The 72,089-nt window shown below is 39.7% G+C and overlaps 3 protein-coding genes across 3 annotated transcripts in view; 2 read left to right on the plus strand and 1 right to left on the minus strand.

Annotated features, from left to right (window-relative positions):
* The window catches only part of LOC125236800 (zinc finger protein 410-like), a 13,852-nt gene extending 8,059 nt beyond the window's left edge, over positions 1-5,793 (plus strand). Inside the window, exons 2-5 of the mRNA XM_048143728.1 lie at positions 2,370-2,495; positions 3,259-3,351; positions 4,229-4,310; positions 5,509-5,793. Coding sequence (XP_047999685.1) covers positions 2,370-2,495; positions 3,259-3,351; positions 4,229-4,310; positions 5,509-5,646 — 439 coding nt within the window. The 3' untranslated portion in view covers positions 5,647-5,793. The remainder of the gene's footprint in view (positions 1-2,369; positions 2,496-3,258; positions 3,352-4,228; positions 4,311-5,508) is intronic.
* Positions 5,794-8,183: 2,390 nt separating this feature from the next.
* Positions 8,184-31,045, minus strand: LOC125236315 (alpha-ketoglutarate-dependent dioxygenase alkB homolog 7, mitochondrial). Its single transcript, XM_048143068.1, has 5 exons — positions 30,873-31,045; positions 30,189-30,379; positions 17,872-18,051; positions 9,909-10,033; positions 8,184-8,514 (listed from the first exon to the last, which is right to left on the minus strand). Exons 1-5 carry the CDS (start codon positions 30,979-30,981, stop codon positions 8,382-8,384), a joined length of 738 nt encoding a protein of 245 aa, XP_047999025.1. The 5' UTR covers positions 30,982-31,045; the 3' UTR covers positions 8,184-8,381.
* Positions 31,046-31,191: 146 nt separating this feature from the next.
* Positions 31,192-36,537, plus strand: LOC125236314. Its single transcript, XM_048143067.1, has 2 exons — positions 31,192-31,393; positions 33,083-36,537. The coding sequence occupies exon 2, from the start codon at positions 33,309-33,311 to the stop codon at positions 34,695-34,697; it is 1,389 nt and encodes a 462-aa protein (XP_047999024.1). The 5' UTR covers positions 31,192-31,393; positions 33,083-33,308; the 3' UTR covers positions 34,698-36,537.
* Positions 36,538-72,089: the final 35,552 nt, after the last annotated feature.

Below are 72,089 nucleotides of genomic sequence, written 5' to 3' on the forward strand. Positions count from 1 at the left end.
GCTTCGGCACTAGGTAACATATACACACAGTAGAAGGCGGACAGCCTGCTTCCTCACGCTGGCCACGGCGGCCGAGCTGTCCGCGCACGTGCTCCGGCACAGACAGGCCCGCCAGTTTGTGTGCGGACACGACGGCTGCATACTGCGCTTCGGCACTAGGTAACATATACACACAGTAGAAGGCGGACAGCCTGCTTCCTCACGCTGGCCACGGCGGCCGAGCTGTCCGCGCACGTGCTCCGGCACAGACAGGCCCGCCAGTTTGTGTGCGGACACGACGGCTGCATACTGCGCTTCGGCACTAGGTAACATATACACACAGTAGAAGGCGGACAGCCTGCTTCCTCACGCTGGCCACGGCGGCCGAGCTGTCCGCGCACGTGCTCCGGCACAGACAGGCCCGCCAGTTTGTGTGCGGACACGACGGCTGCATACTGCGCTTCGGCACTAGGTAACATATACACACAGTAGAAGGCGGACAGCCTGCTTCCTCACGCTGGCCACGGCGGCCGAGCTGTCCGCGCACGTGCTCCGGCACAGACAGGCCCGGCAGTTTGTGTGCGGACACGACGGCTGCATACTGCGCTTCGGCACTAGGTAACATATACACACAGTAGAAGGCGGACAGCCTGCTTCCTCACGCTGGCCACGGCGGCCGAGCTGTCCGCGCACGTACTCCGCCACAGACAGGCCCGGCAGTTTGTGTGCGGACACGACGGCTGCATACTGCGCTTCGGCACTAGGTAACATATACACACAGTAGAAGGCGGACAGCCTGCTTCCTCACGCTGGCCACGGCGGCCGAGCTGTCCGCGCACGTACTCCGCCACAGACAGGCCCGGCAGTTTGTGTGCGGACACGACGGCTGCATACTGCGCTTCGGCACTAGGTAACATATACACACAGTAGAAGGCGGACAGCCTGCTTCCTCACGCTGGCCACGGCGGCCGAGCTGTCCGCGCACGTACTCCGCCACAGACAGGCCCGGCAGTTTGTGTGCGGACACGACGGCTGCATACTGCGCTTCGGCACTAGGTAACATATACACACAGTAGAAGGCGGACAGCCTGCTTCCTCACGCTGGCCACGGCGGCCGAGCTGTCCGCGCACGTACTCCGCCACAGACAGGCCCGGCAGTTTGTGTGCGGACACGACGGCTGCATACTGCGCTTCGGCACTAGGTAACATATACACACAGTAGAAGGCGGACAGCCTGCTTCCTCACGCTGGCCACGGCGGCCGAGCTGTCCGCGCACGTACTCCGCCACAGACAGGCCCGGCAGTTTGTGTGCGGACACGACGGCTGCATACTGCGCTTCGGCACTAGGTAACATATACACACAGTAGAAGGCGGACAGCCTGCTTCCTCACGCTGGCCACGGCGGCCGAGCTGTCCGCGCACGTACTCCGCCACAGACAGGCCCGCCAGTTTGTGTGCGGACACGACGGCTGCATACTGCGCTTCGGCACTAGGTAACATATACACACAGTAGAAGGCGGACAGCCTGCTTCCTCACGCTGGCCACGGCGGCCGAGCTGTCCGCGCACGTACTCCGCCACAGACAGGCCCGGCAGTTTGTGTGCGGACACGACGGCTGCATACTGCGCTTCGGCACTAGGTAACATATACACACAGTAGAAGGCGGACAGCCTGCTTCCTCACGCTGGCCACGGCGGCCGAGCTGTCCGCGCACGTACTCCGCCACAGACAGGCCCGGCAGTTTGTGTGCGGACACGACGGCTGCATACTGCGCTTCGGCACTAGGTAACATATACACACAGTAGAAGGCGGACAGCCTGCTTCCTCACGCTGGCCACGGCGGCCGAGCTGTCCGCGCACGTACTCCGCCACAGACAGGCCCGGCAGTTTGTGTGCGGACACGACGGCTGCATACTGCGCTTCGGCACTAGGTAACATATACACACAGTAGAAGGCGGACAGCCTGCTTCCTCACGCTGGCCACGGCGGCCGAGCTGTCCGCGCACGTACTCCGCCACAGACAGGCCCGGCAGTTTGTGTGCGGACACGACGGCTGCATACTGCGCTTCGGCACTAGGTAACATATACACACAGTAGAAGGCGGACAGCCTGCTTCCTCACGCTGGCCACGGCGGCCGAGCTGTCCGCGCACGTACTCCGCCACAGACAGGCCCGGCAGTTTGTGTGCGGACACGACGGCTGCATACTGCGCTTCGGCACTAGGTAACATATACACACAGTAGAAGGCGGACAGCCTGCTTCCTCACGCTGGCCACGGCGGCCGAGCTGTCCGCGCACGTACTCCGCCACAGACAGGCCCGGCAGTTTGTGTGCGGACACGACGGCTGCATACTGCGCTTCGGCACTAGGTAACATATACACACAGTAGAAGGCGGACAGCCTGCTTCCTCACGCTGGCCACGGCGGCCGAGCTGTCCGCGCACGTGCTCCGCCACCGGCAGGCCCGGCAGTTTGTGTGCGGACACGACGGCTGCATACTGCGCTTCGGCACTAGGTAACATATACACACAGTAGAAGGCGGACAGCCTGCTTCCTCACGCTGGCCACGGCGGCCGAGCTGTCCGCGCACGTGCTCCGGCACAGACAGGCCCGCCAGTTTGTGTGCGGACACGACGGCTGCATACTGCGCTTCGGCACTAGGTAACATATACACTTTCAGTGACTGATACATGATACGGGCCTACAGAGGTGTATTTTTAATAGTGAGTCAATGAAGGCGGCTCCCGGATTCCGTGCTGCTATGCTAACGATGGTCTTTACCCTTTGAGTCTCAACAACATCGTATGATGTCAGTGTTACAGAAGATTATAATGTCAATGTAACGGAAGATAAGTTTCTAAATTTCAAATGCTCGGAACTCGAAGGGTTAATAAACCTTCCTTCGATTTCGTTTACGGAATTTGAAAATAACATAATATAAGATATATGAAAACTGAAAAGGATCCTCTAAGAGTTTTGAATTATTCACGGCTATTTTCATGAAACTTATATATTGACCGGGATATAGACCGTGATTACCTTTTTGATTTTTGTCGAGCTCCCGATATTACGACGCAGTTACATGCATCATCACGTAAATACTGGAAGCTCGTCCAAAACCAAAAACATACGGTCTATATCTCGGTCAATACAAGTCAAAGGATCCTATATATCATAAAAAAAGATTCTATCCGACCTCAATAATTTCTATTAATTTAATTAAGTATGTGTTTGATGTGAGAGCAGAATGTAATTGAAGCGTGTGTGTTGTGTCGCAGGAGCAACCTGATGTCGCACATCCGCAAGTGCCACGGCGGCGCCGAAGAGCCTCGCGAGCCCGACTCCACCGAGTGCGAGGAGTGCGGACGCACGTCAGTACTTTTCTAATCAACATTTGTCTAAAGTCACCGGACCACCAGGCGCGGGGAGCGGGTTCACCCTTACGTGGTCGACCTACCTTTCATTCGCACGAAGAGGTTTGCCTCTTCTTTCCTAATGCGAACTGCTAAGGAATGGAACATGCTCCCCTCATCTGTATTCCCGGGCGAATACAATCTGGGTGAATTCAAGTCAAGAGTGAATAGGCTATTACTGAACCAGTGAGCTACACTTTCGTCGTCGTCACTTTCCATCAGGTGCGACTAAGGTCAATCACTGGCCAGTTTATAATAAATAATAAATAAATATAAAGTTTTATTTAGCAATGAAGTCTCGACACTCCCATGATTCCTATCTTTTTTCGACTAAATAAATTTTCCTTTTTGTATAACAAGTAGGTACAATTTATCACTTCTTCTTTAGAGAAGGAAATGTAAGCGAAACACTGGTAGTGCTAGTGCGCAGCTCTGGATCAGCCCCTTAATGATTTGTTTACAATTTTATAATCACCTAAAAGTACAAAATATGGTTGCAGTCCATCTTTATCAGCCTTTAAATATACTGTAATATGTTCATACGAATATTATAAATGGAAAAGTGTGTGTGTCTGTTTGTCCGCCTTTCACGGCAAACCGGAGCGACCAACTGACATGAATTTTTAAGTGGAGATAGTTAAAAGAATGGAAAGTGACATAGACTACTTTTTGTCTCTTTCTAACCTCCAAATCCCTAAAATGGGGGATGGAAGTTTGTATGGAACATTCCGCAATTTCAGAATGTAACGGCGTGTGAAGCCGCAGGCAAAAGCTAGTGTATGATATAACGTGTGTATGTGGGTGAGTGTTGAATCGTTAATATGTGTGTGTGCAGGTTCGCGAGCGTGGCGGCCATGAAGCGGCACGCGCGCGTGCACCGCAACGCGCAGCCCGACCAGCCGCACGCGCAGGCGCAGGTAAACATACTCGTTTGCAAGACAAGCATTTACGCAACTTGTCCAGCGTGAGCGCAGCTTCTCGCTCGTAAGCGTCAGATGGTTGTGTATTCGCTTGTAAGGTACAGAAATGCTCCGGTAAATCCGAAAGGGGAATCTTGATATGATGGAAATAATGGTGATTTTTATGCGACTTTCGTAATTAGACGACTTTCGGAATTACCCTAATGCACCTTACTGCCAGACGTGTTTTTAATTTAACTGTGGACGTGTCCGTTTCGGCTCAGCCGTACTTATTATTGAGTAGACTTTTCCTGCAATAATATTATATTAGTTATAAAAAGAGGTTTAAATCTGCCGCGGCAGAGACAGAGCTTTATTCAATGTTGATTAGCGATTATAATACCTAGAATGATAAATTATAAACTATATAAGCGGGCGGGCGGGTGGTCTAGTGGTGAAGACGTTAGCCGCGTAAGCTGAAGACCCGGGTTCGATTCTCGGCTCGGCCACCAGTGGGCCTTGTCGTTTTTTCTTTCGTGTATGATATCTATTTCAGTTTATAATTTATATATTATGTTTTTTTTTTCTTAATAAACCATTTATAGGACAAAAATAACACTAAATATTCTACAACCGAGTATCCACAACGCAGGCTTCGTCATGAGGTTACAGCCATAAATCAGCAACAGGCGCCGTCCTTACACACAAACAATAAAGCTATCCGCAACAGGCTTCGTCATTTACCCCTATGTGGGTTATTGTAACAGCAACATACGCGCAAACTAACTAGGATCCGCCCGAGTCGTACCGGGCCCAAAGGTGTAATTTATATATAGTTTGTGACTACTTGAAAAATAACCTAACCACAAAATTAAAATTTTGAAAAACCCCCGACCGCGACCTAGTGGACCGATTTTCATGAAACATGGCTAAGAACACTCCCGACTAACACAGCTTTCAAATAAAAAAAACTAAATCGAAATCGGTTCATCCGTTCGGGAGCTACGAGGCCACAGACAGACACACACACATACAGACAAACAGACAGACAGACAGACACATCAAACTTATAACACCCCGTCGTTTTTGCGTCGGGGGTTAAAAACAACAAATCAAAAAATATTCAATAAAATAATTTGATTTGTTCCCTAGTTATCTAGAATGATAGTGAATTTTAGTCAATAGTTAAGGTTTGTTTGCGTATTGTCGTGTGCAGGAGGCGGACGACGGCGCCTCGATGCTGATGATGGAAACAGAAGAGCTGGAGGGAGAAGTGGAGTACCTGGAGGTGGAGACCCTGGAGGACGCTGAGCTCTACTCGGAGCGCAAGCCGCAGCTCTCCGACCTACACTAGCCTCCCCTCACCTCACCCTTTCATCCACCACGCACGTGCCAACATGTATCAAGCAAATTAAGTGGGTTACGGCTAAAAGTTAATATACATACTATATAGATAAAGATAAATTAAGACATGAAAATAATAGTGTGTATGTGGATTGAGTGAGCACCTTCCGAAAATAAAAAAAAATATGCTGATCATTTAGTAAAAGTTCTAAAACAATTGTAAAACGAATCTCTGAATTTGTAAAAAGATAAATCAAAAGATACAGCCAATAACATGTGCTCACTCAGTTCTCACAAACTACCAACGAAAACAGTGAATATATTCGTTTAACATATAATATTTATATACTAACATTTAGTAAAAAATAGGCCAACCTACCTCTATAAATATTAGATCACCTAGTGACGTATTAAATTTTTTACAAATAGTTTCTTATGCTCACTCAATCCACACACTTTTGAAAAGCCGAATTTTGATGAAAAACATAAGATTTAGACCGCTATTATATGTGTATAGTTTAGTAAAAGTGAAATGGGAATTTGTAAAATACAAAACGAACCACTAACGTGTCAGGTTTTTTTATAATAAATTTTTGTAAGTGCTCACTCAGTCCACACGTTTTGAGAAAGTTAAAAATGTAAATATCTTACGATTTGTTGCACCTAAGACACTCGAAAGTACTTCAACATTTAGTAAAAATTTTTACTAAATATCCACCATCTAATATTTTATATTCGTTGTCTGGTTTTAAAGATATTCAGACATAACTTTTCTCATACAAATGTATCAAGTAGGGTGACCACACTATGTCGGCTCCTGATTTTCCCCACCTTCCCATTGTCATATTGAGATTGGGGAGTTTCGTTCAATTTTGATAATAGTTTACCGGATTTGTAAGTGGGAGCGAGAAAAGAATAACTATTTCTCGCTCCCACTTACAAATCCGGTACGCTCATCTGTTAGCGCGATTAGATTACCAGGTTCTGGTTTCTTACTAGTGAAGTATTATATTCTTTGTTTCTTACCAATTATCATTCATGTCCTTTTTAATGCATGCATGTCGATATGGTTATTATCCTGACGTCGATAAAAATTACACAATACACATCATCACTAGGCCAAGAACATAACCTAAAAACAGTTTGCAGATGGATAATTAATATGGTATTAGTTTAATATTATCAAAATTGAACGAACGAAACTCCCCAATCTCAATATGACAATGGAAAGGTGGGGAAAATCAGGAGCCGACATAGTGTGGTCACCCTACTTGATACATTTGTATGAGAAAAGTTATGTCTGAATATCTTTAAAACCAGACAACGAATATAAAATATTAGATGGTGGATATTTAGTAAAAATTTTTACTAAATGTTGAAGTACTTTCGAGTGTCTTAGGTGCTACAAATCGTAAGATATTTACATTTTTAACTTTCTCAAAACGTGTGGACTGAGTGAGCACTTACAAAAATTTATTATAAAAAAACCTGACACGTTAGTGGTTCGTTTTGTATTTTACAAATTCCCATTTCACTTTTACTAAACTATACACATATAATAGCGGTCTAAATCTTATGTTTTTCATCAAAATTCGGCTTTTCAAAAGTGTGTGGATTGAGTGAGCATAAGAAACTATTTGTAAAAAATTTAATACGTCACTAGGTGATCTAATATTTATAGAGGTAGGTTGGCCTATTTTTTACTAAATGTTAGTATATAAATATTATATGTTAAATGAATATATTCACTGTTTTCGTTGGTAGTTTGTGAGAACTGAGTGAGCACATGTTATTGGCTGTATCTTTTGATTTATCTTTTTACAAATTCAGAGATTCGTTTTACAATTGTTTTAGAACTTTTACTAAATGATCAGCATATTTTTTTTTTATTTTCGGAAGGTGCTCACTCAATCCACACACACACAAATAATAAACTGAGTTATTTTTAAAGTTTGTTTTATTTAACATTTTTTAAAACTATAACAATAACTAAACGGTTCATACTTCTCTAAATCGCACAATACTGTCATTTATACAAATTTTAGTTGGTCATTTAGGCACTGGTCCCACCGCGAGCTAGTAAGCTATGAGCTATCGGCTATAAAAACGAACAAAAGATACGCACCCCCGTGCAAATAAAAGAGACACGGCGATTTTAATAGCTCACCGCTGGGCGAGTAACTATAAACATCGCCGTGTCTCTTTTATTTGCACGGGAGTGATTATCTTTTGTTCGTTTACTAGCTCGCGGTGGGACCAGTGCCTTATATAAGTGATATTTTCTAATTTCATTATCGCATTAGTCAGTTCTCAGTAAAGGGTCAACATTAAATATATTTTTGGCTATAAGGACATTAAGGACTTTATAATAAAATTGAAAATAAATATTGAAATCAAACATCAAAAAGATTGAAATGAAAACAGTCTTCCATTTTATATAGCACGAGGCACTTGTTTCAACAGCTTAGTTGAACTTTTAAACTATTTTTAAAGACTGCGTTTTGCTTTTGGAATTTCAGGGTAAAACCGAAAAAAAAAAACGAAACATTGGTCTTTATTGAGTACGTTAGGTAGGACTAGCATGTAGGTTTATTTGAAAAACTAGTGAGTGATGTCTACATCTGACCCAGACATATTTCTCAAACAGTTCTGATACTGCGTTTTTGAAGAACCCTCGCGGACGTCAGCTGCAGATCCGTTGGTGGTTTACAGGGCGGATTCATCCGGACAGAATCTTCAGGGTTGTCAGTTTCGATCTGGCCGGGGCTGGCTGCGCAGGATGAGCGCCACGCGCCGGCGCCGCTGCAGCCTCTCCCCGCGCCACGCGCTCTCTTCGCCGCCCAGCACCGCGTGCGTGTACGAGTAGCGAGACACGCCGCTGTAACAGGGAACACTTATTTAATACTTTCACCATTTTCACTCATTATTATTCAGTAAAACCCTAATAAATGGAAAGATTACATCTGCCAACAAGCTGGCGAGAACTGAATGTTGGCAATGAACCGACAGGCGTAAAGGAATGGAGAGGAGGCCTTTGTCTGAAGACGGGCGCTTTAAAGGCTGCTATTGATTGATAAAAAGCCCTAACAGCTGAAAGGGATAGTGCCATGTCACACCTCGGACACTGGCGATCAAATATATGAAAGAGGCGCGTCCCTAGCACACATTTTAAGCTCGTGTAGGTGAACGCGTACCATGCTTGTATGAGTGAAATATGACAGGTCGACTGTTCGCAGTTTTGACAGGCGGTAACCGTGAGCGGCACTTTCAGCGGGGAGCGGGAGTGGCCATACTGTACGATAGTACTCTTTATTTTGCCTACTGTGGCCATGCATTGGAAAGAGACAGCACGATTTGACTCTTCAGTGAACACAACATTATTCACTATACCAACGCGAGTAAAATACTTTCTTATGCCACGTTTGTGGCAAACGCCCTTCCTGCCTAATAGTAAGCAATCATCGTAACCTATTGCCGCTTTCATTGGCGATAGGTTTTGTAAAAATGACATAATATTGTCTTCAGTTACCGCGATAGTTAGGTACGCATGAAATAAAACTATGGAAACGGATTAAATCGCGTATAATGAATGAATAAGTCGGGACCATTATTAAACCATTATTTAAAAAGCTCAAGATCTTACCCCTAGCATGTATGTATATTCAAAAAATTTGCAATTTTGTAAGAAAGTTTCCAAAATATTATGTTAAGCGCTCTGATGTATATTGTTCAAGTAACCCGAGATCACAATATATAAATAATCTGAACCAACCACGCTGCATGACTGATATATACAGACGCAACGCTTACAATGCGAGTATTGTTATATTCAATAAATTACCTGCTCAAATTAAAGCACTTGAGGGTAAGGAATTTACTCAAAAACTTAAAAATTGGCTTCATGATCGTAGTTTCTATACCGTACACGAGTTTATGAGTTATACAGAATGACAAATAGTTAAATGTCTAATATAATATACCTATATATATTGTATAATGTAAGCTGTCGCGCACAAGCCAAATTTTATAATTGTATTTTGTATAACATTTGTAAATATTTGCATACTGTTTAAAACAGTCGAAAAAGGTGATACAATTTGTCTTTTACACTGTCACGTAATTTATACCCTTTTTCTGTAAATAAAAATATTGTTTGTTTGTTTGTTTGTTTGATGAATTGTAAATTCATTATACGCGATTTAATCCGTTTCCATAGTTTTATTTTATAAAAATGACATTTTAATAGGTATGTTGAGCTATAAAATGGCTTACCTCATAATATACAGCGCCCGGCGCTGCAGCAAGGCGTCTAAGCCGAGATGCTTATGCGTCTCGTGCTGTAGTCGCATCACGGCGTCGGACAGGAGACACAGGCCTGCTATCATTCCGCCGCAGAACTGAAACAGGGGCCCATCATACATTGAGCACAATTCATAGGTTAGCATTTTTTAAGGAACTGACAAATGCCAATGTCCTTGAATTGATGTTGCTTAATTGAGAAAGAGACCATGCGATTTAGCGCCTGGTTTATTTATAGTTAGCCACACAACGAAAACCGCAATTAAGAGTTTGATTCACGCTTATTTTCATTAGACTTATATTGACCGGGATATAGACCGTGATTACCTTTTTGGGAGCTAGACAAAAATCAGAAAGGTAATCACTATTATCGTCTATATCCCGGTTAATATAAGTCTAATAAAACCAATTATTTGTAGATCCATAACAGCGTGTTACGTAGGTATATTTGCTGCCTTTGAAGAGTACCCAAAATTGCTGTACATTCCGACTTAGATACCTGGGAATCCCCTTATCTACTTAGTGACTGCATGATAGCGAATGGTCTGTTGTCGGGCGTGACACGAAAGTTCACGTTACTTATCTATTCATGTCTTCGCAATCAATAAATAAATATCACATTTTGTTTCAAATGCAACATGCAAATTAATAACCTAACCACAAAATTAAAATTATGAAATACTCCCGAGACAGTGGCATAGATTTTCATGAAACATGGCTAAGAGCACTCCCGACTAATTCAGCTTTAGAACAAAAAAAATCTAAATCGGTTCCTCCGTTCTTGAGCTACGATGCCACAGACAGACACATACACACACAAACAGACAGACAGACAGACACGTCAAACTTATAACACACCGTCGTTTTACGTCGGGGGTTCAAAATAAAAACACTGGAGCCACAATAAAAAAATGTTTTAATTCTGTTTAGAATGTGCTGAATATAATTTTTAAGTTACATACTAATACACATACATACAAATTTTATTCTTGGCTTAACTTGATAGTTTTGCTGGGAAGCAAAGGCACTTCAGCAAACTTAAAACAATTCTCCTCCAGCCAGTCCACAAACTCTTGAGATATCTTCGCGGCGACCCGCAGCGCCGCCTTGTTCCGGAACTCTGCCGCATTGTTGAAGTATTGTCCTCCATCAGCGTAATATCTCGTGTTCTCCAGTTCCCTGTCGTACACCGCTCGCAGCGCGAAGCTCGGCTTGTCGTAATAAGTCTTGTGCCACGGGAATGCTCCCGCCAGCCTCGCCTCTCGGCCGCTCTTCGGACCTTGCGGGTGTAAAATATCGTAGAACGCAGCCTGAGAGTCTGCGCAAGCGATGTTCTCGAAAAACGGTGTTCCGCGATGGCTTAACAGACTTTTCAGCAGCGGAAAATCGTAGTTGAAAGCGCTGTAGGCGATTAGACACACGGGTTTTTCTAAAAGGTTGAGGAAATCAAAGATTTCGTGTTCTGGATCGAAATGTGCGTCGACCAGATGGAAGGCTTCCTCCCTGAAGATGGGGGGGTTTGCGATCTTTTGTTCCCGAGTGTCGTCTTGTATGTTTCGGAAGTCTTCGGCCTTCACCGCCAGCAGGCTCATCGAGATGATTTTATCAGGTTCGTCGTCTCGGAGTCCTTCTGCCCCTACGTCAATGAACACGTAGGTGGCGATGGGGTCCTTGCTGTCCTTGTCCATGTCTGTAGGTGCTGAGAGCTGTGCGCAGTAGCCAGCGAGATTAGCGACTGCCGTTGCAGTTGCAGCTTCACTATATCCTTATAGTTAGGTACGTTATATCCTTATCACTGATATAAAGGTGCGACCACACCGCTCCTTAAAAAACGGCGACGGTACGGAATCGGAGTGACGTATTGTATCCGTACCGTTTTTACCGCATGCTCGCCACACTGTCGCCACAAGTCACTGCGTTACCGTACCGTCTGCGTATTTTGAGCAGCGGTGTGGAGCACGCGCGGTAATAAACTTTTTAACAAAAAATAAAACCGCCTTCAAAAATAAGCGCGTTACAAAACACGGAGAAACTAAAAAGCAAAAAATAATAAACCTTTGAATTCAGATTTCTTATCGTATTGCAATAATCTAAACATCCAAATTATAAACAAATCAATTATTTTTGCAGTCGGTACCAGACCTGTTCGTCGCCTTGCTATTGCCTGTTTGCCCCACCCAACCATACGCAGGCTGATGGCACCGACTCCAAAAATAATTGATTTGTTTATAATTTGGATGTTTAGATTATTGCAATACGATAAGAAATCTGAATTCAAAGGTTTATTATTTTTTGCTTTTTAGTTTCTCCGTGTTTTGTAACGCGCTTATTTTTGAAGGCGGTTTTATTTTTTGTTAAAAAGTTTATTTATTTGTTGATTTTTAGTGGTTCCTATTGATATTATACGTATCAGTCCGAATACATGTACACTAGTGAAAGAGTTATCCTTTAACTCCTAACCATTGAGGAGTTGACCTTCCATCATCAGCTCAGCCACATAAAATTATTACCATCAGGCGTAAATACTGGTTTACCTTTGAAAAATACACTAAAAACATTACATGTGCCTATAACATTTGAAGAGTTCCCTCGATTTCTCCAGGATCCCATCATCAGACCCTGACTTGGTGCCAATGGGACCATCTCGGGGTTATACCCGTTCGATCAAAAAAAAAATTTGAAAATCGGTCCACAATTCTCGGAGATATCGAGGAACATACATACAAAAAAAAAAAAAAAAAAACATTCAGTCGAATTGAGAACCTCCTCCTTTTTTGAAGTCGGTTAAAAACGGTACGGATACGATGCGTCACTGCGATTGCATACCGTCGCCGTTTTTTAAGCAGCGGTGTGGTCGCTGCATGTAAGCACATACTACACAGATACTGCCAATGACCACAGTTACAAGGTCATTAGTAATGATTCGTCATTACTTATCAGTATATTTAAATAATATAATAAATGTAGTCCAATGGTTGTTTATTGTCAAATGTAGGTATTATTGCATAAATGAATATGCTGATGAATGGGTAAAGTTAGCGAAAAGCAAATAGCACAGACGGAAATTTTATTAAACAATGATACCTTTCAGGCTTTCACATCTATATTTAGTTTGCTCATTGCTGGGAGGTACTGAAGCTTGAGCAGTTGCATGTGCTCTGTCTACCTCTTTCCTGAATACAGGCGTAAGTAATATGTACTTTTCTTATGCACACTGCCAAGGAGTGGAATTCCTTGCCGGCGGCTATATTTCCGAGCTCATATAACCTGGTAACCTTTCAAATCAAGGGTGACCAGGCATCTTCTGGGCGAGCTCACTCCATCGTAGGCCACGTCTTTGCCTTTGGCTAGTCTGTGGCCACGAACAAGCCCGTTTATAATAATAACAAATAACCACAAAAAGATAATTTTGGAAAACCCCTGACATAGTGGACCGACTTTCATGAAACATGGCTAAGAACACTCCCGACTAACTCAGCTTTCAAACAAAAAAAAAATCTAAATCGGTTGATCCGATCGGGAGCTACGATGCCACAGACAGACACACAGACATACAAACAGACAGACATGTCAAACACCCCGTCATTTTTGCGTCGGAGGTTAAAAAAAAAACATACTAAGGTACACAGCAAAAAGGAGCGTACAAGTTTCTAATGGGTTGGCAACGTGCACGTGACACTCCTTGAGTTGCAGGCGTCCATAGGTGACGGTGACCGCTTTGCATCAGGCGGTTCGTCTGCTTGTTTGCCACCGACGCAGTATTAAAAAAGGTCAATACGGATGTGGTAATGCAATGATTCATGCACCCTTTGTATAGAGATCAGTCACGTAGGTCTTAGGTACTTGACTACGACGGCCATGACACATCAGCTGATAGCTGCTATTGCGGACCAACCTCATCAACATTAACACAAAGACCGCAGTGATAGTGGTGTGGTGGGACTTGCGTAATTAGCACGTATTTAAAGTAAACAATAAATGTAGGTATTCTATTCGAATTGACAACGTTTCAAAATTTTCAATGTCCCTAAATCGAAAACCATTTCGAGATATACGCCTATAGATCACATAAATATTTTTCTTAATATTATTTTTCCGTATTTTTAGTAGAAATTCTTAAAAATAATTTAAAGGGGAAGTGACGTCACATAGCTGATTCAGAGCTGCCACTATAACCAAAAAATCTTCCAGTTGGGATGTCACTTGAGTTTGGCAGTGACACTTATCACCGTTCGTAGCAAAGATATTAAAAATTTCATGGCTTAGTCTATGGCTCGTAGTCATTCACTATTGGTTGACAGTGACACTTGACAGTCAGACATAGCAGACTGTTTAAGCTGACTGTTAAAACTTTTTTTTTAGAAATGATTTTGTCGTTTTCTTAGGTGTATGAAACAACACATGTGACGTCATTAAGTTGAGTCTTGACGTTTGTAACTTACGCTCTTTCTGCTCGAAGTAGTAATAAAAAGGGATTTTCGCATTAAAATAGCAGTTTTTGGAAAAATAAAAAAATACGTGTATCTTTTAATATTGAGTTCTTTCAAACCAAACAATAAAAAGTAGTACTCAAAAAAATGAAATGTTGTCAATTATCTTGGGTAGTTTTTAACCCCCGACGCAAAAACGACGGGGTGTTATAAGTTTGACGTGTCTGTCTGTGGCATCGTAGCTCCCTAACGGATGAACCGATTTAGATTTAGTTTTTTTGAAAGCTGAACTAGTCGGGAGTCTTGACCATGTTTTATGAAAATCGGTCTACTATGCCGGAGCTTTATTCAAAATTTTAATTTTGTGGTTAGGTTATACATATCACAATCCCTAAAGGACATTTGGTGAATAGGCTAGTTTCCTATACTTAAAATAATAGTATTTTATGCAACAGGCGTTTAAAGGAGGTCAAAAAAGACGAGTGGCGTTGGGTAACAATTTGAGGCGAAGCCGAAAATTGTTATTGAGACGCCACGAGTATTTTTTGACTCAGTTAAACACCGTTGCATACAATACTTTTTCTACGACTATGCACTAGTTTTTAATAGTTTTCTTGAATAACTTTCGTGAAATTCACACTGTTTCCTCTATTTTGACTCAAAGGTTTGCACTGTCAGCTCGGCTGCCCAAAGCCTTCCCGCGCACGCCCGCAGTGTCGTTATAAGGCGTTGCCATGGTTACAGAGCCAAACAATGCGTTTTCAGTTTTTTCGATACTGCGCGCATGCGCGGAAAGCCGGCGGACGCTGGCTTTGGGGAATAGACCTTTATGTAGGGTTTTAAAGATCTGTGCACGACCCTGTAAATGACGAATAACAGTTCGGGAGTAGAAAAAATATTTTATGCAGCACAGGAAATAAAGCACCACATAATTACAAAAAAAATATGGACAGTAGTTATTTTTAATTATAATTTCTATTGAATAAGTCAAAATAAAGATATAAAGTAAATGAATTGACCGTGACGTCACTCCTCAGTATTTCATAGTAATTTCACATTAGCAAATCGTTTTGACGGTTCTTAAAAAGAAGCTGATTTGACTAGTAGGAAACTAGCCTATTGTCACTGTTGCGAGCGAGTCGAAATCGAGCGTTTGTCGTTGCGTGCTCGCGGCGAATTCGCTGCGAGATGCGCTCTCGCCTCGCTCCGTAAGGCCTGATTTAGACGGCGTGCGAACTCGCATGCGATTTTAGTTACATTGCGGGCTGTGGAGGTTAGATTAATTTTGCACAGCCATCAAATAACGCAATGTAATAAAACTCGTATGCGAGTTCTCGTACCGTCTAAATGGGGCCTAACTCGCCAAGTGTGATAGCGCCCTTACCCGTATTTATTTTATCCAAATAAAACAATATGAAATTCATCGAATTAAAAATGTATTTGATCTTCGTAACGTTTTAAACAATATCGATATAAATAAATAGAAGTATCTCTACACTTATATCGACTGAATTGCAACTTTGTACGGTCAGTTATATAAATATGTGCACACTGGTGTTCAATTTTAAATCTAGTAGTAGTAGTAGTACAGTTATGTGCAAAAATACGTATCGAAATACTCGTCTCATAAATATGGTATGTACTATCAGCCGCAAAAGTGCATGGCGAATTTATCAATGAATTCATTCATAATTGAATCCACTGGGACGAGTTCCGAATCCGACGCGCTCTGGGCTAAAACTACATCTATGATATTCATCAATTATACTCCGACTCATCTCATCCTATACGTCTGCAGAGTTACTCCACTTTTATAATAGTGAAGATAACTAACTAATAGTAAGTTAGTGGAGGTTACCTACTCCACTAACTTACTATTAGTTAGTTATCTTCACTTCTGCTTCCGTTACTGCGGAACTTCCGTTTTGTTTTACACATCCGCTTCTGTTCCGGTTCTGTTATTTTTCAAACGGAAGTTATAACGGATGTCGGAACCTAGCGCGACGGTGGGACATGAGCGGCGTACATCAAAGACCAACAGGTCTTTAAACAATATCGATATAAATAAATAGAAGTATCTCTACACTTATATCCACTGAATTGCAACTTTGTACGGTCAGTTATATAAATATGTGCACACTGGTGTTCAATTTTAAATCTAGTAGTAGTAGTAGTACAGTTATGTGCAAAAATACGTATCGAAATACTCGTCTCATAAATATGGTATGTACTATCAGCCGCAAAAGTGCATGGCGAATTTATCAATGAATTCATTCATAATTGAATCCACTGGGACGAGTTCCGAATCCGACGCGCTCTGGGCTAAAACTACATCTATGATATTCATCAATTATACTCCGACTCATCTCATCCTATACGTCTGCAGAGTTACTCCACTTTTATAATAGTGAAGATAACTAACTAATAGTAAGTTAGTGGAGGTTACCTACTCCACTAACTTACTATTAGTTAGTTATCTTCACTTCTGCTTCCGTTACTGCGGAACTTCCGTTTTGTTTTACACATCCGCTTCTGTTCCGGTTCTGTTATTTTTCAAACGGAAGTTATAACGGATGTCGGAACCTAGCGCGACGGTGGGACATGAGCGGCGTACATCAAAGACCAACAGGTCTATACCTATCATTCGCTCATCTCTCCGCTTGCCACGTGCTGCGATACTAAACATTAATCGCTTCATTCCATTGCGCGCCAATATTTGTCCTGTCCACCTAGTTAGTAGCGAGTGAACAACTATTCAGTGGTGCAGGGCTTATCTATACGATCCCCTTAGAAGCTCCCCTTAGATTTGTTTATTAAATACAGTTTACTTCTTTTACAATCACTCCATTTAATTTAAAAATTTAATTGTGTGCTAACAATTACACATATAGTTTTTACTGGTTAGTTTTGGATTGTATTATACTACCTACGAGTAAGTTTTCTTTTCGTTTCTAAAACCTTTTACGGCATAATAAAGGTTTAAAAGGATTCTTATGTGATTTTTAGTGATTACCAAAACAACAAACAATCTTAAAGTTCAAGGTGATTTAAATTTTTGGATTGTAATGAATGATATACTTAAGATAAAATATCAGGTAACTTTTCTTTTCGTTTTTAAAACCTAAGTGGGCCTAAAGGCTGATTACAAACTGCTGATTACAGGCTGAACAGTAAACACCTAAAAGTTCTAGGTAATTTAATTAGTTTTGGTTTATGTTATACCTATGTGGTATTTTTTCATTTCGTTTTTAACATCTATAACTTCCGCTTCTGGTTCCGGTTCCGCTTCTGCTTCCGTTAAACTAAATTCAAAACTTCCGCTTCCGCTTCCGGTTCCGTTAAAACCACATCCGTTACATCCCTGTAGGTAACTTGCCCGACTGCAGCCACTTGACTGTAAAGTAACTCCACTTACATACTAGCGAAGCTACCTATCACTAGTAAGTAGAGTAATTTACAAACCCGACCAGCATCTACCCTATAAAATATAGGATGTAAAGACTCACCCGTACAGCGTCGATATGGGGCTTGATATACCCAGCGGCGGCCAGGTCGAGCACATGGGCCGCCGGCAGCAGTTCCGAGTCCGCCCCGCTCCGGGGGAAAACGCTGCGGATACGCGAGATGACGGCCTCGTTGCTCGGGCTCCATGCCCTACGTTCTGTCTCGCGGAAACCTATGATCGCCTAGAAACAAAACATACGACAGATATAGTATGACTTTATGAAATGATCTTTTCCTAACTTGCTAAACAAGTAATCGAGATCAACCCGTTTACAAAAAACCATTCTTATAATAGTAATATCTAGGATTATTCATATGACATTTACATACTTCATTCGTTTCATTAGGTACTAAAAATTGTTCCTCGATTTTTTAGCGCCACCTATTAAATACTCTCATAACTACACCGCTGATGCCTACAAATATATTTTTCCAAAATGTCTATTGACGTGATATCATGACACAGAACACCCCACTAGAAGCCAAATGCAAGCGATATTGTTCGAGACGCAAATCACCAATCCTTGCGGGGTGAGGCGGGCGCGCACGGTGCTGCCATTGGTCGTTTCAAATAATGGCGCGCCTTTATGATTAGCAGTAGGGATGGGAATGGGACATGTCTATTATAGACAATGGTACCGGTACCAGTACTGTGGTGAATTTGTTTTGCAACAAATTATAATATTATAATTAAATTATAATAAGGCCTAGTTACCCTTCGGGTTGGAAGGTCAGATGGCAGTCGCTTTCATAAAACTAGTGCCTACGCCAAATCTTGGTAGTAGTTTCCAAAGCGGACCCCAGGCTCCCATGAGCCGTGGCGAATGCCGATGCCGGGATAACGCAAGGAGGATGATAATTGTGATAGCATCTCAATAAAAATCATTCTAGTAACTAATAACTAAACTGTGCATTTTTACTTACGTTTACTAAGTTAAATAACCAACTAAATATTCTAAACTAATCAATGAACTAAATACCACTACAGACTCTACAGATTCTAGATAATTATTCACTATTACAAATCTGCTTTCTTTTATATTTCATAAAATGGTAGCACATGGTACGAACGGCAGTACGAAGTTCCCGCAACAGACATAAACTAACATGGCCCCATGCCTAGTCGTTTACGTGAAAGGGATAGCATATCACATTTTTAACTCGGTAAAGAGGGATGGACGCGCCTCGGCGCCGCTCAGCACAACCATATTGACCAGTATAAATGAACTCCGCGGACAATAAACAATATTCAACAAAATAATTAATTTGACTTAACTGTGGAATGTTGTTCCATCTTTTTTACATGTAGAAGTGTTAGAAGTGTCCAAATTAGTTTAAGTAATTTAGTACTTTTGATATACGTGCGAGTGCATACCTAGCTATAGATATACAGTATATACAGTCCACATCGATTTGAAGTTAGTTTAGAATAAAGGAGCATCCAGAGCACACGTTGTTTTAATTCAAAATTCCCGGCTCATCCTAAAACCATCCTTACCGCCTGAACATATGGTCCATAACGAACCGGACAGAGTGTCACCTGTGGTCGAGCGGCGAGCGCTCGGGAACAAAAGGCGGCTAGCGGTAATCGAGATAAGGATGAGCCGGACGAGTGTTAACTGCAAGTTTTAAGTGCAATTATAATCACGCGTAATAACATCGAGTTTGAACTTTTGTGAATAACTTTCGACTATTGGAATCTATAAGTGACTTTTGAGACTTTTTCGCTTCAATTTATTACGCTTAACATTGTGAGTGAGTTAAAATATCGAACTGAGCAATATAAACCGAGTTTTGAGACATTTTCTTCTGAGTGCTAAGTTATCTACCTACTTATACCTACGAACATTAGTGAGTTGTACGAGTCATCATGCCTACATTACAAGAGCTTATTAATTATCAAGAGGAGTTAATTGAGAAGTTAAAGAACTCCGAGAAAAACCACAAGAAAGCGCCTAAAGAGAGAATTAAGCAGCCGTATTTAGAAACTAGACTTGCAATACTTGAAGATCAATTTAAGGAGTTTCAATGCGGCCACAAGGCGATTATTTCTGAAGCGTCAGGAGATAGAACGGAAACATATTTTACACAACTGAGATATGAGGAGTTCGAGGAGAATTACGTGCAATACAAAACGAGTTTATTGGAATCTTTGACAAAGTTTGTGCAACCAAGTACACAATCATTGCCGCAAACTCGTAACATTACGATTACCAGTGAAAATGCTACCAATAGTTGTGACATAAAATTACCTCGCATTATTTTGCCCACATTTAGTGGTAAATATGAAGAATGGCAAACGTTTTATGATATGTTTTCCTCTTTAATCCACACAAATAAGAGTATTACGGCGGTTCAAAAAATGCATTATTTGAAAAGTAATTTATCTGGCGAGGCACTGAGTTTATTAAGTAATTTTTCGACCACCGACGCAAATTATGATGACGCTTGGAAACAATTAGTTCGACGTTACAATAACAAGAGATATAATTGCAATGCGGTTATGAGGAATTTATTTTCGACCAAGAAAATACAAACTGAGTCTGCTAACGCAGTGAGGCATTTATTGGACACCACGTCAACATGTTTGAAGTCGTTGCAGAATATGGGCATCACCACGAGTACTTGGGACGTAATAATAGTGTATTTGGTGATTACAAAATTAGACGCTGAATCTATCAAACAATGGGAACAGCATTTGAATATGCTAGGCGATGATTTACCTACCTGGGAACAGTTACGTGAGTTTTTAGAGTACAGATTCAGATCATTAGAGATGATTGACACCAACACGTCCCGCCCAGCACCACCAGCGAAGCCTGCAGCTAAAGTTAAAACATTTCACACTGCCATCGAGAACAAAGTCAAGACGAGTGACATCGAGTGTGCTATGTGCCATGAGACCCATCACATTTATCAATGCAAGCAGTTTGGTTCCATGACACCCCAAGGACGTCAAGATTTTGTGCAAAACAATAAACTATGTTTTAACTGCCTGATGCCTACACATTCTGTATTGAAGTGTCGTCTGACGACGAGTTGCCGTAAATGCGGAAGGAGACACCACACTCTTCTTCACTTCGACAGAGATGACAACCAGGAGGCCAGAGTTACGAGCGAGGTTGCTGCGTCATCTGCGTCACCGAGTGCACCATTACCTGAGAAACTGAACAAACCACGAGGTGACACAAATATTACTGCAGCGTTTTCGAGAGGTGCGCTTCAACCTAATCATGTAATACTCGCGACGGCTAGAGTTAAGGTATTTGATTCAACTGGTTGTAAACAAGATATTAGAGCTTTAATTGATCAAGGTAGTATGGTTTCTTTTATCACTGAGTCAACTGTTCAATTACTTGGTCTCAAACGTAGACCTATAAGTACTTCGGTGTCAATGCTAGAGGAGTGTAGTTTAAATGCTAAATATATGGTTTCATTTCTCATCACATCATGCCACGACCCAACTAGTTCAGTAGAAGTTTGTGCTTTCGTGTTACATTCTTTAACTGCTTCACTTCCAGCTACCAAGCTTAACGTGCAGAAATGGAGCGAGATTGAAGACTTACCTTTAGCAGATCCTGAGTATTCAACGCCAGGTAAGATTGATATCCTTCTAGGTGCCGAGGTGTATGCAGAAATAATACTGGCGGGGTTATTCAAGAAGCGTGCAGAGGGACGCAAAGGAACCATGATAGCACAAAACACCATGCTCGGCTGGATCGTGTCTGGTCGAGCAGTAAGAGGATCTGAGACTCAGGTGAGTACGAGACTGATTAGTATGCATGTTCATATACAGGAAGATGACTTATTGAAAAAATTTTGGGAGATGGAGAACGAGCCTAACAGTATTGAGAAAGAGATGACGAAGAGTGAGCAACAATGTGAGGAGTTTTTTAACTCAACGACTGTGAGAGATGACGATGGTAGACTTGTAGTGAGACTACCATTTTCAACTGAGGACCCTAAGTGTCAATACGGCAATTCTAAGGAAATTGCTATCAAGAGATTAGAGATATTAGAGAGAAAATTACTGAGAGAACCTAAACTACGAGAAGAGTACAACAAGGTAATGGAAGAATACCTAAGTCTTAACCACATGAGAGCAGTGAGTGAGAGAGAGCTAGGTAATCATAAGGCAGTGTATCTTCCTTTCCACGCTGTGATCAGGGAGGACAAGGAGACAACCAAATTTCGAATTGTTTTTAATGCTTCTAGCAAAGGAGATAACAATATCTCCTTAAACGATGATCTCCTTGTCGGCCCTAAACTACAGCAAGACTTGAGACACATTTTAATGAGAGCTAGAAGTCACAAAATCTGCCTTGTCGCAGATATCATCAAAATGTACAGAATGATTCGTGTAGCTGAGGAGGACACGGATTTCCAGAGAATCGTTTGGCGATTTAAGTCAGACGGGTCAGAGCCAATACAACACTACAAACTATTGAGATTGACGTTCGGGACGGCTTGCGCACCTTATTTGGCCGTTAAGTCATTACAAAAACTCGCTGAGTTAGAGGAGAGTAAGTATCCATTGGCTTCGAGTATAACAAAACGAGACTTTTACATGGACGACTTAATCACTGGAGCTGAAACTGAGGCTGAGGCACTACAAATATTTAACGAGATGAATGAGTTGATGAGATCTGGTGGTTTTGAGCTTCAAAAATGGAACACTAACTCGAAACCCTTACTTGACAAGATTGTAGGGAACAAAGAGTTATCTGATCAGACAGTGCACCTGAAACTGAATCATACGATGAAGGTTCTTGGAATGAGTTGGAACAGAGACACTGATAACTTTGAGTATACACTCAATTTATCAGAAGTTCAAGTACCCATAACTAAGAGGAAAGTACTGTCCGACGTAGCGAGGTTGTACGATCCATTGGGGTGGATTGCACCAGTCGTGGTTGTCGCAAAAATCTTCATTCAGAAGTTGTGGAAGTCGGGGCTTGAGTGGGATTCTCCATTAACAGAAGAGTTGGTAAGTGAGTGGCTGTCGTTCAGAGAGGCATTAGTAGACCTTAAGCAGCTGGCGATACCAAGATGGCTGAATGCTACACCGAGATCAGAAATCGAGCTACATGTCTTTGCAGACGCTTCAAAGTCAGCGTTTGCAGCAGCGGTCTACGTGAGAGTGGTGGAGCACAACGGTGTACACGTGCACCTGGTAACAGGTAAGACAAAGGTAGCCCCAACAGAGAGAGAAATTTCCATTCCGAGATTAGAGCTGTGTGCTGCGGCTCTAGCAGCGAAACTTATATTTGAAGTTGCACAGGTAATGAGCGTGCCCAAAGAGAACCTACACGGTTGGACAGACAGTACTATAGTTCTTGCCTGGCTCAAAGGAGGATCAGCTCGTTGGAGTACATTTGTGAGTAATCGAGTGTCCACGATATTAAACATACTGGAGTTTGAACAATGGGGTCATGTACCTACTGAGTTTAACGCTGCTGACTGTGCGTCTCGTGGTTTACATCCAAGAGATTTACTAGACCACACGTTATGGTGGACTGGTCCACAGTGGTTAGCTCAACCTGACTTTGTGAAAAAAGACACAAGAGTAGAAGACACACATGAGGAGGAAAGAGTCACATCTTTAACTGTTGTATCCCATGTTGATGAAGAACCCCCAATCTGGTCGAGGTTTTCTTCATTATCGAGACTGTTAAAAGTTATTTCATATTGTAGAAGAGTATTAAATCTAAAATTGCCAATAATTGAGAGAGTTAAATTACCTAAATTTATAACTTCTGAGGAAATGGATAAGACTTTGCTGTCGTGTATTAACCAAGTGCAAGAGAAAGAGTTTTCTCATGAGATAAAACAGTTAAAGAGTAGAGGAGTTGTGCCTAAAAAGAGTTGTCTGCGCACTCTTTGTCCTTTTTTGGATCAAAATGGGACATTAAGAGTTAGTGGCAGAATACATCAATCTGATGCAAGTTACGATACGAGACATCCGGTGATTATGCCTGGTAAAAATCATTTTACCATGCTATTAATAATTGATGCTCATCACCGTACGTTGCATGGCGGTCCTCAAGTAATGCTAAATTACTTAAGATCAAAATACTGGATATTGCAAGTGAAGGATCGTACTAAAAAAGTTTACAGAGAGTGTGTCACGTGTTTGAGATATTCGAGACAAAAGTCTACTCCTTTAATGGGACTTCTACCTGAGGCAAGAATGAAACCCAGTAAACCTTTCAAAGCTACGGGAGTAGATTACTGTGGGCCTATAAATATAAGGTTTTCACCAGGCAGAGGAGCTAAGTCTTTTAAAGGTTATATATGCCTGTTCGTGTGCATGGTTACTCGAGCCATACATCTCGAGGCAGTTACGGATCTGACAGCCAAGGGTTTCATTGCTGCCTTTAGGCGTTTTTCTGCAAGGAGAGGTCACTGCCAAGACTTGTATAGTGACAACGGCACTAATTTCATTGGTGCTGACAGAGAGATGAGAGACATGTTCAACACTGCTAAGTCATCATTACCTGATGAAATAGCAGCAATACTTACTTTGGAGCATACAACATGGCACTTCATCCCTCCGCACGCGCCAAATTTCGGCGGTCTTTGGGAGGCTGGAATTCGTAGTACCAAGGGGATTTGAGGAAGGTAATAGGAAATAGCACACTCACTTATGAGGAATTAGCGACAGTCCTGGCGCAGGTAGAATCATGCTTGAATTCTCGTCCTTTATCTGTATTGAGCGATGATCCTAATGACCCTCTACCCTTGACACCAGGTCACTTTTTGGTAGGCGAACCATTGATTAATATTGCTGATGAATATAAGCCTGAGAGTAATGTAATAGGTTTAGATCGATGGCGCTTAACGCAAAAAATTGTATCAGATTTTTGGAAACGGTGGTATAAAGAATATTTGGTAACTCTTAGTCAAAGATATAAATGGAATTCTAATGCTACTACCGAACCTGAGATTAATGATGTTGTTGTGTTGAAAGAGGACAATGTACCTCCTGCTAAATGGATTTTAGGCAAGATCATTCAAAAGCATACTGGGCCTGACAATATAACAAGAGTTGTTACTGTGAAATGTAAATCAGGTATATTGAAGCGTCCAGTTAGCAAATTGTGTGTAATAACTAAGTGATGTTTTACATAACCGATATTGTATTAGTTTTAAGCGCCGACTGTGTTATGTTTAACATTTTATTTTTCTGTAGTGATTAGAGATTTTGCCGTGTAATTAAAGAACTATGTTCTTGGCGGGCGGAATGTCCAAATTAGTTTAAGTAATTTAGTACTTTTGATATACGTGCGAGTGCATACCTAGCTATAGATATACAGTATATACAGTCCACATCGATTTGAAGTTAGTTTAGAATAAAGGAGCATCCAGAGCACACGTTGTTTTAATTCAAAATTCCCGGCTCATCCTAAAACCATCCTTACCGCCTGAACAAGAAGACTTGCCACACCACTTTATGCTGTAAGAGACCATTGTCTGCAACCAAAATTGATTATTTAAGATTTTTTCCCGAGCGGACACGAACACTGTTAGCGGGTCGTATACTTGGGCGCTACTGATCGGTGTCGCACGCGTTCAAACTTTTATAAACCTGATTTGTCGTATGCTTGGTGACCGCGAGTCGCCCTGTAAGGGCCATCTTGTTGTATTGATCTGTGTATCATGATTTTAAAATAAAGAAATACGTCATTTTGTTCCTATAAAAAATAAATACATGTTAAAACATTTGTGTAAAATATGATTTTGGCCACTTCCAGGCTGCGAACAGCGCCATCTAGTTTTAAGCCTAAAAAGCTCATACATTTCAGGGGTACACTTTTTTGTATGGTCTTTGTCAGTCCAGTATTAAATCGTTCTTGGTAATAATATGGTTCAAATTCATAATCGGAGGCCAAATTACGCTCCGCAAATATTTCTCTGTCACTTACTTATATTACGAAGATTCGACCTTTAAAGCCCACCACACATCTAACGCGGGCGCGGGCCCGCCGCGGGTCCTAAGCGGGCGGGTGCGTTTTTCAAACCCTTCACACAGAGCGCGGGCGCGGGTGCGGCGGGCCCGACGCGGGTTTCCCATCCCATCCGCCATCGATCGTTGGCAGTCTGCACCAAGATGTCAGAAGATACGGACACAGACGAGGAATTATTGTTTCTGCTTGTTTTGAGGAATAAAGTTCGCAAAAAAGAATCCGGGTTCAGCAAATTAATATGAAACGATTAATATTTGGAGAGTAGGTACCATAAACTGTGTAGAGAACTGGAAACATATGAACATAGATTTTTTAAATATTTTCACATGTCAAAGGCAGCCTTTGAAGAGTTACATGAACATTGAGTGCAAAAATATACAAACAGGATACAACAACATACGATCACGCCTGTTTCCCATAAAGGGGTAGGCAGAGCACATGAAACTGTTAAAGTTACAGTGCCACTCTTGGCAAATAAGGGGTTGTAAGAAAACTAAACTGTGACATTTCAGTGATAGGTTGCCAGCCTCTCGCCTACGCCACAATTTACCCCATATCCCACAGTCGCCTTCTACGACACCAACGGGAAGAAAGGGGGTGGTGAAATTCTTAACCCGTCACCACACGGATACAAATACAAACAAACAGAACAACAGGACACAAATTTTCACACGAAACAGGATACAAACTTTGTAAATAAATACAAACGCCATGAAATGCACGCGCCCGCCCGACCCGCGCACGCCCGCTGTGTGTGAGCTTATACGCAAACCAATGAATTACGAAAAAAGCTACCGCCCGTTACCCGCCTCACCCGCTCTCTGTCTGTGTCGCGGGCGCGGGCGCGGGCGGGCGCGTGTGGCTGATACACGCACCCGCCCGCGCCCGCGCTGTGTGTGTGGATGTACATTATAAACTGGCTAACACAACGAGCGGCGGGCCCGCAGACGCACGCACCCGCCCGCGCCCGCGCTATGTGTGTGGTGCCCTTAAACCTTGGAGAAAAAGCGTGCTTTCATCTTAGACGCCGGCAACGCACTTTCAACTCCTCTGCCGTTGCAGGTGTCTAATGGGCAGCGGAAATCGCTTATAATCTGCTTTGCCTCATTATTTTTTAAATAACTTTTTAAATCACATCATGGAAAGCGGTCACCGTAACCTATGTATAAATGTTAATTATAATACTCGTAAAAAATTGGGGTGATAAAAAGGGAAAAGTAACATCAAAAATCATACATAAAGTACCTTTAGGTAGGTTTACTTTTTTTTTTCTAAGGTTCCTAATAATAATAACCATTTTTGTTGGTGTGGGTGTCATACTTACTATGGAGAATTTTTGGCCAAAAGCTGCACTTTTGGATGGAAGCAAGCCGCTTTGCATGGTGATAGTAGACATCATAGTAAACGATTTTTTCCGAGGATATCGAAATTTCATCCCTTAGGAAGCCGAGCGTAGCGAGGTGTTTTATGAAAATGAAAAAAATTCTATATTTTTATTGTATCGTCCGATTTTGACAAAACGTATCTCAAATGAAAGGTATTGATTTGTGTAATTTAAAAAAAAATACAAAGAAAAAAAAATTGAAAGAAAAGTAAGAAAAAAATAAAAAAAGTAAATTTACGTCTCGCACTGAATAACTTCAAAGAATGACAGACAAAATGTACAATGTCGATATACGAGTTCTTTTTTATCGAAGACAGATAAATTTTTAGTTGAAAACTGAAGACCGCATCGAAATCAGATTAGCATTTTTTAAGATACAAGTTGCCAAAGTTGGGAAAGATCGCTTTATATGGCCACTTTGAAATTCCTTTGCCAGAAAGTCAGAAATAATATGTTTTTCTGACAAAGAAAAATACATAGTAACAGTACACATCAAAATAAAATAAAAAATTCCGAGGATATTATAATTTCATCCCTTAGAACGACGAGCGTAGCGAGGTCGGTTACGAAAACCGAAAATTAATCTCATTTTTTTGTACGTCGTCCGATTTTGACATAACATGTTTCATTTGAAAGGTATTGCTTTATGTAACTTAAAAAAAATATTGAAAAAAATTGGAAAAAAAATGTAAGATTTTTAAAAAAAAAACCTTAATTTTCGTATCACACTGAATAACCGCAAAAAACGGTAGACACGGTGTATAATTTCGATATATGATTTTTTAAAATTAAAGACAAATAAATGCATGATTATAAACTAAAAACCGAATCGAAATCGAATCAGTAGTTTTTAAGATGCAAGTTGTCAAAGTTGGCTTAGTTTGTTTATATGGTCGCTTATAAATTCCTTAGCCAGAAAGTCAGAAACATTATATTTTTCTTACAGTTAAAAGTATGCATAGGTAATAGACATCATTATAAACATTTTTTTACAAGGATATAAAAATTTCATTCCTTAGAAAAACCTTAGAAAGACGATCCAATAAAAAAAACTGCCTTTTTTTTTGGGTTCCGTAGTCAACTAGAACCCTTATAGGCTTTCCAAGGGATGAATTTGTTATATCCGTCCGTAAAAAATTGTTTATCCGATCCGTCCGTCCGTCCGTCCGTCCGTCCGTCCGTCCGTCCGCGGTTGCTAAGATAGTTTTTTGATAATATTTTATTTTTCGGGAATAATCGCTCCTAAAAGAAAAATAAGGGCGTCCCCCCCCCCCCCCCTCTAACTTTTGAACCGTATGTTTAAAAAATATGAAAAAAATCACAAAAGTAGAACTTTATAAAGACTTTCTAGGAAAATTGTTTTGAACTTGATAGGTTCAGTAGTTTTTGAGAAAAATACGGAAAACTACGGAACCCTACACTGAGCGTGGCCCGACACGCTCTTAAACGCCGTTTAAAAATTTCGTTCCTTGTTAGAAAGACGATCCAATAAAAAAAAACTGTTTTTTTTATTTTTTCGTAACAGACATCGCTACGCTCGGCTTTCCAAGGGATGAATTTTTTATATCCTCGTAAAAAATTGTTTATTATGATGTCTATTACCTATGCATACTTTTAACTGTAAGAAAAATATAATGTTTCTGACTTTCTGCCTAAGGAATTTATAAGCGACCATATAAACAAACTAAGCCAACTTTGACAACTTGCATCTTAAAAACTACTGATTCGATTTCGATTCGGTTTTTAGTTTATAATCATGCATTTATTTGTCTTTAATTTTAAAAAATCATATATCGAAATTATACACCGTGTCTACCGTTTTTTGCGGTTATTCAGTGTGATACGAAAATTAAGGTTTTTTTTTTTAAAATCTTACATTTTTTTTCCAATTTTTTTCAATATTTTTTTTTAAGTTACATAAAGCAATACCTTTCAAATGAAACATGTTTTGTCAAAATCGGACGACGTACAAAAAAATGAGATTTTTTTTCGGTTTTCGTAACCGACCTCGCTACGCTCGTCGTTCTAAGGGATGAAATTATAATATCCTCGGAATTTTTAATTTTATTTTGATGTGTACTGTTACTATGTATTTTTCTGTGTCAGAAAAACATATTATTTCTGACTTTCTGGCAAAGGAATTTCAAAGTGGCCATATAAAGCGATCTTTCCCAACTTTGGCAACTTGTATCTTAAAAAATGCTAATCCGATTTCAATGCGGTCTTCAGTTTTCAACTACAAATTTATCTGTCTTCGATTAAAAAAAAACTCGTATATCGACATTGTACATTTTGTCTGTCATTCTTTGAAGTTATTCAGTGCGAGACGTAAATTTACTTTTTTTAATTTTTTTCTTACTTTTCTTTCAAAATTTTTTTCTTTGTATTTTTTTTAATTACACAAATTAATACCTTTCATTTGAGATACGTTTTGTCAAAATCGGACTACACAATAAAAAGATAGAATTTTTTTAATTTTCATAAAACACCTCGCTACGCTCGGCTTCCTAAGGGATGAAATTTCGATATCCTCGGAAAAAATCGTTTACTATGATGTCTACTATCACCATGCAAAGCGGCTTGCTTCCATCCAAAAGTGCAGCTTTTTTCATAACTAGTATGACTAGATTTATTGGTTAATAACAATAATAACAGGGTGGAATGTAACACTAGTTCAATGAATAGGCAAAATAACAATCACTAAACAACAAATCTAGCTCTTATAATGTAGGTTTGATATGGTTTTATTAGGTTATCAATACTATAATCTTAATATTCATATATTTTGATTATATTTGATACCACTACTCTTCAGATATTGTTAGTCTCCTAATGTGCTAAATTATAAATCCAACCTTCTTATTTCTAAATTCTACTTGTGTAGAACAACAAATAATCTAGTAGGAACATTAAAAACTAATCTTTTGGTGCATAATACCAAAAATAAAGTAGTCAAAATAGTACTCACATTATCCCAATGGTCGTACTCATATCGGATCCTCTTGAGCATGGGCTCCAGCTCGGCAAGTAGCATCCCCTCCTCGGCCTCCGAGACGAAGTCCGGCAGCACCTGCATGCCCTGGACGGTCGCCGCTCGGAGCTCCGGCTGCTCGTCGGGCGGCCAGGTGGAGTGCACCTCAATGAGCTTGGGGTCGGCAACTGGGAAATAAATTAAAAAAAAAATTCACTCTTTAAAAATTCACACCTCCAGCAGGATTCGAACCTGCAACAAAATGACAAACAAATTTAATACCCTCATTTTTTAGGACAGTCATGTAATAGCAACTATAAACTAAAAAATTGATAACAAAAATACTGCAATAGCGACAAAGCCCTCAAGTGATGAAGGCTAGATTTGTCATCTTGCTACCTGGGCTAACACCGTGAACCCCCTAAATTAGAGCACTGCGCCATGGCTCTAAAAAGACCCTGCCATCCGAACACTTCCAACTCTACTTTAGGTATAATACAATGCTTCTGGTCTTCTTTGAGCAACAGTAAGTATAAACCGCGCTGTACCAGGTTAGCAATGGCATAGAATTGTGAATGCGAGCTGAAGAGCCTGTGGGTAATCGCAAGAACTAGACTTTACTCAAAAACATAAGGCATAGACTATGAAAGAGACGCAGGACTGTAATTTTTGGAGCGTTACCAGGCAAGGTACTGGCGACCGGCTTCGGCTGCGAGCATAACGCGCGGGATGCCGGGCACCACAGGCGGCTGCGGCACCGGCGAAGGACGCTGAACGACAGGCCACGCATCGCGGCTTGTAAACAAACCGCTATTTTGCGTAACTTCGATCACAAAATAACCTGAAAACAGAAAAAAATGACAGTCAGCTGATACATCTGTCACTTGCAGTCCAAATTCATTAAAAAAGGGACAATTTGAAAAGCTTGAAATAACCATTTAAAAGTGATAAATATAAAGAAATATACGCATGATACATAAATAAAATCATATCCAATAATTTTCTTAAAGTTTTACGATAATATTTCCAGTTAAATTTGGCATAGGTTGTAAATTTCAGCTCAATTTGGACCAACTTATCAAAACATCTGTCAACGTCATCTGATGAATGCTAACCTGCAATGTGCAGATTTTGCAGTATACGTTTTGTAAATAATCAGGATTTTGCTGATTTGCTGAATACGAGCCCCCACAAAACAACAGGTGATTGTCATAAACTATTTATTGTTCCCCTTTTAGAAGAAAGCCGCGCTTAGGTTGTAGGTTTTCTTCGTGTTTTTGTTTGTGGATCCTTTTTAATTGCGATGTATTTTTTGTTGTGCATGTTCGATTGTTGGGCTGTTTTCTTGTTGTCCTTGGTGGTGGTTTTCAATGAGCAGAAATACTCAAAATGAGTGTGTACATCTTGACCCGACCCATTATATTATGTTTTTGTGCTAATATATAAATATGGATTATACATAACAGTTTCGAAATGTATAAATACTACAGGTATCACTTTAATGTGAACTAAATAAGGGTGTGGTTACATATTTATGATTCGTATTGAGACATTCTCATATCCTGAAAGTTTTTATTACTGTCAATTTATTTTAAATAAGTAAATGTTGTGCAATCATTAAATAACTCAATAAATATACATTTGTTTGTTAATGGAAATAAAATAAAAACATTTGTGCAAAAAGCCATTGAAAAAAAAAGTATTTACCACCTTACCAGTAATTTTCTGGCCCATTATTGAGTTGGTGATTAGCAAGATGTTTATTTACCCTTAAATATCACCATACCTCTCATTAAAGTAATGGAATGAGGCATTTGGATAAAGGTGAGTCATAGGCAACTTTCATTGAAATATAAAATGTTAGAGAATAGGTATGCTGTAGGATGATCACCACATTGGGTATGTGTATTAAGTTAGTGTCTGTTAATTACTTATGGGCCAATTTAGCCATATTGGGCCAACGGAGCCATGGCCCACACCAGAAAGTTAACTTTCTTCGATATATTATCTTCATTTAATGAGGTGGCAAATCTAAAGCAGCCAAATCTGGGGAATATGCCTCATCTTTGTAGTCTTAATTTATTTGTGAGTAGTCAGCTTGTGTTTCCCAGAGCCAGCACAGAAAGACAAATTACACGCTACACTTGTTAAACCAACCCACTTGAGGTTTTCATAACGATGATGAAAACTATTAACAATGGGCTAGTCAGTGCCTCTTTTTATCAAAACATACAAGATTCCACCAGAGTGAACTGTTGACACTGACTTTTATGTTTAAAGGAATTTTGCTATACTTCTTTTGCAACATCTGTGCAGTTTTAGCTTGGTTCAAATCTACTTGCCTTCATATTGACATTTGACTGTAGTGACACATTAAGAATATGCCCGTTAGAAACAATTTTATTTACTGTTTCTTTGTGAGTTGTATAATAACTCAACATGCTTATGAGACATTATAAAATCATGCCTGAAATGCTGTTAAAATAAAAATAAAAAACTATTTGTATACAAATCACTTATCTTAAAAATCATAATTATCATAAAAGTTTGTTTTACAACACCACTTAAGCCAAGCTTACAATAAAGATATCAATGGGTGTAGTATGTAACTGTAGTAAGTACTAGATACTTGAAACAACCAAAGTCCCAAACCAAAAGTATTATTATGTTTATACTACTCTGAAATATCTAAAAAATAATGTTCAAAATGCATTGAAGGTTTGGAAGTCAGGTATAAAACTTATGATAAAATTAAGTTTAAAAAAAAATACCTGAGTCCCTGTCCCACTCTTTGTGGGCTGATGATGAATTAGGAACTGGTGAAATATCACACTGTCACTTCATTTGCTTACCTGCAGGAAGTCACAAAATATATTTGATTGTGTTTTCAGATGCCTGTCGCGGCGTCACCACGTCTCCTCTAGTCATGGCGAGGTGATGTTGACTGTAGTGCCTCAACGGGAGACTGGAATCTATGAAATAGCCTGCAGAGCCGCAAGTATACACAAGTCATGGATATATTTATGCTATAGAGGCCATTCTCACTAGTAATTAACACTCCTGTGCGCGTCGTCGTCTTAGCGGAATGCAAAGAGGTTGACATCAGTGCAATAAGTGATGGGTATCTACTGCCCGCAATGCCGCGCGCACCGCGCCGCGCTGGCGGCGGCGCGGCGCCCCATGAGCATCGAGCGGCTCCCGGACGAGGTGCTGCTGCTCATCCTCGAGCGCCTCCCCGCGCGCGAGCTGGTGGCCGGCGCCGCGCGCGTCAACCGCCGCTGGGCCGCGCTCGTGCGCCGCCGCGCCGCCTCCATACACTGCCGTCTGCAGCTGCCGAGGCTGCCCAACACCCTGCGCTCTCTCATAGTCACCTCGGGCCTCCAGTGCTCCATACCTTCCCTGCTCACCGCCACGATCCGCATGAAGCACCTGCGGGAACTCTCCTGCCACTCCGGCGTACGATTCTCCAACGACGAGATAGCTTTGCTGGGCGCGTTGCCCAATTTGAAGCATCTAGATGTGTTCACGGCGTGCGCGGCGCGGGACGTGTCGGACTCGGCGGTGGCGGATCGCCTGCAGTCGCTGGTCGTCAACAGCTACACGGCGCGCTTCCCCGGAGCCGAGCGGTGCCAGCTGCGCGGGCTGCACATGTACGGGGAGGCGCTGTTCACGCCGCCGACGCGGCTGCTGGCGCTCCTGCGCGCGCGGAAGGAGCACCTGACGGAGCTGACGCTGCGCTGCGCGGACCTGCGCTCGCACATGTACGAGGCCATCGGGGACTGCGCCAACATGGTGAACCTGCAGCTGTACAGCTGCTGGCTGATGTCCGCCGAGGACGCGATCCGCGCGACGCGCCCGCAGGGGCTGCGGCGGCTGCACGTGACCGGCGCGGTGATGGTGCGCCGCACCTACTTCTGCGAGGTGATCCAGCGGCTGCCGAAGGGGATCGAGGAGCTCGCGCTCAGCGGCTCGTCGCTCGGCGACGAGCACATCGCGTCGCTGGCCGCTCGCCTGCCACACCTAAAGGTGTTAGAAGCTTGGCGGTGCCGCATCACGCCCGAGGGAGTTTTGAAACTGGCCGCTTCCATGCCGAAGCTGGAAGTTTTAGATCTCGATCTGCCGCTGCGTTCGGCGTACGTCGGGGCGTTACGGCGGCACGCGACGCTGGAGTTTATCAGGTGTCTGTCGGAGAGGCCGCCGGCGGAGCGGGACTTCACTCGGCCGTACTGTTTGCGACGGCGGCCGGTGCAGCGCGCGCAGCCTTGTAACTGCGCCTCGAACGTGACCAAGGAGGTGGTGGAGCCGCCGGCGGGGCTGCAGGGGCCGCAGCGCAAGGTGCGCGTGGAGTGCGCGGCGGCGCGCTTCGCGGAGGACTCGTTCCGGCGGCGGGGCGAGGGGTTCCGCGCGAAGATCTTCTACCACTGGACGTCGGCGCGGCTGCTGCGGCCGCTGCAGGACCCGCAGCTGGACCCGCCGTGGGCGACGGCCTACTGCGACGGCAGCTAGCCGCGGCGCGCGAGTGCCGGGGCCGCGGGCGCGGGCGCGGGCGGGGGGCTGCGAGCCACGTGCGAGCGCGAGCTGCAGCGCTGGCGGCGCCGCGCGCGCTCCGCTCTCTAGCGCCGCGCCGGCCAGCCCCGCCCCGTCTCCGGCGCAGACCAGCCCAGGTCCGCCGCGTGGGGCCCACGAATATGCCTTCACTCGGCAGAGCTCGTGCAATATTGCAGGTCAATAAGAGAGCAGCTCGAAGCTGTGGTCCAGATAGTCGGCTCGAGAAATCGCATGCTACTTTCGGTACATTGAGGTTTTTGATCGATCGACTCTGTTATCCGTAGCCATCTAAATGGAGCTGATATATGTAAAATTAATCGATGTAGGAAGTCCTCCGACTCCTGACTTCGACTGAATTGAAGTATGGTTCAAAACATGCGTCGCGAGAGAACTGAAATAAACTGTTTTAGTGGTTGTGTGTGTCTGTGTGACTGGTGACGAGTTTTAACTATTTATTAAAAGTTTTAGCATAATAGAGTAAAATTACAAATTGTATATAATTGTACGTACCTATCTATATTATTGTTACTTTACACGGCCGACGCCATATTGTCTCAGCGCATATAATGTTAGTTGTAAAGCATATGCCTATGTAAAGATTTGTATACATATGTAGCTATAATGTAATTTATTGATTTGTATCGCTTGATTTTTAGTTACCTTTTTACGACTATTACGTGTAATTTAATTAAAAATATATAAATGAATAGGGCGCAAAACTAGCCTGCGGAAAAGTATTCTTTCAAAAAAGATTGAATGGTATCCCATATGAACCGCTATTCTATAGGTATTAACTGTTGATGGACTTTTTATGAAAGAGAAACTGTATTTTTACTTTAAAATTGAATTAATTTACAGAACTGAGTCAACCCATTCGAATCCTAGGCCACTGTAGAACCATTTCATAGTAAACGCCAAAGTGATTTATATATTATAGCAACTAAAGGACAGTGTCAATATGACAGGTTTCTAATGTATTTTGACATTGGTTGACCGTACATTACTTCTTACAGGTACATCGTATTGTACCTACCTACAGTATCAGATATAATAACTGACCATAAAACTGAAACTTTTTCTAATACATACTTTTACAAATGACATACTATCAATGTTACTTTGTGTGACTCAATCTCATATATTTAAGTTAAGTCAACCTCGTACCGCAGATCAACCTGCAGTTATTGTACTAGTTTGAGTCGCACAACCATCGATTTATCTCTGAAGTTGAAAGAAAAAACGAGCAATCTGTGTTTCTGATCTCAAGACAACGCATGTTTTCATACACTACAAGGGTCGTGCATTTTTGTGATTTTTCTTACTTAACTTATATTTTATTTATCTATTTTAATTTATTTTAGTTTAAGTTTTATTTCTGCCAGCTGTGGACTTCAGCTTATCTTTTTACATTATTTATTCGTTAATTTATTTCTGTGAAAGTATGGACTGTGTAAACTGTGTTAAATAAAAGTATTGTAAGTAAAGTAAAGCGTTTGCTTTACTGACAAAGTAGATGTGTTTCAGTATAGCAATCGCATAGCGACATAATATGTAAGCCGAGTTATTGATTTGATACCTGGCAGGATTGATATAACTATAAGGCTATTTTTCTGCTCAACAAGACCGTCTGAGTGGAAAGGCAGCCCATGTTTAAGAAAAGTCATTATTCTAATTTAATAGCTAACGTATACTTAATATTATTTTCCCCTCACTAGCTCGGAAACTCGTGTTTTGTCCTTTAATCACAGCGGGTAAAAACGCATTTTATCCACTAGTGGGTAAAGTAATTTGACCTTGAATAAAGTCAAATTAACTGCTTTAAAATTGATAAAAATAGGTGAATCTAGTAATAAAGATGATTTACCACCTGTGGAACTACTGGAAGCAGTGATAAACGCATTTTTTGTGTTGTAGATTCCTCGCTAAAGTGAGGGGAAAAGTGTTGTGTTACACTCGGGTGCAAATGTATTTTACTTCTCGTGTGTTAAAAACCTCGCAAACAATTACAAATTAACAAATTAATTATTAATAACAAATTTATTTGTTATACAAGGGGGCAAAGTTGTATTTTAACGCCGAGTGTGGAATTGAAAAACGAGCAAGTGAAAGGATTCTATAGTTGAACCACGAGCGAAGCGAGTGGTTCGAGAATAGAATCCTGAACTTGCGAGTTTTTAACACACGAGAAGTAAAATACATTTGCACCCGAGTGTAACACAAAACTTTTCCCCTCACTACAGCGAGGAAACTACAACGCAAAAAATGCGTTTAAAAACTCCTTCCAGTAGTTCCACAGGTGGTAAATCATCTTTATTACTAGATTCACCTATTTTTATCAATTTTAAAGCAGTTAATTTGACTTTATTCAAGGTCAAATTACTTTACCCACTAGTGGATAAAATGCGTTTTTACCCGCTGGTATTAAAGGACAAAACACGTGTTTCCGAGCTAGTGAGGGGAAAATAACTATTATTACATTGTAATTTACATATTTCATGACTTTTTCGTAAACATAAGCTGCCTTTCCTCTCGGGCGGTCTTTTTCAGTAGACTCTTTGTTTAGTAGAGCCTTATATCTATCTTGCTAGGCATAAACTGCTTGATGTTTGAGTTTAACATATTTTCAAAATGTGACGTTCCACGGGTAAAGGTAACCAATGACTTGGTGGTTTATTTTGCTTAGCATCGCTTTAGTACTGAATCGTCATTAACAATCCGTCGTAGCCATAATATGTGACAAGCCATGGTACCTTTTACCATGGCTTGTCACATATTATCTGATAATTATCTTGATAATAGGCCACCCCGAGCATACCTATAGTCTTATCGAATGTACGGTCAACTAATTTGAACCATAGGCCACTCTAGAACCCTGTCTTATTGACACCGTGCATCATTGGCCATAGAAGCCACTTTTGACGTTGACTGTGAAAAGGTTCTACAGTGGCCTAGGATTCAAATTGATTGATTGTACGTATTGGACGTTAAGTAAATAGTAAAATATACACACACCTATTTATATTATTTATATGCGTGATACTCTGATTTTACTTAGGCTAGTTCAAATGAAATGTAGTTTTTATGTTTTTATTTACTCCTATTTCTTAAGAAGTTCCTTTGTAATAAAGCCATGAAAAACTGAAGTTTACCGCTTAAAAAAAAAAATTGTGAGCAATAATTCAGCATAAGAATTCGCAAATGGTAGAAATAAATTGAAACCAATTAGCGAGGGGCCCATTTGACTCGAGAAAGTTAGAAAAGGGGAATGTGACTGAGATAGGGTAAATTTTTAAAGATGTTGCAATATAGGACATCTAAACTGTAATATGTGAGTGTGTTTAGTTTAGGAAAACGTCCCACTTTGTCGGTTACTATTAAGGCGATATTTACTTGCTTCTTTATATGAATAAACGATCAAGCGGCTTTATAGCAATCGAGGAAGTGGACACTCACATATAATCCGAGTTGATAAGTCGCTTTTGATAATTGGAATCCGTGATATTACCACACGATGCAGAATTGGTGATCTATATCGCCTATTGTTAATACCTGCTATAGTCAAATAGGCCCCTCAATAGTAAATTCAAATTGATTTTACAATGAAATAGCCCCTAACGTTTGTGTTATTCTTTGTTTTAGTCAGTGAAGTGAAGTAATAAATATTAACTTATTAATTTTAACTTTATAAAATGTACCATCATGTTCGCTCAATAGATTTATTTACACCTATACTTTGTGCTATCATTATCCCGTCCCTTTCTCATATCCCTATACCCGATACCGTCCCTACCCTATGGTTGTTGTTGCTGTAGTCCCAAGGCACCCCAGAGGTGCCTTCACAAGCTCGCGCCACGACTTCCTATGTTCAGCGACCCTCGTGGCCTCGCTCCCTCTACTCGGCTCAAACCAGCCGCTCGTAGCTCATTCTCGACGGACCGCTTCCATGAGTGGACAGGACGCCCGGAGCCACGGCTTGCATTCTGCGGTTGCCAGCCGAAAGCAATGCTTGTGTTATTACCCTATAGTACCTACCTAAGTGTTTGAGCGGTCAGAGACTATCAGATGGCCGGGACTATCAGTTAGAGGTAAAAAGTAATAGCGTCGAAGCTATCAAGCTGTTATTGCCCGGAGAACTGGTAGCCATTGGGCTTCTTCAGACACAATCTTAAGATACAGCTGTTGTCGACTACCACAACACACACAACACCCACGGAAGGAAACGGTGAAATTCTTAGTTTAGTTCACTTAGTTTTACCAACGCCTGTTGTTAGTCATTAGCAATGATGATGGTATGGTGAAGCTATTCACTTAAATGAAGGCGCTCTTATTTTGTACAAACTTCTGCCCGCGTCTTCGTCTGCATGGAATGGTGCGGTGCGTAGTGGTGGTGGATGGTGGATGACAGATTATTAACACTAAGTATTTGTTACAAATATCGTATAATAATATTCGTGTCGTAATATTTTAATCCAGCAACTCCCCGTTATCTCAAGGAGCGTTTCTATTATCTTAATTCAATTAGATCCTCTCAAAATTTCCTTCTATCTGTGCCATCTTCATCTTCCAAATTTTATAATCGTTCATTTACTTTCCAAGCTATTCGACTGTGGAACTCTCTCCCTGTTGAGTTAAGACGTTCTCAATCTATTGTCTCTTTTAAATCAAACCTTAAAGAATACTATCTTTCCCTTCCTTAGATTTTATGAATGACCCTGTTGTTTGTTTCTTTATGAATATAAACCTTTTTATATGTGTATTTATGTGTGTATGTTTATGTATGTTTATGGTTATACTTATTTATGTATGTCTATTTGAATGAGTGTTTTGTGTTGTTTGGTTGTATTTAAATTCTACTTCTCATATTTCTTAGAGCCACCTACCATATATTCTGATTATATTAACTCCAGTACCCAAAGGTTGTCTGGAAGAGATCGCTCTTAAGCGATAAGATCGCCTGTTGTTACCTCTGTTTAATTTGTTTTGTTTCTTGTGTATTACTTGTAAACTATGTGAGGTGTGCAATAAAGAGTATTGTATTGTATTGTATCGTAATCGATTAATCTATACTAGAATACTTAATATTAATTACTATATTACTATTAGTAATTACTAATCTATATACTCATCATCATCATCATCATCATAGATATTTCTTGTATATTTGTTTGTCTCTTTCACGGCAAAACGAAGCGACGAATTGACGTGATTTTTTAAGTGGAGATAGTTGAAGGGATGGAGAGTGACATAGGCTACTTTTTGTCTCTTTCTAATGCGAGCGAAGCCGCGGGACACAGCTAGTAGGTTTATAAAGAGCTGACAGACAGGCTCTAACCCTTTCGATGTTTCCCTTACCAGCAGTTAACCTGTCCGCCCGTTTGAATCCTAAGTATCTCACTAAAAAAAAACTAGGTTAGTAGGTATGGCAGAGATATAGATACCTACATAGAAAAAGGCGACGGACGTGACGGTATCTCACTGCAGCGCGAACGATTGGCATCTTAGACACCTCAGCCGGTTTGACCGATTAAATGGAGTTGACCCACGAAGCCGCTACCCTTGAAACTGTACGTTTAGTTTAGTGACAGTTCTGTGCCCGTAGCCTAAACCAGCTGGCAACGTTCAGGAGTTTACGACCTGGCTAGCGTTGAAAGTAAACTAGATTGACTGATATGATAGTGTCTAATCACAATATCTCAAGAACTACTTATGGTATCAATTTGAAATTTGGAACAATTATGAACATTGTTAACCTCTACAAGCACAATGGAAGGGGGGCAAACTGTAAATGTCAAGTTACCAGGTCAAGTGAGGTATCGTTAGAAAAAGCTTTTCAGATTTTAACTTTAACTACCCTTGTGGATTATATCGAACTTCAAATTAATACGAGATTATACGTAAAAAAATATCTTTTAAATAAAGACAAAACTGTCCAAATCGGTTAATATTATAAATAATTATCCCTGAAAAATTGACATACTAATATTACTAATCAGGTCGCGCAAATTAGCGAAATCGCCGAGAGATGGCGCTGTACCTGTAGGTAATTAATCTTTAACCCTTAATTGGACAGTGTTCGCTGTGGCGAACATATATTTCAAAAAAATCTACTGGTCACATTTTCATCTTTGTTTATGTTTCTTTCGACTAAAATTGTAGCTTTGTATTGTTTTAATTGGTAGAAAATTTTTTCACTACTGTCACAATATTCGTATGTCAGCAGTGCACGCAAAATCGCGGCAAGACGGCAACCGCGAAGTATCATCAAGTTATTTATGACATTATATTAGATTTTTATTTTGTCACATTAATAAAAACGACATTTATCGGTCACCAATGAGGTAATTAATCGTACTAAAGAGTTTCTAGTTTAGTGTAAGTCTTAATTTAGTGACAATGGCACTTAAAAAGTCATGTTCGTGGTACCGAACACTGCCATCTTCACAGTGAAACAGTAGGTTTGTTGCATGTTCGGTGTGGCGAACACTGCCAGCTACGCAGTGTTTGAATTCCAGGGTTGCATGTTCGGTGTGACGAACATTGCCAACTTATCGGTGGACCTTATACTAAAATATTTATTTGACAAAAGAGCACAAAGCTAAATTAAATTACATTAATATGGCGTCTAAATAAAAAAAAAATAATAGCCAACTCTAAAAGTACCTACCCGTGTTCTTGCTGCGTTACCGTGTTGAACCGCGATGGATGTGCATCAGGAAAGTCCTACAGCGAGGATTCAGACCCCTTTTCCTCATGAGTCTTCCCACTTCCACAAAAATACTTTCTAAGAGTAGATTCATCCACCATCATTCATCCAAGAAAAATATTCTCAATACTCTCATCCGACGTTCGCTTCACTCAAAGTGTAGTTAGGCGTGCACTTTTTGCCTTCGGTGTCAATAAGTCCAATGGGCCTGATGGTATTCCAGCTATTATGCTGAAAACGTGCGCTGGGGAGCTTACCCCAGTTTTAATTCGCGTTTTATGGCATTCATACTGCTCAGGTAAATGCTCGTCATCCTGAAAGACTGCTCGAGTCCATCCAACCGCAAAGAAGGGTGATCGTACAAACCCTACACACTGTCGGCCCATTGAGGCCCAGAGGAGAGAACCTCTCTTCTCTCCAAGACAATGAAGTAAGTGGTTAATAACCAGCTCTTGGCATACCTGAAGAACACCAGACTATAGTGAACGACAATACGGCTTCCACCATGGTCGTGGCGCTGGTGATCTTTTGGTATACTTATAGTTGGGCCACCGCCATTGAGAACAAGGGAGAGGTACTGGCAGTTACCCTAGATATCGCTATCTAAGGCTTTTGATAGAGTTTATCATAAGACGCATCTCCCCAAGCTACCCTCGGACGGGCTCCCAGAAAGGCTTTGCACGTGGGTCGCCAGCTTTCTACCTGGGCAAAGCATTTCAGTTTTCATCGAAGATCAATACTCAGAAATCCGGCCCATTAACGGAGGTGTACCCCAAGGATCTATCCTATCACCGACCCTGTTTATCCTTCATATCAATGATAAGCTAGAAACTAGCAATATCTATTGCTATGCGTATGACAGCACAGGTGACAGCCAGTACACAGGTCGTGCAAATGCCTATCGTGAGCAGGTTTTGGAAATCAGAATGCAACTTGTGTCTCAAATCAATGCCTCTCTTGAGCAGGTATCCGAGTGGAGTAAACATAATCTCATATAGGTGAACCCCAGTAAGAAGTTTTGCAGATTTTCTGCATATAAAACCCCATTTTGACATAACATAGCGCCTAAATTCCAGGACATTCCCCTTACCGTCTCCAAGAGTACCGGGATATTCGGTGTCAACATTACGAAGGAGGTCTAGTTTCGGGGTCACAAAGTACAAAAAGGGCACACAAAGTGTAGACAATACTTTTATGTTCATTTTCTATGAAAAAATTGTATGTTTCTTGACATTTATATAGCAAATTATTTCACACTTTTAATTCTTGATTAGCTGGCAGTGTTCGCCACACTGAACATAATTTTCCTGAAAAACTGAAAGATTATGATTTTTTTCATTATTTTTTCGGGGCTCCTTATGACCCATAAAAATATTGGGTTGGTAAGAAAGTAATGAGCGATCGATTGAATTCCACATAATTTTTTTGAGAGAGTTCTAGAATCTTCTATGGTCGAAAGTATATAAAGGGCGAGTCGCACAGTTTCTCGTCAGTCATTCACTAGCTGTCGCCGAGCTAATATAAGGAAGAAAATGGACGAATTAAAAGTGCATGTAAGGCATTGCTTACTATATGAATTTCTGTCTGGCCATTCAGCCGCCGAAGCAGTGCGTAATATATGTCAGCGTGTTGCTCCTGAAGTTGTGTCTGAGGCCACGGCGAAACGATGGTTCCAGCGGTTTCGTAGTGGCGACTTTTCATTATCAGATCAACCTAAGTCTGGTCGACCGGTGAAGATTGATGTAGCCAAATTAAAAACCTTAATTGAAGGAGAACCGAGGCTAACGAGTCGTACTCTTGCTACCGAGTTAGGCTGCTCTCATGTCACCATAGAAACACATTTACACGAGTTGGGAAAAACTACAAATACAGTGTTTGGATACCGCACGAACTTGATAGACATCAACTAAACCGCCGTGCCGATATCTGCATACAACTTCTGTCTTTTCGCCGCACATTCAACTGGTTGGACCATCTTATCACTGGAGATGAAAAAAGGGTCTTATATATAAATCACACACGCAAACGTCAGTGGCTAGCTCCAAACGAAAAAGGAATAGAGGCACCAAAAACAGAGCCTCACCCGAAAAAGTTATGCTGTCCGTTTGGTGGGATATTCATGGTATTATTCACGGGGAACTCCTACCAAGTGGAATGACTGTTACTGCATCAGTATACTGTAATCAGCTTGAAAATTTAAACCAAAAAATCTGTCAGAATCGTCCACAGCATGCTAAAGTTTTTTTCTTACACGACAATGCTCGCCCACACATTGCAAAAGTGACTCGGCTAAAGCTATTGGAGCTAGGTTGGAAAGTGATACCTCATCCACCGTACTCTCCAGACTTGGCACCTACGGATTACGCATTGTTCAGATCGCTAAGCAATGCCTTGAATGAAAAAAGTTCGATGATCAAGCCCATCTACGACAGTACATAGCTGAGTTTTTTGAATCTAAACCTAAGAACTTCTTCGCCGATGCTATTCATTCTTTACCAGAACGATGGAGACAAGTAGTAGATAACGAAGGCCATTATATTTTTGATAAATGATTAAAATAATAAATTAAATAAAAATTACAATATTGGTTATGATTCGCTCATTACTTTCTTACCAACCCAATAGTATTACTTAGATACACAGATTTATCAACCAGATAACTCGCTTACTTCACTTGCTCAGCGATTCAAAAAAGAATATTGGCTGCTGACCTCTGACACTACATAGGGATAGCCACTCTGCTCTCATCAGACAGTTAAGGAAAAATATTTTTATAATACAAGCCCTTATCATGATTCCAACCCGGTAGGTTCTTGCGTAGGCTGTTGATGCTGATAAGTAAAGGGATCAAGATATTAGAGAAAAAGCGCTACGCAGCCATGTCGACACTTCCACGGCCCACGGCGCGGCGCGGCGCGGCGCGGCGCGTAGGCAAATCGTCGCCTTATTATAATTTAACGCTTATCATTATGTTGCATAAGCTGCGACTGCGCAGCGGAGGGTGGAAGGTCGCCACGCTTTCGTGCCGCTGACGACATGAGACTAGGAAGTAAGAATAATATAAGTACCTACTTACTTTAGGTAAGAAGCGCTGGTAGCCTAGCGGTAAGTACGTGCGAACTCCAGCCCCGGCTCGCAACAATGAGTTTTTCGGAATTTATGTGCGAAATGTCATTTGATATTCTGCCAGTCGCTTTTCGGTGAAGGAAAACATCCTGATGAAACCGGACTAATTCCAATAAGGTCTAGTTTACCCTTCGGGTTGGAAGGTCAGATGGCAGTCGCTTTCGTAAAAACTAGTGCCTACGCCAAATCTTGGGATTAGTTGTCAAAAGCGGACCCCCGGCCCCCATGAGCCGTGGCAAATGCCGGGATAACGCAAGGAGGATGATGATGATAAGTAGGTACCTACTTACTATGAATAAGTTATTTATTAGCCTGCAGGTAAGAGGGTCCAGTTGAGAAGAGGTTGTTGCCAATGTTCACAATCGTGTATCAAAGATGAAGATGAAGGTCCTCTCGCCATCTCCGTTTTGCACTTGATGCTCTGCCCCGAGATCCGTCTTGTGCGAATTGTTGAATCTAGTTTGTAGCCACTTTGACGTGTCCCCGGTAGGGTATGCAAACCGGTTAACCGAAAAACCGGTTAACCGAGACATTTTAGCCTCTCTTAAAAACCGGTTTTCAAAGTCTGTAACCGGTTAATAACCGAAACTATATTTATTTCCCAAAATGACCAAATTTAGGCATAAAAAAGGGTCAAAAGTACGTAATTCTTCAATGTTTTGTAACAATAATGATTTATTTATTACTTTTCATTGACAACATTACGCACCTGCACTGAATTTCTTAAAGAAGTCATAGTATAATCATGATTTTATAATCTAACTAAACGTGAAGATTAAACAACAGTCCCGAGTCCACTCCACTCAAATATACATTTTATACAGTATAGTCCGGTTAGTATTACGACTCCGCATATACCTAACGTCCAACCGCTTACAATAACCGAATAACGGAAGCACAGGTATTTGTTTGGTTTTCATATGTGATAAATATCTTATACTTTTAAACAAGCAATTCTTGTATATTTATTTATATATACCGACGATCTCGGAAACCGCTCTAACGATTTCGCTGAAATTTGTTATGTAGGGGTTTTCGGGGGTGAAAAATCGATCTAGCGTAGCCTTAGATCCCGGAAAACGCGAAGTAAACGTAAAATATGGTCGTTAATTTCGCCGCGCGCGCATCGATTCCGCTTAACTCAGTCGTACGAGGTCGGTCTAATGTACGCAGATAGATCGTAGGTGTCAGGGTTTCGAATCCCGGCCAGAAATTAAGTTTTTGTCTTTTTTTTTTGTTTTTGTATTTATAAGAGTTTTTTTTTTTATCTAAAGACGTGATATATTAAAATAGAACCGAGCGCTCGGTCGCCCAGATATTGTGATATTATGAAAGTACATCCGTTTATGACGACTCCGGTTTTAACAACCAACCGCTTTTTACGACGTAATTTTACGCAAAATCCGTCCGTCAAGTCCGGTAACAACGACGACAACGTTTTTACTAGTAAATTGAGGAAACAAAGCTATTTCCACCCCAAGCACGGCCCCTTGTTTTGCCTACAAGTAGCAAGATGAGATTGTGGCCATGTGACTTTTTGGAGCATTAGTTTTAATAATTTTAACAATTGGTTCGCCTCGGGTCTAATCTTATAAGCTAAATAGAATCCACTTTTTATTTTTCGATTGCGTATAAACTAGTTTTACTTATTAAAAAAATCAATTGTCATATTAATTACGTAAATCGAGGGTCAAGGAATGCGACTATTTATTATTACGAAATACGACAGTAATTTGTCGGTGATGAGCACGCATACTAAAAAATGACATGTCTTTAAACCGAAATGAAATTCGTTTTGTACGACGTCCAGTTAGTACGACGTAATATTAGCGGTCCCTTGGGCGTCGTTATAACCGGACTCTACTGTATATTTCAAATTATATTTTTAAAATAAAGGGAAAATGTAGATCTTGGTTTTCTTACGTTAATTCCTTGTATTACTAGTGTCTCTGCGTCTCTGAGAGCTGTAGACCTCCGCGACATGCTTAGAAAACGCACAACTGACAAATATTTAGTTCTTAAAGTGATTATCACAGTAAAGTCACGACAGTTTTAAGCGCCATATACGCTATGGGCACTCAAGTCCTTTATGGCAACTTCTGCATTTTACAAAATTTCCAAAAACTGGATAAAAATGATCTTCATCGTGCAAGTAATACCTGCTACGATATCATAAACAACAGAATTCTAGAAGGTAATGGTAATATTATTGCGTAGTACGGTAATTTACTAAAAATCCGCAAAACCGTTTAAAAACCGGTTAACCGGTTTTGAAGGTATAGGTTCGGTTATTAACCGGTTTTTAAAGTTAACCGGTTTTTGCAAACCCTAGTCCCCGGAGTCCATGTTTGGAGACGAGAGCCAATCGTATGTAGTTAAGTAATCATTTTCCCGCACTATGTAACCGCCCTATGTACGTGAGGAAAAATATAATTGGTGTCCAGCACCTGTTTCCATCTATGGCCGATGGGGACACATGGGAATAAATTGCTAGTTCAGCCCAGCGCCGAGTGACTCAGTCCCTGCACTTTAACTTAGCGACTTCCATGCTCACATAAAATGCCGGTTTTGGACTGCAGTGCGATGTTTCTTATGAATAAGTAACAAGAAAGTGGTGCGAATAGTAAAGAACCGAGTATTATTATATAGAAAAGCATTAGAAAATGCAGCAGCAGAAAGCGTGTAATATCGGGTTGCTAAAAAACACGAAAGGCACCATTTGTACCTACGTAATGTGTGTTCTATCTCTATAAAAAAAAATAGATGTTCTAATTCAGGGGCGTATCTACTCCAGCCGGCGTATCATGCTTCCAATTTTATCACTTATCCACGTGGATAAAGCATCCGTCACGCTTTGGCAAGTATGTCAGTGTGAGAGTGACAGTTGTCTTATCCGCGTGGATAAGTGATAAAATTAGAAGCATGATAGACCGGCAGCACGGGTAGCATGGTCGCGCGATAGACGATAAAATATCAGGCCGTCCCTATCGCACTATTAGTAAGTGCGATAGGGACGGCCAGATGTTTTATCATTTATCGCGCGACCATAATTGCCTGCCTGGTCAACCTGGGCGGCCGGCTTCTCTATTGGGGCGGCAAAGCAGGTTTTTCCTTATTTTTAGGGTTCCGTACTCAACTAGGAACCCTTATAGTTTCGCCATGTCTGTCTGTCCGTCCGTCCGCGGATAATCTCAGTAACCGTTAGCACTAGAAAGCTGAAATTTGGTACAATATGTATATCAATCACGCCAACAAAGTGCGAAAATAAAAAATGGGAAAAAATGTTTTATTAGGGTAGCCCCCTACATGTAAAGTGATATTTTTTTTCATTCCAACCCCAACGTGTGATATATTGTTGGATAGATATTTAAAAATGAATAAGGGTTTACTAAGATTGTTTTTTGATAATATTAATATTTTCTGAAATAATCGCTCCTAAAGGAAAAAAAAGTGCGTCGCCCCCCCCTCTAACTTTTGAACCATATGTTTAAAAAATATGAAAAAAATCACAAAAGTAGAACTTTATAAAGACTTTATAGGAAAATTGTTTTGAACTTGATAGGTTCAGTAGTTTTTGAGAAAAATACGGAAAACTACGGAACCCTACACTGAGCGTGGCCCGACACGCTCTTGGCCGGTTTTGAAGTTCTTATTGTCACTGCTGCAAGCTAATAGCGCCCATAGCGGCAAATCCTCAAAATAGGTCCCAGTGTCCTATCTGTTGTTAGTCATGTAGACATTGTCTATGTTTACTGTCTGTCTGTATGTGTCGGCGCTACCGACCGCAGTGTCGTGTTCGCTACGCCGTCTAATGTAACATTACGTATCACAATACAAAACACACGCGTACAGGCGCGGGTTACTCACCCTTGACTGCTAACATTCAAACATTGTGCACATACATATTAAACAATACCTACTAAACTTGTGATTGCTAACTATAACTATACTATAGGTACCTAGGTACATAAATTATTTCACGGAACACATTCTGATTGGGAAAAAAGAGGACGGGGAAGACCACCTTCCACATATACGAAAACTAGAGATAGAGATATTTATTTGCTTCCAAGTACTCATGAAATTTTACATTAAATGGTTACATGAACCCTAGTAGGGTATTGTAAAAGTTAATTTGTTACTTAAATCTAACATAAATGCAGTAAAAGCTTATAATAATAATGGAAACATTAAACATAGCTTTCGTAACAAAATGTTACCTAGGTATATAGATACTTAAGTAACTAAAAAATATCCTCCATAAATTCCGATATAATATAGTAACATTTTTCGACCAACATATTTTTTAGGTTGGTTGGGATTTTTTTTGTATGTAGGTACGAGTATTGAAAAGGATATGAAAAGCCTCGACTTGCGAAATGAAGATGTTCAGAATAGAACTGCCTGGAGACTCAAAATAAGGAAAGTATAACGGGAAAACGCGACGAGGAAGAAGAAAGATTCTGATTCGGATAGTTATGGTTTTGACACGACCTTGAACTACTTTCGCTTCATTCTGAATGCACAGCTTATAGCTATGGTATCAAAAGTTAGACCTAGCAAATTATTTTCGTAATTAATACTTTCTGTCTGAAAAATTAACATTTACTACATGATTTTCTAAAAGTTGCTTGATAAGTAGAATTAAAATCACCTTCCATAAAGTATGTAGGAGTTATAAAAATACCCCGCATAATATGTATGTTTATGTTTAGTTTTTGCGGATCCGCGGAGATGTTGGCATTCTTGACCCCACGGCAGGCGAAGGTTTACCAGTTTCCTACTAGAACTGGTTGTTTATACAAATGCACTTTTATTTATATCGTAAACATACTTCGCGCCTAGGTGTTTGAAACACTAGTGTTTATTTTTCACTAATAGTCATGCTTCGTGGATCAACATTTTTACATTTAATTAACTGGAATGGCAATGAATATTCATGTAGGTATTTTCGCGTCAATTATTCAAATGGATACTTACAGCTAATTTATTTCTGTCACACTAATCATGAGGTGTCCAAGGGTACCAATAGCGAAGAGTCGAAGACAAAAAAACTGACGATACTTGCACAATTTACACCTACACAAACTATACTATTGCGTATAATGACACCTTCTGTATAATCACATATTTCTGTAATATTTAATTTATTGTATAGACATTGTGTACAAAACTGTCGGCCTTCGTCGGGATTTGAACTTTGACCTCTAGGGGCTCTAGGCTCCATGTCCCAACACCTCGGCTACGCACGTTGACAGCTTAAATCAACTGTTTATTGAAAACTGTCAAAATGAGCCGTTGCCAAATGTTTAATGAACGGGTATAGCTTTTCCTTACACCTATAGCAGTTAGCCAGCTAGTTACATCAGAGGTCGATTCTGATTTCACAATTTTGTTGTAGTTTTGAGTTGGATTTTGATACGACATTGACGATCGTATTGGGATTGGGTCGCATTTCAGGCGCGACTATTATTTGCTGTCCGGATCAAACTTAACGGAAAATGAATAATAAAACCCCACTTCTGACGCAGATATCATCCGATTCATATCGTATCTACTTAGAGCGAATTTTTTTACAAAATCGAAAATTAAGATTTTCAATCAATCAGGCACATTCGGATATATCATATCAAAATCAGTTCAAAAACTTAATATGAATTGGGTTTCGGTTCTTACTAGGTAATTGCCTGAAAGTTTGAAGAAAAAATACCATAAGCTATAGGTAATTTACGTCCAAGATTTTGATGAAGTAAATGTTGATGAAGTTTTGGTCCTAGTGTTATGCCGTTTTCACATTATCCGATCCGATATCGGATGTCGGAAGTCGGAAGGATTTCAATGGAGAAAATCCAAGATGGCACCTGTAATGTATGGGATATCGGTCCGATATCCTATATCGGATCGGATAATGTGAAAACGTGCTTATAATTAATACCTAGTCGGCATTTTCCTCTAAGTATAAAGTTGTCCATTACGCCATAATCAAAAGAAGAAATAATATTAGGAACGAAAGATAAATAAGTAATGACACTTCGTCAATCAATCAATCAATCAATCAATCAATTATTTATTCGTGATAACTACAAAATACACAAGTACTTCGTCACTTTGTTCTATTTAAATTTGGTCGTAAGTTAGCTTTACGGAGGGTAGTTACAATAACGTTTTCGCGCGTCGCGCGTGTAAAATCCCACATACTTAGTTAAAAGCGTGCTTACTTACCGTTACTTCGAAATAATTCAAGGCACGTACTTTTTACTATTCATCATTTCCTGTAATAAATTGTAAGTACCCAGTTCCACCGCAAAACCTCAAGGCTTGGCGACGATTAGTTCTTAAACTGTCATTACGTTGGAGGCAAATTCAGACTTGTAAAGTGTCATTCAAATGATATCTAAATGATACCTATGTTCGAAACGAGGATGTGACTTGCTTGCGCCAAAACGTAGAGGAGGTAGGCAGAGCATAAGAAGCCGCTAAAGTTGTAGCTACTCGCAGCAATTAAGTGTTGAAAAAAAACCTGCAGTGATACGTTTCTAGCTCATCGTCCACAACTCCACACCAGAATTGAACCCATAATACTACACTGGATTTCTACCACAACCACGAGGGGAAAGGACATGGTGAAATTCTTAACCCGTCCACAGACGAGGCAATGACTACTTATCATTTAAGAAAAAATATTTTGTGTTGACAATATTCTTTACAAAAAATAATCACTAATCAGTCAATATAGCTCCGTACCGCCTCCGGTGCAAAAGTGCCCATAACGCTCGCGGCATTACCTGGATCAAAATTTCTATCATTTTGATATCACTATGTACATTTGAATAACCCTCTTGATACCGCACGACTCGTGCCTACGACACAGGAGTGCTGAAAACAAAAATAAGATAAAAAGATACTGTAATACAAACAAGTAAAGAGTATTTCTCCCTGTGGCTGGGTTGACGCTTGACACAAATGCGCGTGCGCACAAACAACCGCAATTAAAGTTCAGTTTTGCCGAAGAGCGATTAATAATAGTATATGTATAGCTTAATGGTTATCAATTCTCGACTGTCCGTTTTTATAGAAACTTCCTTGCACAGCTTGACTCTGTACGGTAGCGTTTCTCTCAGGAGAAACTCCTCGCCTTGCACGTTTAACAGTAGGATGAATAGTCGCCTGATAAGACCTTCAAGAAAATATCGTACTTACCTAACTCTCTCAAAAAATTCACACCTCCGGTAGGGCTACAACCTGCGACCCGCTGTATTGCCGGTTGAACCGCTATGACCTACTGAGCCACGGAGGCCTGCTGGATGTGTGTGAACCTTTCCATGCCTTCCCTCAGTCCGATATCGGATGTAGGACCGATATCCCATAAATTCAATACGCCATCTTTGATTTTTGCCTTTGAAATCTTCCGCCGATATCGGATCGGATAATGTGAAAACGCACTTAGGACAGCGTAATAGGAAAAATTAAGATATCATACGAAGTGAGAATGATTGGCCACTTGTCTACGCGTCTTATAGTCACGCTACTTAAGTACCTACTCGCAGTTCGCGGTAGGCCTTCTATAGCCATAAATTATGTTTACCATATAAACACAGTTATTAAATCTTATCACACAACGTGGTTTACAAATGTCAATTAAGTGCGCCATCTAGGTATTTGTAATAGAATGTAACGTGTCTAGACTAGGCAATGCACGCGTGTCTTTGCTCACGATTCCTCTATTAGAGCCATTAGAGGCCTTTTGAGAGAAAGGATAATAATTATGTTATGTGACTGCGAGGACGGTTTGAATTTGAAACGAAATGATCTATGATTGTTTTTTTACAACAACTTTGGAATTGTAGGTGACCATAGACTATGCTTTGCATCAGGCGGCCTGCCGGCGTATCATGCTTCCAATTTTATCACTTGTCCACGTGGATAAGACAACTGTCACTCTCACACTGACATACTTGCCAAAGCGTGACGGATGCTTTATCCACGTGGATAAATGATAAAATTGGAATCATAATACGCCGGCAGTATGCTTGTATTGTATAGCACGTACATAAAAAACCATGGGATCAATTACTTAATAAATAATATAGGCCTTAAAAAGTGTCGGTACAGAATCAAACAAATTGAAGTTTGTGCAAGAAAGAAAGCTTGACTTATTATTATTAAATATGCACATATTAAGACAAGTATTAGTTTTATGTGTTCTATACAAGAATCTTATATACATGGATGTTGCACGCCGAACATTACTTTGAAGCCAGAAAATTTGACCTTGAATTACGTCACGCCGGTCTTGCATCTCTTTCTTTAGGGTGTCCATGATTAAGCATACATTAGGGATATCCCGCGGAATTTGACGTATTACATCTCTCGACACAGGCTTAAAACCTTTGAACCTCCGTTTTGACAATATTCTCAGCGTGATATGATATTGATATGTGTTAAAATGTCAAATATTAATATTAGCGCCATCTATCTGAGCGTACCTACCCCAAAGGTGTATCGCCATCTAGCTCACCGTACCTTTTTCTGTATGGTTTTGAGGTACGTTTTTTTCTTAGACTATCTGTCTATACGGAGTTACATAAGTATTTGTCTTTTACTAACTGACACCTGTGTTTATTAAAGGTCACTTTAAACCATCACAATAATATTTTGGTAGTAACTACTGGGAAAACTAATCCCAGTAGCTATCAACCCCCGGTGTGGTAATTAACAATGTGGGGGAAATTCCAGTAGTTAGGACAGGTAAAAACTTGGTGGTAACTAGTGGGAATAGCCACAAAAATATAAGGGAAGTATTTGTCAATGGGGAAATAATGAAATACTAGGACGTTTTAAAACAGTATCTTTATTTTTAAGCGCCGCCCCAAATCTCAAGGAAGGTGGTTCTCAATTCGTACGTATTTCAATTCTCTTCGCATGTATATATGTATCTCAATTTAATGTTTATGCCACGATATATCCGTCGTTACTGGACTGATTTTTAAAATTTCTTTCTGTGTCATAATCTTCAGGCTTAAAGTGCAAATCTGCAAATTGTCGAACGCTCTGAAACATTTCCTTTTATCGGTACAATCGACAGCCAACAGCCAATGCTGCCTCCTTCCTTCATCTTTTGGAACACTGAAAAGTTTAATATTATTCATGTTAATTGTAAAGACATAAATTATATAAAGTTGGTATTATTATACTGTGATATGAACTATGAACATAGAAACCGTACCAAGTTGATAGATTTAGCTCCATTCAATAAGAGTAAATACCATGCAAGAAAAAAGATTGGTCACCCCAAAGACCTTTACAGGGGACAGCTCAATCACATTTTTTGCCATACGAAATTGAACCTTATTGCTGAAACAGAAAGTCGATCGTATCAGACTAGCGAAAACGGTCCACATGAGAGGGCATTGTTTGGGCTGGTGTCCCTCTCGCACGTGTTGCCAGTGTTAATGAGGTTCCCATATTAGTAGTATTTTTATCTGTATATTACCTGACTTTATAACTTCTTATTTTATTTTAATGTTATATTCAAACTAGGGTTTCGATATATTTCACAAAATTTGAAAATAATTATAATGTAATTATTTTAATGCCCATAAATCAAAGATTTATATAATTAAAAAATACCTTTAATTGGGTATTAGTAGATTTAGTAGTAACTTTGAAAATTGACTGGTATCCCCAATTTATGACAGTGATGACGTCACTGAATAATGTTGACATTGTCAGCAAGTGCGAGAGGGACACCAGCCCAAACAATTACCTCTCATGTGGACACACTTTTTGACCTAACTAAACAATCTAGTTTAATAATTCTAAATCTATGGGTCACCCTAGTCGTAAAACCACACATAGCATTATTTTTCTTTAAAGGTCATATTTATCGTTCTAAACCTATTCGTGGGAATTTTGATATAATTTGAGACAATGAAAACAATATAATGATAAGAACTAACCAAGATTACAAGCAAAATAGAAGAAAATTTATTGCCAGTGAGGTTTATGAACATTTTGGTAAAATAAGTACTTACTTGTGAAATTTTACGTCGGATTTCGGTTTCCATTTACTTCCACAATGGTTCACTATGCAATACATAGCTCAGGGTGGCTAGCCGAATGGCACAATCGCTCACGAAACGCTCACGAAACGAAGCGCTAGTAGATATCTATCTCTATCGCGCTTGCGTATTGGCGCGACAGAGCCAGCGGCGTATCGCTTTCGTTTGGCGTCGGAGAAATGCCATTCGGCTACGGGGCCAGAACTTAAGTAAATCGTCGAAAAACGTTTATTTTGCAAAATAAATCTCTGAATCGGTGAATGAATTTTGACAATTCTGACATATCGGGCATATTTTTTTATTATTAGTGTTCCCATAGTACGCAGGAGGTAAATACCGGAGAAATAAGGTTTTTGATTGAGTTTTTTTTTGTATAATACAAAGAAAAGTAAGTCAATTTGATTGAAGAATGTTTTATACGTTTTTTTTATTAACTTATCTGGCAATACATCACAGTGTTGGAATGAGATAGAACATAGGAGTAAAGGTGAATGAACCTGGCTTCAACTCATTGGTCGGCACGCACTATCCAGAGATATATATAAAATTCTTGGTTCTATAATCTACGAACTTTTCTGCTTTTCTATTTTTATTGGGCGTGACGTGCTAGCGGCCAGCTAGGGATATACGCAACGCAATATAGTATTTTACCATTTATTTCCGTAATAATTCGACGTAAATAGTTGCAGAGTCACGTAAGACTCGACCGCTTGAATCTCATTACTATTATGACATCCAATCAACAATCACACGCGCTGACGCAAGGACGACCATCGCATCGATCATAGTCACCAGTAATCAAATTACACAGTAATGGCGGAATGTAATCAAATTACAAAGAAGGGTAATTGTCGGCGGAAGTTATAATGGTAATGATGTGATAAACGCCCGATAAGCGGGGGGCAGGCATTGTTGAGTAACGAGATGTCGTCACGGTATACTGATGTTGTCGAAGCTTACAGGCGTACTGGTTAGTGCTTAGGTTATACTTGCCTAGCCTGGTATTCCTCTTTGGAGGTAAGTAAGTATACTTGGTAACGCGAAAGGTCGCGTGACATTTAACCTAAAAATCTGAAACCTTCTACTTGAGAAAAGATGGTGCCTATACAAGTTTTGGAACGTTTGAGGTTTCCAAGTAGAAAGTTCCAATCCAGATTAGAGATTTTTATTATTTATTTATTTTTATATTTATTTATGAGCTTATATAAATTATACCCATGGTCACATACTAACCGAGGCAAAGACGTAGTCTATGATATAGCTCGCCCAGAAAGTGCCTGTTCACAGTGTTCACCCTTGATTTGAAGGTCCGCTTCGTGCGAATTCGTGAAATATCTACCAAATGCCGTCGAAAAGTGACGTCGGTATGCATTGGGAATCGTTGTCTCCGCTTAGCGTGACGGGTAACGCACTCGGGACTAGGGACTGGAACCAAAAAAACTGATCTGAGGTTCGTCCCATTTTACTACACATTGCGCGCTTAGTTAGCTCAACTTATACGCAGCTCGCATGAAGCGCGCAATGTACTGCGATCATGGGGACTCGCTCTTTTCAGCGTTAGGTGCCTTTGGTTTTAGCCGCTAGAGGTCCTCGCACTTCGCGGACAGTTAGGCTTTACAGTGGGCCTTTGTCCTCTGCTGTTGCTTTGCTTGGTTTGTAGGGTTTTGAAGCACAAGACGATTTTTTTACTCATTGAATTTCATGTTCTAATTATGAATTATAACTCAGTATAAGTAGCCAAGCGTACACTTATTTCCAAGGCATAAAATATATTCGACTCATTTGATTTTCACTCGTAACGATACGCTAGTTTAGTTCACGTGTCGTCGCAGATATTAAGACGATACAGGAGGGGTCAATTCTCCATACAAACGCTCTCGACTTCTTCCTGGTTTTTGACGATAGAGCAATGATTTTTTCCACACAGATTATTATAATTTTTATCTGTGTGGGACCGTTTTGATTCTTTTGATATTCTTATTTTTAAAGACGCTAGAGCCCATCAAAAAATTCCAAAAACGGCTTTATTGATTATGGCGCAAAAAAGGTGCGGTATTCAAAATTGGTAACAATTAGCCAAAAAAACTAAACGGTCCGACATAGATTATTTCATTGTTATTCAGATTCTCAAATTTCGTTACGATTGATTAAGTTTTGAAGGAGGAAACAGTCGAGAGCCGAACCTCGATTTTAAAGATTTTTTCGCAATATCTTTTAACTGAGTTGTTCTGTAGGGACAATTTTTTTTTCGATAAATCTAGTTAATAACACTAGTATATTTAACTAAAATTCCCAAATTGAAAGGGGCTTTCCATTTTAGCATTTTCGCTCCCGCAGCCTCTTAAAACTAAACATACAACAAAAGACATCAACGAACAACGATCGGGCGGAGCGGAACTTTCAATAGGTAACTGAAGTAGCTCAGCATCAGAGGCCGGATCAAAAACCTCTGCGCGAGGATAAATAATGTAAACAAACTATTGTCAAGTTTGCGCGTCATCTCTATGCGTGACTGCGGTTCTAAGAGCGCTTGCGGTTTGATGCCCACTGTTTACTGGGTATCAAGTGAGTATACGATTATATTAGGTATAGGAATTGTATAGCCATAACTATCAAGTTCAAAAACTTATGCTGAAAAAAAAAGCACACATTTTTTCTTTAGTAAACTTGGGTGCCGAGAGTGCTTAAGACGGTGAACGGAGCTCAGAAGGCTGTGATGGTATTCCGCCAAAGTCAAAAACCCCTGTACAGTGCACATAAGTAATGTAAACAAAGTATTGTCAAGATAACGCGATATCTCTACTTATAGCGATTCTGCAGGCGGTTGGGAAGCCAAGCGAAGCTCGAGGGGCCAGCGGACCGTGGAGGCCAAGACGCGATAAGCTGTCAAGGCAATTACTGGAATTGACAGAGACTTGAGAACATTCTTGCCGAGGCGCAATACCTTTCTACACGAAGTTTTTTAAATATGGAAACCTATGGGATATTTCACTTTTCATAGTAATAACAAAAATAAGTCCTAAGTCCGTTTTCACATTATCTGATCCGATATCGGATGTCGGAAGAATTTCAATGGAAAAAATCCAAGATGGCGCCTGTAATTTATGGGATTTTGGTCCTACATCCAATATCGGATCGGATAATGTGAAAACGCACTGGGGGGAGGGATGACCTTTCTAAACTTCCCTTCATAATACGTCCTTGGAGGTAGTATTTAATAATCTAAACATGATAGCACTATGATGCTTCGCAGTTACAGAATGTGTACCAAGAGTTGGTAAGCGGTGAAACACAATTGAGTAGGGACTCCAAACACATAGTATTCTTTAATAGTAGTAATAAGTTAAAAAAGTACATTAAGATTAATAGGTATATTAGGAGAACCCAAAAGCTGATCAAAGGCCAGGCATGTATTAAAAAATATAGTAAATTAAAACATACATTAACAGTTATGAAAAATAGGGTTCAAGACTGTCATTCAGAGCTGGAAGTCAAGGAATCAAATTTTCTGAAATTAAATGCCGACATTAACAGGCTGAAAGATGAGCTTTTGGCAGTATCCACCATGTATGAGACTACTAAAAAACAAGTTGAGGAGCACATACAGGCTTTTAATACATTGCTGCTAGAAAATAGAGATTTGGAGGAGCGGTGTAAGGCATTATTAAATGGAAAACATTGTAATTGTGGCCAAATGCCACCAGCAAAGATTATTCAAGCCGATGTGGCCCACGACACAACTAGGCATGCGGCAGTAGTTAAACAGCCCCTAGAGCAGTCAGTAAGACTGTTGTTTTTTCAGATCAGATTGGGTTAGGAATGGGCCCATTATTAAGCTACCAGTTAGAGCAACAAGTGACAAATTACTGTTATCAAAACATTACTTTGTCTCATTTATGTGACCTTATTTCAAAGGGATGTTATGATAGCAGTACTACATTAGTAATTTTATTAGGAAATAGTCTTAATGTAGATAAGCTTAGCATAGATAAATTGATGTCCACACTAAATGTTATTGAAAAATCTGGTGTGGGGAAAATTATATTATGTGCACTACCTTATGCAGAAAATGTATCATATGACTATAATTGTAAGATAGCTTACTATAATTCTTTAATGTACCATGCCATAGCTGTTAATAAAAAGTACCATTTCTTTGACTTAAATAAATTCATTGAGCGCTTCATGCTAGCTCCACGGAAGGTATTTTTGCCAAAGAAATTATTTGTATATTTAGTGGAGTTATTGGCCTTCAATATTGAGCCAAATAGATGTAATAGTGTTATATATAAGTCTCAGTCAGTTGACAAAGCCAAGGACCCCATGCCTCATTTAAACTAGATTGTAAGACAGCGGAAAAACACCTGAATATGAACGTTGTTCACCAGAATATTCAGGGTTTTTCCAGCAAAGAATTAGAAGTAGGATTATTTTTAGATAGTAATAATGTTGAAGTTATGTGTATTACTGAACATTGGTTGAAACAAGAACAGTTGATATTTGATTATGTTAATTTTAAATTAGCTAGTTTTTTTGCCAGAAAATCTGCTGCTCATGGTGGCTCCCTTATTATTGTTAAAAATTGTATGAAGTGTAAAGAGCGCAAAGATGTTGTAAAATATTCCATAGAAAGAACTATAGAAATTTCATGTGTTGAATTAGACAGATATATTATTGTATGTGTTTATAGACCACCATCAGCTGACTTCAGCATATTTGAATCTACAATGGAAAATGTTCTGAATTTAGTATGCAAGGGCCAAAAACATGTTATTGTATGTGGAGATTTTAATGTTAACTTGCTCGAGTCATCTAGTAATACTGTTAAAATGTTCTGTTTGTTTAAATCATTTAATTTATTTAATTTATTTCTTGAACCTACCCGGGTAGGTGTGACTAGTGCAACATGCCTAGATAATATTTTTTGTAACTGTGAATGTATAGATAAGAAATTATTTAACTGTTTTCATTCCGATCACAGCGGCCAAAGGGCAGCTTTCTTAAACGTTATTCATGATACTCCACAAACAATAACATATAGACCCATTACTGGATCTCGCTTGGAATCATTCAAAAATGAAATTCTACATAGTTTGTCTATAATACCATTTTCGCATTATGACTGTAATCATTTGTATCAAGATGTTTTCAATGTAATTCTTAATCAATTTAATAACAATTTCAAAGTGAAATCTATTAGTGGGTCAAAAGTTAAAACAAAGTTTAGTGAATGGGCTACTGTAGGTATTCACAAAAGTAGAAAAAGACTTTATGAACTTTATGGTGAGAGAGAGCTGAACAAGAATTCAGAATTCCTGGACTATGTAAGAAACTACTCAAGAATCTTCAAGAAAGTGTGTTTAACTGCCAAGAAAAACTTTATTAGTTCTAAATTGAAAGTGTCGGACAACAAAGTGAAAACAACTTGGAGTATTATAAATAAAGAAGCTGGTAAATGTAAATCACGCGATTGTCAAGTCAACATTGTATCAGATAATCAACAAATAGTGTCGAACAGCGATGTTGCCTCGGCATTCGAAGATTATTTCTCAAATATAGCCGTTAACACCACAAAATGTTTACATTCTTCTGCGGCTCAAGCCCATTCATTACTTTGTGCTAATGTTAAGAAATGTAATAATTCATTTGAATTTAGTCAAGTAGACTCTGTAAATATTGTTAAAACATTCAAGTCACTCAATTTAAAGAAAACGGAAGACTTATGGGGAACATCAGTTAAAGTAATTAGTCATGTCATAGATATAATAGCACCTTACTTGGCCGTAATATATAATATTTCAATTTCACAAGGCACCTTTCCAGATCTTATGAAATGTAGCAAAGTCATACCGCTTTTTAAATCGGGTGATTCGAGTGATATAACCAATTTCCGTCCCATATCAATACTTCCTGTACTAAGTAAAGTCTTTGAGAAGCTAATGTTAAATGATCTACTGGGACACTTCAACAGACATAGATTACTTACAAGCAAACAGTTCGGTTTCACAAGGGGCCGTTCCACGACCGATGCTGCTTCGGTACTCATTAAACATATATATAATTTTTGGGAAAATTCTTGTGATGCAATTGGCATATTTTGTGATCTTTCAAAAGCCTTTGATTGTGTGGATCATGGAACGCTCATTTTGAAATTAGAACACTATGGTTTGTCTATAAATGCCCTAAACTTTATGTCTTCTTACCTTAGCAATAGAACACAAACAGTAGTTGTTAACAAAACTCGCTCTAGCGGGACTGTAGTCCAATTAGGAGTGCCACAAGGCTCAATTTTAGGTCCATTCCTGTTTTTGGTTTATATAAATGATTTGCCATGTATAGTGAAAAACTTTTGTGAAATAGTACTTTTTGCTGATGATACATCACTGCTTTTTAATGTTGACCGAAAATCTACGGATTACAATGTAATTAATAGCACGTTAGCTGATGTACTGCAGTGGTTTACTGTCAACAATTTACTTCTTAATTCTAAGAAAACCAAATGTATTCGATTTTCTCTGCCGAATGTTAAACCAATCGATACAAAAATACTTTTGAATGATGAATGCTTAGAGATGGTAGATACAACACTGTTTCTTGGTTTAACATTGGACAAAAATCTACAATGGAGTCCTCATATAAAGAAACTAGCAAGCAAATTAAGTTCAGCCGCATACGCCGTTAGGAGAATCAGGCAACTGACTAATGTTGAGACAGCTCGCCTAGTGTATCATAGTTATTTTCACAGTGTAATGTCATACGGTATTCTGGTTTGGGGCAAAGCAGCTGACATACAGACTATCTTTGTATTACAAAAGAGAGCCATTCGTTCTATTTACAACTTAGGAACACGTGAATCAGTAAGAGAACTCTTCAAAGAAATTAATATCTTAACTGTAGCTTCCCAATACATTTATGATAGTATAATTTATGTTGTTAAGAATTTAGACTGTTTCACTAAGAATTCTGATATCCATAATTATAACACTAGAAACAAAAATAAGCTTGCCATAAAGAAGTTTCGTGTCCGTAAAGTACAGAAGTCATTTGTTGGGCAATGCATTCATTTTTATAATAAGTTACCTGACACTGCTTTGAGATTACCCCTCCCAGCTCTTAAGAACTACTTAAAAAAATCATTGATGTTAAAGGCTTATTACAGAGTCGAGGACTATTTGACAGACAAACATGCATGGCCCGAACCAGAAACTACAAAAAACGAATAGCAATTAAAATAATTGTATTATGTATAGAGGACACAGTTCAGATAAGAAAGCACATCAAATATTTTATATTTTATGTTGTGTAGGTAAATTACATATTTAATGATATTGAGATTCATATTATCTTTTTCTTCTATGACAATTTGATATGTTTTCTCTGAAGAAGAACGACGTATTATTAAGCAATAATATAATTTATTGAAATTGATTTCCATAGAGTACCTAAGGTAACGGCGGCTATCAACGCGGGTATCGAAATCGACGTCCATTACCGCCGCATTTGCAAATACGCATTTTATAGGCAAACCGACCAATTTCTTAAAAAAAGTTACTCACACAAAGGAAGCCTGTTTAGTTGACTAACGCACATATAGGCGATAGAGAGTGTGAATGAAAGAAGACGCTCGCTATTTGACAGTTTTTGCCACGGGGCCGCGAGAAGAGGTTGTGTCATACTGACGTGTGACGCTAAACATAAGTGAACTCCAATCTCATTTAGTAGTTTACGTAATAATTCTGGCAAACAGGTGAAAGTTATGCATTTCAAATTATTGTTTATAGTTTTCTACATGACTTCTGAGTACTGTTTACGTATTGTTTAGCCTGGAAATGTGTTTAAAGTGGAAATTAAAAGACAGCGGTGAAAGGCGCCATTTCGTGAGTAGATTCTATTACTGTGGTATACCACGGTAATAGTTAAAGTAGTGATATTAGTTCTTTTTGCTTTATTTTAAGTATATGTGATCAGTTATATAATGTCTTACAGTTGTTTCAATCTTGATCTATTCACGCTATCAAAGAACTATTTACGCGGTATGAAAATTATTCAACAAAACCTTAATTTTTAGCAAAAACTTCATGACTGATTTCGTAGTTTCTATGAAAACCGTTAATTTGTAAATTTTTTAAACATTGACATAAAGTCTGATGCTTACTTACCAGTTATGTAAACTTGGTTTTAATATAAGGTTGCAATATTTTATTTTGATTTGTAATGAAAATACATCTGTATGACTTTGTTTTTATGGGTCGGAATTAGATTTTATAATACTCCAATTTATGCCTATTACCGATGGTACGATCAGATAACCCTCGGTAATAGAATATATAAGAATCTATTACCGATCCATGCAATATTTGTTTGGGTCGGTAATGGGTTCCTATAGAAGTATCTATTACCGAGCGACATATTAGTCTTGTATCAAAATATGACATTTAGTGTACCGTAAGTACAGATTTCTTAGGTGAAACTGAGTCTTCTGTGGGTATTCATAAAGGAGGATAGTATAGGTATATGTATTTGTCATAATTTGTATATTCAACCGTCGGTATTAAGCTCCGAATTTTGAGATGGGTTTCTATTTACCGATGGCAGAAAAACACTGTCATTCATACCCTCGGTAATGAAATCTCAATTCGCGTTAATAGAACTGCAACCTGTTCATTACCACGGTAATAGAAAATTTAGGTATGTTGGCTTCAATAATCATTTTATGACATATAATAAACTAAAATGATCCTAAAACTCTTCAAAACTAATAGTTCAATAAATACTCTTCCATAAAAAAATATTTGTGGTCGTTAATGAGCTTTGATACCCTTAATTTTTTGGTATCTTTTGAAATCTGCCTAATTACCACGTTAATAGGCGCCATTACCTTAGTCTGTTCATATTCTTTGATGAATACTTTTGCATGTTAAATTGTATGTTGTTATTTAATGCATGTTAATTATAAGATGTAATGTTTTGAAAAGAAGTTGCCCGCCGAGTTTCTTGCCGGTCCCATAGTGGATACCCCCCTCCCAACTGAGGGGGGACTGAAATCTTCTCGAGGCTGAGGCGTAGGGTTAGAGCCGGCGTAGCTTTATTTGACGTTCATATGCGCATTGTAATATGCCTACTTGAAAAATAAATATTTCATTTTCATTTCATTTTCATTTTTCATTTTCATTTTCATTTCATTTCATTTTCATTTTCATTGTAAACTGTATCTTCCTCACCTGTTGGCAGCAATTAAGTGATCTCAGCAGGTTGGTATGCGATTACTTTTAACTTAAAGCAGTGACGTCATACGCGATAATCGGTTATAATATAAAGGAATGGGATCTAAGCCTTCTTATTCATAAAACTTTTATACAGGAAAGGAACACAGCTGACCACATAAGTTAATACCATCACCTACGATAAACCATAATGTAGATCGTTTCGTGAGAGTTATTGATACGCTGCCACGGAATGTTGGAATGATACCTAAGTAATAAAAACTCTTTAAATTCAACCATAACATTTATATCAATTGATACTCAAGTAATAAAGAGTAAACACCGGATGTCAGAACGGTGTTGCCCTGCATATGTAACGCGACCGGTTCTGCCGCTTTTTGTGTTATGCAAATTAAGTTTATTCGCGAATTTCAATAGTGCGTCGACTCCGGCGCTTCCGGCATATTACAATGAAATCAATTATCACTTTATTTTAGGCATCTCGTATGCTGTAGACTTGTAGAGGCTAAGTGACTCACGTTAGACCCGGTCGGGTTCCAGCTGGGGTTTTTGGGGCTCAATTTTTAATTGTGGTGTTTCAGGTGACTGGTGTAAGTGCGTTTTCACATTATCCGATCCGATATCGGATATAGGAGTGATATCCCACATATTTGAGCCGCTATCTTTGATTTTTTCCTTTGAAATCCTTCCTACATCCGATATAGAGGTAGGATCGTATAATGTAAAAACGCACTAACAGTGTTTTCCATGGCGCTGGAAGCTCCGGCGTAGACCCTACTCGGTTTAACGTGAGACGTCCAACGCTTTAAATTCCGTACTTTCTCTAATTTTATTAGCTGAACTACCTTCTAGAGGAAACAGGTACTTATCTGAATACCCATTGACAATACACGAACTAAACGCGTTCGAGTGCGCAAGTCGTCTTTCTCATGTGTCGGGTGTAGCGTGCGCGAACTTTAAAGCTAGCTCCAAAATCAACATTTCAATGATTTCACTTACCAGTGGTCTTTTATTGCATTACCGGTTTATATATTTTATGTATAATAATAAATAGCCAATAACTATGCGCAAAGAGGATCGAGTATTATAGAGAGTTACTGTCGAAGTAGAATATGTAATCACAGTGCATAGACTGCCATCTCTTGACACAGGCTTAAAACTTTTGAACCTCAGTTTTGACATTTTGGCCCATATTCTTAGCTTGATATGTGTTACCATGTCAAATATTAATATTAGTGCCATCTAGCTGAGCATACCCCAAAGATGTAATGCCATCTAGGCCACCGTACCCTTTTCTGTATGGTACTGAGGTACGTTTTTTCTTAGACTTTATCTGTCTATACGGAGTTATATATGTCTTTGCTATACGTGTGAGCTGTCAGTGAAATGTGAAGTGTTGAAGCTTCAGAAGAAAGCTGTAAAATAAATATTTTGGACAATAGTCACTATTAAGTGATCGTTATGTAAATGTTCCATTCATTCATAAGTTGTATAATAGGTATCGTTAATCATGAGGCATGCACAGCCTACTTTGGTATTTTATTATGTAGCTGGTGGTTTTGTTTTATAGGTAGTCTACATGTTGAAGAAAGTTTTCCATCTACAGATGCGTGGTAGACGGACGCTCTCAATACCATACTAGAAAAGGTTTTGTGCACTCGATGCCCGCTTTCTTCCTACCTTGTATTATATATCAAAAAGGTAAGTGTACGCAATATCCATTAATATCTAAATTAAACACAAAGTTGCAAAGGTGGCTTGATTTAGACGGACTTATTATCTATGTAATGCTACAGTATCCATAAACATTTCATTTCAAATAAATTGCAAAATCCACATATTACTCAAAGCTACGGAATGCCACATGAGAGCTTATTCATACTGATAGATGAAGCCTTCCATAATAGAAAGAACCCTCCCTTCTCCTTTGCGCAAGCGCATTGTCACAGTCAATTAGGTATCGTATGCAAGAATTCGGAATTCGTTAGCGGCTTATTTAAAGTAACAGGGTGGCTAGCCGAATGGCACAATCGCTCACGAAACGCTCACGAAACGAAGCGCTAGTAGATATCTATCTCTATCGCGCTTGCGTATTGGCGCGACAGAGCCAGCGGCGTATCGCTTTCGTTTGGCGTCGGAGAAATGCCATTCGGCTACGGGGCCAGGTGTGGTTGACTACTTATTAGCGTTTTAGATGCTCACACGATCCTGCAAGGCCTAGGCTATTGGAACAATACTTAGACTTTGTACCCAAACGATGTGTTAGTATTATTAGCACAGGGGTCTCCGAACTTGCACCCGCGAGTCGGACAGTATACAGGTAGTAGGTTCATTACACGGTGGACCTGGATAGCTCGAGAGATATTTAACTATTAGATACACATTTTTGATGAAAAAACAAGCAAAACAATTTGACGGTAATTTATGGAAAAAAGTACTTTTTTTAGATTTTTTAAATACTTCAAGTGGCATTAACAAGTCATAACCAAAAAATAAAGTTTTCGAGTTTTTTTTCCATATTTTTTGAGTAAGAAATATCTGTCAATTCGTATGACAAGACATACATATAGTGGTGTAAACAGTCAAAAATGCGTTTTTGCCCGAGTTCTGATGGAAAATAGTTTTAGAGCAAGATTAGGTATCTCTGAACTGAATCTAAGCCTAATAAGTTACAGATATTTGATCAGGTCAGGAATACACAAAACAATATCTTTCGGGTTATTCAGGCCCACCGTGTATAAGTCTAATGAAAGTAACGAAAGAGGAATTTACTAGCAAGTTGTGCTATTAATATAACTCGCAGTTTCGTGATACGTTGTTCATTAACAACGAAGCTAAAGATCAAGTTAATAGGGACAAAGCAATTGAGCAGTAATTGATTTATGGACATCACGACAGGGTGACGGCCGCACACTCGACACGGCTGCCACGCAGGCACAATTACATGAATAATTGTATGGATATCACTATTATATGAATAATTGTAATTACAATACAATACACTCGATAAACATGAAGATATGGACATTTTCCGGATGCTATCGTTGATCATGGGAACAATGACTGAGCGGGATAAAATCATGAGTTTTCTGACCTTTCCGCTTCCGAACGAATATTAATACAGTCAATATACATGATAGGTAATGGGTGGAAGATTTTATGAGATGAGCATGGGAAACTAATATCGATCAGTAAATAACCCTACAATAGAAAACCTACGAGCCCGATTCTGATTTGACAACTTGTGATGTTGAATATTGTATTTTGATACGACTTTGAAAATGGCTCAATCTGATTGACGCATGAGAAGATAGTGTCGAATGAAGTGATTGTTAATCGCGTTTTTCTCACAAATACATGTTTATATCTAATCTACGATAACTGGTTCTGTGTGCCTCTAGGCAAAGGCCTCCCTCAATTTTCTTATGATCTTTAAGGTGGTATCAAAACCAATAAGACGGTTTCGGTGGGTATTTATTTCCATACTTAATTCCTTGTCAAGTCGGTTTAGTGAAAACAGCACGTGACCTTGATTCCTTATTAGTCATTTCGCTCATGGGTGCAACAGTGATTAGGATGTACCTAATTCTGATACCAGTTTACGTTCGAAGTGCCCAAATAGTTCAAATAGTCCAAACTGCCCTGGAGTCAAGATGATCATAGCGACCTTGACTCCTCGTCATGCGTGAGCGCATCGATGCTGCGCGCGCATTGTTCACGGCGCATAATGTGCTGAGTGGAGAATGTCGAGACGTTTCCGTTCGCAACATGTTGCAACGGATATCGTAGCGTGTTACTTGCTCACTTAGCCGTGTAAACGGTTTGAGGGATGACGCAACATTTGCATACGTCTTCAATTTGTGACAATACGTCACCGTGCCTTGGATTGGGAGTCGTCAGATGGCACTTCCCTTCCTTACTTTTAGGAAGAAAATTCTGAGTTTTGAATGATTATGGTATTTTTCATTATATTATACTTATTACTTATATTGACGGAAACATATACCATGATTACCTTTCTGATTTTTAACGAGCTTTCGATACTCGTATTTTGACAAAAATAGAAAGCTGTCTATTATACCCGTCAAAATAAATATAAAGAAAATTCTGAAAAGTCATATCTATCCACTGACACACACCCCACACAAGCAGTTTTACTTATTTTGAATTTTTTTGTCAAGTCAAATGCCACGAATTCATCATAAACAATCATTATTTGTAGTGTAGGTAGGTACCTCGCAAGAAATTAAAAAAAAATGCTTTAATGGCGCTAACAGTTTTTAGAGCTGCGCTGTACAAAAAGTGTTGAAGTACACAAGTCGTGAAGTCGTGACCGGACGAGCCAGGATGCGGCTTTAAGGCCGGAGATGACGTGTCGATGACGTCACGGGGTCACGATTAGATACGCACAAGAGGCGCTATCAAGGGTGGAACTAGGAGTGAGGTCAACTTGATGACATCACAGGGGTCACGATTTATGAAACAGAAGAGGCGCTGTTAAGCCTAGGACTTCGATGAATTAAGTTATGTCGACACAGGTGTCGCTGTCGAGGCTGGGAATTGGCTGAAGTAAGGTCAAGCGTGACGACGTCACGGGATCACGATTTGAGGCTCAGAAGGGGCTCTTGGGGCTGTACCTTTAATAAGCAAGGACACTCCTCAAAGCTGTGTCTTGTTAGATGCTATGGTCATGTTTTCATAAGGGGGTCTAATAGATTGAGAGTAAGATATGGAAAGTGGAAACAGTAGAAGAAGTCCTAATAGTTTTACACATGCATTGTGAATGACGAACTTAGTAATAAGTAGACCATGATGTTGAGTGGACTATACTTCTACTTCATTGGATTTCTTGCTTCAACTAAGTATAGTCTGGTCGCGTGCGCACGCGTCGTCTATGGGTTAGCTTGCGCAATGACCCTTGATCGCACGAAGGCGTTAATCCATCGATTACTGTTGCTTCATCTAACTAATCTTCTATGAACTTTACCTGAATGTAATAAGGCACAGAGAACCTCCTATAGAGTGCCAGTATGGCTAATTTTGTTCCCGGTACAAATCGCCAAAACTTGAAGCGCGAGGCTCGGGCGGGGTGATATGTTAGCGCGCTGCGATTGGTCGTTTCAAGGACGGTGGGCGGGAGCACTGTTGCATAAGGATGGGACATGCTTGTTACCGTAATTTATGTTGACCGGTTTTGGTTGAATTATTTTACCAGAAATTATTGTTAGTTATTATTAATAACAATGCATACTATAAAAAGGTACATACATTTTACTTGGTATTTCATATGAAATCTTTTAAAGATAAAAGTAATGAGAGCTTTAATACTGAAATCAGACATCATGTTCGTAACATCCTTTTTTACGCACTAGTATCGTAATGTACTATTAAATCCACTAGTATATATACAGACACCCTGTTTTTATTGAATTCTGCTTACTTTAAGGGAAGGTTCTTTAGATCAAATACAATTACTTTCTCTAAGAAACGAGCTTCTCAAAACTTAGGGTTATCGAGTTATTAAAAAAATAAATATGATTACTGAACACGTGTGTGATAGCCTTTACCAATTATTAATGTTATTTGTTTTGACATGCGCCGTCGAACACTTGACACTAACTTGAATGTTAATCTTAAGGGTCTCTGACACTAATAAATTTATTTATTATGTATGAAAATGATGAATTTTTTTGCGAATTAAATTTAAAATTATATCAAACCATTAAACAATTATTCATATCATTATGTCAAATCAACTCTTAGTTCCCTCGCACTTCCTCAAAGTTTATCATCAGGCCTATCTTATGACACTCAACCCTACTGCTCACTAAAAGGATCCTAAAAAGCCAACACGAAATATCTTTATCTCAAGCCAACTCCGAGTTCCCTCGCACTTCCTCCAAGTTCATCATGAGGCCCATGTTGTAGTACTGAACACAACTGCTCACCAAGAGGATCCTAAAAAGCCAACACAACATATCATTATGTCAAGCCAACTCTGAGTTCCCTCGCACTTCCTCGAACTTCATCATCAGGCCTATCTTATGATTCTCCACCCAACTGCTCACCAAGAGGATTCTATAAAGCCAACACATCATATCATTACCTCAAGCCAACTCCGAGTTCCCTCGCACTTCCTCCAAGTTCATCATCAGGCCTATCTTATGAGATTGAACCTAACTGCTCACTAAGATGATCCTAAAAAGCCAACATAACATTTATCGATTCTCGTACTGCCTTGGAGTTCATCATCGGGCCCACCAGTGGACTCGCATGGGCGTCACTGAGTCAAAAAACCTGCATTTAAAAACACTGTCCATGTTTTGATGATTGTTTCAGGGCTCGGATACCGGTAAAATTTTCAAACCGTTATCATGTACTTGCGGCAAAACTAATTTCGTTAGTTAAAATTTCGTTTCCGCTCGAAAAACCGCTATTTTTAAACCGGTTTTAGGGGAACGCTTTCATAAAGGTATCGTTCGATTAACCGGTTTAGAACAAAATAAACCGGTTTATTCCACAGCATGATAGGTAATTACTGTTCAAACCAAACAAAAAAGTCGCTGTGTGAACGTAAGTATTTACGCGGTGCCGGTGCGTCTCGCCGCTCGTCGAATAAACCGGTTTATTTCGGTTAATATAAAGTTCTCATAACGTTCGCCTTCTTTAGAAAGATCGGAGTAAAATCGAAATAAACCGTTTTTAACCGGTTCCAAGTCTTGATTGTTTCAGCTTTAGCAAAACTACTACCTACTTACGAAATAAACTATAATAAAAACTAAGAATTAAACTACTTGTTTACCTACTAACCAACCAACCATAAACTACAAACCAACTACCTAAATAAAAAAAACTACACATTCTACAAATTACTACTTACTACTTAGTACGTACTGACTACTCTAACAAACATCGGAAAATATTATATTGGTAGAAATTATTATTTTCATCTCTACTTATTGCGTAAACAAATCCGGTAAAACGTTGTTAAAACAAAACACGAGGTCACGGTAATAAACAAAATCAACATTGTCACATCACTATAAAGGAATAGCACATTGCATTTTTAATTTGATGAAAAGGGACAGAGTATGACTGTCGCGTCAACTACTTCTAGTGGCCAGTGTAAGTTGACCTATGCTGGCTCGGAATAAATTATAAATATGACTTACCTGTGAAATGTAATTCCGTCTGTTTTTAAATTTGACTTTCTTGTGGTTTTTCCACACCATTTCACACTACAGGTGGACATTTTTAAGCATCAAATGCCCTTTTTCAATTTTTTTTTTTGCGAAAAACACGCGCTCTTTGCGGATCTGCTACTTGATCGCAACTGAACGGGCACGGCGAGCGCCCGCGCTTATATCAGTGCAAATACTAGGAAGGCTGGCGACCGCGAGTCGTCTTATAATTCATGTCTATAGGGGTTGGTCTGTGTAATAAGGTCTTTTTCGGGTCCTTGTTTAGTGAGTTAATGGTAATCGATTGTAAAGAAGTTAATTAAAATTTTAATGCATTTGCATTGAAGCACGATTTAATTATTTAATAGAAGTTTACGTCGTGTCATCCATGATGGCGCGCAAATTTCTCATATCTATTTTAAATTACAACATTACGAGTAAAGGCACGTCTTTGTGAATAACATAATCGATAACATGTATGCGACTTTTTCAAAGAATTTAAATAAATATTAGCTGTTAAAATTTGTAAACAGTGCACTGCACTCGGAATATCTTTTCTTATAATACGAGTACGTTCTCCAATCTCCACGCTTGATCACAGTAGGTATTATCTACTTAAACATTAGATATTTGCTTTAAAAACTTCCAAAACTCTTCTAGCTCAATTAAGAGGCAATAAGAAGGTCAAATTATTATTTCGTGTAGCATCAACCAGGAACTCACTTTGACGATAGAGTGGCGTATAAAGCGTGACGATTCACTAACAACATACTTAAAAAATATTTTTATAATAACGCTTCCGTGACACTTATGTAAATACAGTGCGTAAACGTAATAAGGGCGATAAATGAAACCAGGCATATAATTCAATATTGTTATCATTAATTAAGGGGTGTTTTTGAGTTACCCTTAATTTTCAGCCCATAATAAATTTTTGAAAATTTTCCCAGCTGCAATGTACTGTAAACGTGTTTGCGATGACAATCAATGAAAACTGTCAACGAGCGTTTAACGCGAGTGTGTTTGCAGTACGTTGCGGGCCGAATTAATTTGTA

The sequence above is a fragment of the Leguminivora glycinivorella genome, chromosome 19, assembly GCF_023078275.1.
Source record: "Leguminivora glycinivorella isolate SPB_JAAS2020 chromosome 19, LegGlyc_1.1, whole genome shotgun sequence".
Taxonomy (NCBI): Eukaryota; Metazoa; Arthropoda; class Insecta; order Lepidoptera; family Tortricidae; genus Leguminivora; species Leguminivora glycinivorella.

What these genes read in the sequence shown, in the direction of transcription:
- LOC125236314 (XM_048143067.1), top strand. Translation starts at nt 33,309, where the DNA reads ATGGGTATCTACTGCCCGCAATGCCGCGCGCACCGCGCCGCGCTGGCG.
- LOC125236315 (XM_048143068.1), bottom strand. Translation starts at nt 30,981, where the DNA reads ATGCGTGGCCTGTCGTTCAGCGTCCTTCGCCGGTGCCGCAGCCGCCTG. An exon ending in GGTCGCCAGTACCTTGCCTG is followed by an intron (nt 30,380 to 30,872) that starts GTAACGCTCCAA and finishes TTTATTTCCCAG; the next exon opens with TTGCCGACCCCAAGCTCATT. An exon ending in CCCATATCGACGCTGTACGG is followed by an intron (nt 10,034 to 17,871) that starts GTGAGTCTTTAC and finishes CCCCTGTTTCAG; the next exon opens with TTCTGCGGCGGAATGATAGC.